The sequence below is a fragment of the Nelumbo nucifera genome, chromosome 1 (assembly GCF_055504915.1).
Source record: "Nelumbo nucifera cultivar China Antique chromosome 1, China Antique-T2T, whole genome shotgun sequence".
NCBI lineage: Eukaryota > Viridiplantae > Streptophyta > Magnoliopsida > Proteales > Nelumbonaceae > Nelumbo > Nelumbo nucifera.
The window spans coordinates 26,850,341-26,920,473 of record NC_142649.1 but is presented as its reverse complement, the minus strand read 5'-3'; the positions used below and the strand labels follow the sequence as shown (position 1 = coordinate 26,920,473).

Below are 70,133 nucleotides of genomic sequence, written 5' to 3'. Positions count from 1 at the left end.
TTTTATATTTTTTTCGTTTTTTCTAATAAAAGTAAAACACAAATCTAAAAATTAATACGGAAATAAAATTAACGAAACAAAAATACGCTACAAAAATAAATAAAATAAAATAAATGAAAATTTTTTATTTCTTTTATTTCTTTTATTTTGTTTTTATCTAAAATAAAAGAAAAAAATGAATTTAAAATTTAAACCGAAAATAAAATAAAATAAAATAAACAAAAGAAAATTATGCTTTGTTTTTATTTTTTTTTTTAATCTGAAATAAAAGAAAAACACAAACACAATAAAACAAAAAAAATCGAACAAGAAATTAAAATAAAGAAAAAAATAGATCTAGAAACAAAATGGAGGAAAAATAATACTAAAAAAATAAATAATTAAATTGGATCTAGAAAAAAAATTAATAAAAATTCAAAAATAACTATTTTATCAAAAAAAGAGTTTGAAAATAAAAATAAGAAAATTAAAAATAAAATGGGATGAATACATCTGAAACGCAATCCACTTTCTCTTCTCTTCTCTTTCGTCCCGCATTCCCGCAACACTCCGGTACCCCACCTTTCGCTATTCCGTCCTACAGAATCAAAGAGAAACAAGAACTAAACTGAGATGATGGATCAAGTAATAAAGTAATCAAAGAGAAACAAGAACTCGCTATTCCGTCCTTAGAGGCCACAACATTGCATTTAACTAGGAAAATGACACATCTTGACTGTTCTAAGGCCGAAAATACCCCTGAATTGATTCCCTTAAGGCATCAAAATGTAGAGTTATCATCCACGTCTGCATAAATAACAATTTTTATAACCAAATCATCCTTGAATGGCGAGTTAGAGGAAAATGGTCTTCTTTCATTTTTCAATTTTCATTTTTTTACTTTTTTAGTGTTTTGTTATAATTTCTAATGTTTTTTATAACCTCTGTTTTTTACACATTTTCTATTTTTTTTTTTACATTTTTCCTTTCTACCATCTATAAATTTTCCTATATTTTTTGTTATTTATTTTCATTTTCTTTCTATAATTTTTGGTGTTTTTTCTACAATTTTTATTTTCTGAATTTGTTTTTCAATTTCTATAATTTCTATTATCTAAAAATAATTTTTTATTTTGTGTGCAATTTCTATAATTTTATACATTTTTTTCTAATTTCTGTGTTTTTATGTATTTTATATTTGAAAATATATTTTGAACTTTTCCTTTTTTTCTTATCTAAATATTAAAATATATGTATATATTTTATATTTTTCTATGAAGATCAAAATGGTAATATATTTACAGCGGCTAGTCTCTTGAAAAGTTGTGGTGAATTTAAGAGAAATGCTAAAAACTCATGGTGAGTTTTTGACAACTTTCCTATTTTTAAAACAAAAGAAAATTAGAAAAATTCATAAAATAGAGAAAATAAATAAATAACTTCTCTCAAGGGAGAGACATGATGACATGAACCATCCAATTTTATTATATATACATATATATTATAAAATCAAGATTCCTTATAATATGTTATGTATTATATATTATATATATTACATATTATATAGCAAAGTTTGGTTAATTTGATTTTTTATGGTTAATTGAATATATAACTCTAAAAATCAAAGAAAAAACTGAAATATTGAAAAATGAGCTAACCAAAACCTAAAAGAAACCAGAAATACCAAAGCCAAAATTTTTAGTGTGAGTTTTTGATTTTAATGGAATAATGCTCACCCCTACTCAACTTAACTAAGAGGGGGTCTTGTTGGAATTTGAAATTTTAGGGGGTCTTTATTGCAAATTAAAGTTCAAGGATAATTGCCATTATAATACAGGATAGATATCTGTAATTTACCAAAAAAAAAAAAACTTTATTCGGAAAGTAGCTTCAACAGTTCAGCTTTAATTGATGTAAATGCCAGTTATCTTTATTTAAAAGAGTAATGGCCCCTATAGGAGTGTGAGGCATTGATTAATACCAATTAAGAAAAAAATTAAAAGACCATACTACCTTTTGTTTTCTACCAACAAAGGTGTGAAGGAGGTGAAGAAAGAAGTAGGATCTATATCTATATATACTTTAAAATGCAATGTGCCAAGCTCTCACTTTCCTACTTTATGGTTTATTCTCAAAGCCAATTATCTTTTTTTTTTGGTCTCTTCTCAAAGACACTTATCTTTTCTCTAGTTATTTTGAATTTTCTAATTTTAAAATTGAATACTAACTAAAGTAACCAATCACTTTTAAGACTTTTAACATTCCTCATTAAAACACTATTAACTCTCTCTCTCTCTCTCTCTCTCTCTCTCTCTCTCTCCCATTAACTCTTTTAACAATCTCTCCTCATTAATTATGCCATTAACTCTCTCCTTCAATAACTCATGCCACTAATCCTCTCTCATCTCCACTCTGGTAAATTATATAAAATTCATTAACTTTGTCTATATATATCCATTTCAATTTAACTAATATATATATACATACAAATGCTTGTAGTAAATGTGCATGTGCATTGTGCGCACATGAAAATTTTAAATTCTAATAACAATTATTATTATTATTATTATCATCATTATTATTATTATTATTTGTGTTCAGTTTCAGTCATAAGTAAAAATAATTTTTATTTTAACATTTTTTATTTAATATGATGAATATATAACATTAGAAATGTTTCCAAATGTTTTTTTTTCAGCAAAATTCTGTACTTTTCATTTTTTTGTGCTATATTTTTTAAATATTTATTATTCAATTATGACATTCTCTAAAAAGTTAGATCATTTATTGACCATCTAGATAAGAAAATAGCTTTGCTTCGATTTAGTTTTAAATTACATATTTCATCTACATTATAATCACAATTAATTTTTGTTTGACATAATAAATATATAATTATATATATTTTCTTTTTATTACTTGTACTTTTTTATTACATTTTAAATATTTATTATTTAACTATCATATCATCAATTAATCCATTTTACCTAAACCACTAACTCACCATTCGAAAAGAAAAATAGTTTGATTTCAAGGTCTTACATTTTCATCATTGATAAAATTATTTTTTATGTATAATACTTATTTACATTCAATATAATGAATGTATAATATTAGAGATGTACCCAATATTTTATCTTTTATAAATATATAACATTAGGTATTTGCCCAAAACTTTTTCTATTTTTTTATTTATTTGATTCTTTGTATTTTTTAAATTTTTTTTATTTGACTATGATAGCATTTCATTTCTAGGTTGATTTTAAACTTGACATTTCATTTTCATCATTTACATTTCATACTCTTTTTTTGTTTTCTATAGTAAATATACAATATTAGAGATATGCCCAGTTCTTCTTTTTTGTATTATATATTTAATTTGTTTCTTTTTTTATTATTTAATTTGGCATTATTTATTAACACATTTGATCCCAAATGGCTGTATTGCTTACCCACCATCAAGAGGGAAGAAAATCATTTTGTTTTCAAATTACTTTTCAAAATATTTATTTTATAAATATTAAAATTCATGTTGTGGATTTGATTAGTAGAATTTCATGAGAGAATTTACCTTAAATATATGAGTTAATGAGAGAATATACCTTAAATATGAGATTTAATTAGAGAGAATAGGAAGATAATTTTTTTCCAATTGGTTTTAAGTTTTATATTCCATTTTCATCATTAATAAAAACATCTCTTATTTATCATACTTGTTATTGTTTAATATGTCGATATATAATGTTAAAAATGTTCTCACTTTTTTAAATATACATATATTTGCATTTTATCTATTTTTGAGTTTTATTATTTAATTGTGGCAACATGGATTAGCCCATTTGATCCAAAACGGTTTAATTTCTTACCACCACCTAGATGAAAAAGTTATTTATTTTTTCAGGTAGATTTTAAAAATATAAGTTTTTATGGTATTATAATTATTAATTTATTATGTATGGACTTAATTAATAGAATTTAATGATGTGAAGAAACAAAAATGCCTTAAATGTATGATTTAATGAAGGTGAATACAAGTTGGTATCTTAAATGTTGGATTAATGAGAGGGAATTGAATGCATTGAATAACTTAATTAAATTTACCTCTTTTCAACTCATTTAATATTAATAACTAATTACCCTATTTATCCTCATTTTTTATCAATAAATTTAAATATAAAGGGGTAATTTTTGTCCTTAGAAAATTTGAGAAATATTTTTAGGCTATTCGTACTTTTTAAAATGGTATAGATATGTATGTATGTATGTATGTATGTATGTATGTATTAGATATACTTGCATGCATTAAACTGTAATTATCAGAAAAGATTAATTATAATCCATTTATATTCTATTTGAAAATAATAGGAACTGATTAACGATAATAAAAATAAATTAGTAAGTTACTTAAATAAAAAATAATTTTTAATTATTGTTATTGATAAAAATATTTTATTAAAATAATAAAAAGGATTTAATTAATAAAAGGAATAAGATAAATTAATATAAAATTAATACAAAATTGTCTAACAATTCTTAGTTTTATAATTAAATTTTATCAATTTAAAACTAACTTAAATTCCACTAAAAAATAAAAATTTATATAGTTAATTAAATTTCATATATAAGGAATCTAAATTTAATATACTTAAATAGATTCAATTTTTACTAATATCACAAATTAACAAAATATATTAGTTTTAAACATAGTTTAATTATTTTAAAATTGTGAGCTCTAGGAAGCTCATGGCTGAAGCAAAGAGTTGGAGTCGCCACCCATTTTTTAGAGGAAATGGGCCCTCATTTTCGGGTTTGGAAAGATTTGAATTGAGCCCTTGATAGTGACTCCATCCTTAACCAAGGAAAGCACTTAACCGAGAGACCTTGGGTTCAAAGGATTGGGAGAGGGAAAGTGTTAGGCACTCCTCTCTCCAATCTGCTATAATAGCCCGAAACGGGAGAAGTTAAGTTTCAAATTCTGTCATGGGTTTTAGGTTTGAGGAGCGTCATAGTGTTAAACACGTCGAAATGAAATCTCTAATGAAGTTTGTTTAAATCTAGGAATTTAGGGTTGAAATTTGTGTGATTATTTGCTTGAGGGTTTTGTTTCACGTGATGGAGTTTGGTTGGGGATCAAGTATGGTGATGTGACATAGTCAAGACTGTTGAAAGGGAATCATGTAGGTTTAATGATGGATTTATGGGCTTTTAGGCTAAAATTTAGTTTCTTAGGGTTTAGGCTTGTTTTAGAGTGATTGGTATGGTCCGATCGGGCATCCAAAATGTAGGAGATGGGTTAAAGAAGAGACTAAGCAAAACTTGGGTGCTAACAAAAATCAATTTAAGTTTCATTTAAAAATAAGGAAAATTATAATGTATGTGTTTGGTTCTGTTTATGTTTATTGAATAAACATTTGTACTTTGTTTGCTGGTAAAACCGAGAAAAGCAATAATTGTAGCCGTTTATGACAACTAGGCACCACTAGGCCCCACTTCAGCGTAATAGTGAATAAATGCCTGGCCATTTGTGGAAGCTTCAAAAAATAACTTCTACAAACGGCTGGCATGCACGTAAACCAAAGTTCACTTTTTACATTTTCGATGTATGTAGAAGAGCAAGAGAGAGAAAAATGTTAAGATGGCGCCTATGTGGCACTATCAATAAGCATTTACTGAATAAATGTAAAAGGAACCAAACACCCTCAATAACCTCCTTGGGTTTTCTAACAATCCTATGAAACTCCCCAATGTTTTGACCCTAACAAAAACTTCCTCTACTGTTTTGAAAAAAGGTGCAAATACCTTTTTTTTGCCAGCATTCCAAATAAAAAAATGTTTATGTAATGCATTAATTTTACTTCATTTCAGCCTTTTAATTACATTTGTCTAAAAAGAATAAGGAGAATTATTCTTTAAAATTTGTACAGAAAAATAAATTGATAAGGCGGGTATAAAATTGAAACTCTAAGTTATGTATGATAATGCATTTAACAATGATAAAGACTGTAATTATGTCGGCTTGGACTAATATAGCACATCCCCTGAGGCTGTAATTATGTCAATTTGGATCGGATTTAGCTGCATCAATAAACCCTGGTGAAGAAAAGAGTCATTCCAAGTCTCAGCCAGCCAGAGACCTTACGAACTGAGCTAATCGGCACCTTTACGTTACTATCTTGTGGACGTACGTTTACATGAAACGTACTTGTCGACGTACGTTTACATGCACAGTACACAGCCTGTCCCTCAAGGGAGAAACCAACTTCAACGTCTAGTACAACATCAAAGCTTACGTTGAGAGACTCTAATAAACGGAGCCAAGTCTGCAAGTTCAAAGAGTGGTGATCCAGAGAGAAGGGGGTCACGCTGGGTAAACTCAGTGAGCCCTAACTTGCCATCTCTCATTGGTTTAAAAGTTCTACAGCCAACCAGTGATGAGCAAGCTATGATTCACTCAGCGTAGCCACTCCTACTGGATCATCACACTCTGCTAAAAGGGAGTTAACTCTCTTCTTCCCTCCCACCATTAATTAGTCTCATCATCAGTTATATATAAATATATACCAACCAACGTTGAACAACATTAACAGCATACCAAGAGATCCGAAATGGGTACTCAGTTTCGCTGGAGCTTCTTCATGTATGCGGCAGCCATGGCGCTGATAGTTCTCAGTTTGAGCCATTCATCAATGGTGGTATCAGGAGCTTACTACAAAAAAATTCAAGTGGTATTGTACAACATGTTGGAGCCTGGGAAGAACCTCCACGTTCACTGCAAATCGAAGGATGACGATTTGGGTGACCACGTCATCGGTTATTACCAGAACTATACTTGGAGTTTTCATGACAACCTGTTCGACACCACACTCTTCTGGTGTCGGATGGATTGGACAAGGACAGGAGGGTCTACTGTAAGCGGTAGCTTCGAAATATACCATGCCAAAAGAGATTTATATCGATGTAGCAGTTTCTGTGCCTGGGGAATCAGGGAAGATGGCCTTTTTGTTTTCAATAGGGATACAGGTGAATGGGATTATTTCTTCGGCTGGCCTTCGAATAGTAAAGGGGCCGGCATGAAGCCATAGAATTTCTGTCTCAAACCATGAATAAAAGGGTTTTATTCTTGGTTGTGTTTGAATGTTTGATGGCTTTGTTCTTGGTTGTGTTTGTATTTCTTTTCTTCATCATTTCACTAGGTGTGGCCTTTTACTTCCCAAAGCTTCACCTTTGGATTCCTGACAAGCAGGTTTAGGTTTAGTAGGTTTAGGGTTTGTTATTATTATTATTTTATAAGTGGATTTGAACTTTCAAAATCTAAGCAATTAATCATATATGGTCCTTGCAAACTATTGGATGGGTGCATGCTCATCTTTGCTCATTGAATTCAAGATTTTGGTATTAAATTAAGGATAAATTGCTGAAATCACCACTAAAGTTTCTGACCGTAGCTGAAACCTTCCCTGAAGTTTGGTAATTGCATTCATCTCTCCTGAACTTTCCAATATAATTGCAAGTAGACCCCTTTTCTTAGAATCTTCTACCAAGAGTAAAAAATGTCCAAACTTTTCATGCCATTTATTCTGAGGCTGGTTTCTATAGAAAAGCCAATGCAAACATTATAAACAACAAAAAATGTAGAATTTAAAGTTGCAGCTTTACCTTTGAGCGATTGATATGAAGACAAATTTGGAACAAAAATTAAATTTTAGATTAGAGATTGGAAAGGGGCTAGCGATTCATACAAAGAGCTGGTAAAAAATAATTGCACGAGTATTTTGGACATTTTCATACCTCTTTTTAGAGGATTCTAACAAAGGGGTCTACTTGTAACTATGTTAGAAAGTTCAGGGGAGGTGATTAAATGGCTGATTGCATTTATCAATTTCAGGGGAGGTTTCAGCAATGGTCAGAAACTTCAGGGGAGGTTTCACTAATTTACCCTTAAAGTAAAGCCAAATTTGGTATTATGCCAAAACATTCTTGGAAAGTTGTTTGTTTTTTTAAAGGGTGAATTATATATTACTACCTTGTACTTTGGGGGTAGTGGTAATTTGTTAGACAGTGTATACCCTTAGTTCTAATCAGAATGATGTACATTATGACATTTAATGTAAATGAATAAAGTACATATCTGATTCATGTTATCAGGGTGTGTTTCTGTGTAATACCCTTAAACTGGACACATATGAGACTTGTGTTCATTTAGAATTTCACAGCCGTTGGATAGATCTGGGGAGATTTATCTTACCAAGGCTAACACTGATGTGCCACCAAGTTGGTTGGGGTGGCTTGTCTCAACTGCCAGGGTGAGACCTGAGGTACATGTAGTGTGGGTTTTCTTGAAACCCTGAACCGGACCAGAATTCTAGTATTGCCCTGGACCTGGGAGATAGATGGGCAAAACTGGAATGTTACACCTGACCCCTAGACTCGATTATGATGCTGCACTAGGTGTCAGATTGAGCTATCTTTGATATGCCTATCAATGAGATCCTTAGAGGGGGTCAAAACCTGGGTATGTTGGGACAGTCCGATAATTCATCTGAGTGGGTGATCGTAGTGATAGGATCAACCTCTTTGTTGGACAAAGTGAATGATCAGGGATGCACTCTCTCTGATGGAAACCAAAACTGTCGGCATTTGATTTCAACCATTGAAATTTGTTTTGCAAAATATATTTATATAGAGATATACATATATATTATGGTTTCAAAATGTTTGCGAAAGGTTTTAATTCCCGGGATCCATGTGAGTAGAGAGTGCAACACTGCCGAGGGAAAGGTCCTCTCTTGTCGGACAATGTTTGATCATTAAGGGCCGAGAGGTTAAGTGTAAGGCCATTGAGGGTAATACCTGATGGGCTAATCTTGCATCTGCCCACAGTCCTTGGGTTTTTATAAGGTGGCTTGACCCAAGGATCATTTAGTGTAAATGTTGGGCCCATTAAGAGCCCATGATGATGGACTCAAGGGTTCATTATCTCCTACAGTGAATTCGGCCAGGCCTTGTGACAGAGGCTGGGTTGAACCCATGTGGCTGATGTATAGATCAATGTTTAGGTCCCACGCTATACAAGGATATCCAACTGGGTAGCAGTTTGGAGGGTAGGTGAGCAGATGGACTTAATGGGCCTAAAGCCCAATTCGAACTAGCTTAAGGAGATTAATTAAAAGGGGGCGGTTCTGGGATTTAGATTAGTATATAGGATAAGGGATTGTCCCTATCCACTCAGAGATTCCAGATCCAAATAAAGATTTGGATCGGGAAACTCCTAATTAGATTAGGAGGGCTGATCTTTATCTGCAGACAAGATAAGGGATTATCCTTATCTCTTAAAGAGAGTTCAGATCCAAATACAAGATTTGGATTAGGAAACTCCTAATGGGATTAGGAGACGCTCTATTTAAAGGCTATAAATAGAGGAGCAGGGAGAACCTCCAACACACAATTCTCAGTTCAGAGATTACAAAGAGAGAAGAACCTGCAGTTCGACTGCTCCTGTCTTCTACTCTTTCCTGCTCTTGCCGCCATACCAGTTCGATCTCCACCTATCGGAGCAATCAAAAAGTGTTCTTGATATTACCTTTTGGAAAAAAAGGTAATAAGAAGTCGTGCTTACTAGCCCTCCATTAGATTCTTGCTGAAGAATCAGGTTCTTGCTGAAAAGTCATCCTGCTGATTCTGCTTCATCCCGCACCGTGTCATATTCGGTGGAAGCAGTCTTTGGATCTTTCCTTGGGCGTGAGCACCTTCATTGGAGGTTATTGTTACTTCGTATCAAGTAAAACCTTTCACTCCCTTTTGGTTTCAGATCTGGTCTGGTTCAGGTTAAAGATTGATCATTGAAAATGCAGTTTTCTAAAATAGAGATTGTGATTCCCATGTGGGAGAGAGAGAAATTTTTGAAATTTCACCCAACCTTCCTTTAGGGTTCGATCATCCATATGATGGATCTCTCATTCCTTCAGTGGTATCAGAGTCAGGTTCAAATCTTGAACCAAAATTAACTAGATCTAGAACTGCGCAAATGGGCGGAAGGCGTTCTACCCGATTTGCACAGATTAGCAATTTTCTAGGAAATTGGTTCAAAGATTTTGGGTGATTGATTTGAAATTAAATATTTAGAAATCTGAATTATATTTAGAATTGTTCTGCATATTTTTCTTGATTTTTGGGCTGTTTGTACGGTGGAGATCGAAATCTTTAATGGCACAAGAAATCTGCGTTTTTGCTGTTCTTTTACATTCTTGGTCTATAAATATTTTTTTTTTATTTTTTAGACAAAATGTATAGGAATTCAATTTTAATATAATATTAATAGAAATTAGGTTTTCTATTTTATTTCATTCAAAATTAAAGCTGAAAGCGAAGGAGGAGATTTTCGCAGATTAGGGTTTGACCATCTGTGATTTGCAGTTTTGAAAACTGCATGCTGCAAACTAACTTCTGTTTTGCAGGGTAGCAGTCCTATGAATAGCCCTCCCACTGATTCTTGAATGTCTTGTTTCAGTAATTTAATTTCAGATCATATTCTTGAATTAAAAATCAAACCCTAGGAGTTGATGGTTAATTGCAAGATGCAATTCATCCCATACCTGTAAAACCCAGTTTTAATGTGTTAAAACCGCTTTAGTCCAATTTTAGCATAAAAGCTATCTGGGCCGAACTGCTCTTTGCAATTCAGCCCATATAGCTAGATAATATTAATCAGTAATATTATGAATCTTTATGGGCTTTAATTAAGGGTTTTGAAAGAACGGTAGGATTCATCGTATTGACGCCAATAAGGTTGCGGAATTGGTGGGCGAATTTCAAAAATTTCCTACCATTCTTCCAACTGGGAATCGTATTCCCAAATTTTAGAATCAAAATTCAAGGATCCTACTTGAACCAAACCAGACCAGATCTGAACCAAGAAACAAAGGAAGGGTTATACCTGATACAGAGAATGAAAATCTCCAAATGTCAGTGTTCACGCCCAAAGAGAGGTCCAAGATCCGCTCCTGCTGATGATGACACAGCAATGATGGAGCAGAACCAGCAATGTGCGTCCTACCCACCGAACTCTTCACAAGAACTCGTTGGAGGCTTAGAGTACCGAAACAGATCAGCCTTTCAGCAAAGACTGATATCAAGAACTGATTTCTTTATCTTCCCTTCAATGGAGTTCAAACAATGCAGCAAGGTGGCGACGGCTGAAGGAGATCCCTAAGGCTGAAGGTGGCGTGAATGCAGTTTTCAGCTTAGGGATGATGAGATACTATCTCAGTTTGCAGAGAATGTATCTGCTAAAAACCTAGGTCGAACTCTTGTAATTCTTGAATAGGGTTTCCTCCTTTCTTAGTGATTAAGAAACCTCCTAATCCTATTAGGAGTTATCCCAATCCAAATCTGTATTTGGATAGGGGATAATCTTAATCCTATCTGCAGATTAGATCAACTCATTCCTGATCTCATCAGGAGGTTAATCCTACCTGCAGATTCGCCCCCTTAAGTGGGTGATCATATCAGCCCTGTTCGAAATGGGCTTTTAGGCCCAATAAGTAATTAGTGCTCAATAAGTTCCAAACTGCTGCCCAGTTGGGCTTCTTTGTATGGCGTGGGACCCAAGCATTGATCTCCACATCAGCCACATGGGTTCGGCCCAGCCTTTGTTACAAGGTCTAGCCGAATTCACTGGAAAGCCCAGTGAACCCATTAAGCCCATCACATGGACCCTATGGGCCCAACACTTACACTAAGTGGTCCCTGTGCCAAGCCATCTTATAAAAACCCATGGACTGTGGGCAGATGCAAGATTAGCCCATCAGGTTTTACCTTAAATGGCCTTAGACTTAACCTCTCAGCCCATAATGATCAAGCACTGCCCGACAAGAGGACCTCTCCCTCGACTGCAAGGAACGATGCAGCATTCTCTTCTCACATGGACCCCGGGAATTAAAACCATTTGCAAACAATTTGAAACCATATATAAGTATATATCATATATATAAATTTTGCAAAACAAAAATCCAACGATTGAAATCAACTGTCGGTAGTTTGGTTTCCATCAGAGAGAGTGCATCCCGCTCATTACCTTTGTTCGACAAAGGGGCTTATTCTGTCACTATGATCACCCACTCAGATGAATTCTCAGACAGTCCCAACATACCCAGGTTTTGACCCCCGCTAAGGATCTCACTGATTGGCATATCAAAGACAGACCAATCCGACACCTAGTGCAGTACCATAATCGGGTCTAAGGGTCAGGTGTAACTTTTCAGTTTTGCCCATCAGTCTCCAAGGTCCAGGGCAATACTGGAAATCTGGTCCGGTTCAAGGGTTTAAGTAATCCTACACTGCGTGTGCCTTGGGTCTCACCCTGGCGGCTGAGACAAGCCACCCCAATATTTGGCAGCACACCAGTGTCAGCCTTGGCAGGATAAATCTCCCCAGACTTATTCAACGGCTGTGAACATTTAAAACTAACACGAGCCTAAGTGTCCAGTGTTTGGGTCTTACATAGAAGCTTACCACATAACATGAATCAAACATGTACTTTATTTATTTACATTAAATATCAAAAGTACATCAAAACTGATTGAAGCTAAGGGCATACAGAACTGTCTAACACTCAGGGGACCATATACATCAGTATGTATAAGGTCAAGAGTGCCTGTACATCTTTCAGGCTTACCGTTAAATGGCCGTTTTGTCATCTTGCCTCGGAGGCAAGGTTCACAAGTGGGAAGATCTTCTACGGTTAGAAAATCCAAGGGACCATCCTTTACCAGCCTTGTGATTCGGTCAACACTGATATGGCCAAGTCGGTAATGCCACAAGCACGTGGGACTAACTATATCACGAGTCCTCTTCTTGGGGATTTCGACCGACGTAGTTTCGGTTAAGTTTGCTTCTAGAAGAGGATGTAGAACATAGAGACCGTTCTCCAGTTCCCTGCATGCAATGAATTTATTATTCCGTTTAACAATAATCATATTACTAAAGTAAACAGTATATCCATCAGCACATAGTTTAGAAACAAAAATCAGATTTCTTCTTAAGTTCTGTACATAAAGACAATCTTTAAGTACAAGAGTTCCTTCTCTAAAAACTAGTTCTACTGTTCGAATTGCCGCAGCTGCAACACTTGCAGTCGTTCCCAAGAAAAGTGTCATTTCCCCTTCACTTAGCCTTCTACTTACTTTGAACCCCGGCAGTGAATTACACGCATGAGTTGAAGCCCCAGAGTCAACACACCAGGACACAGAAGTGACTAACAAATTAGTTTCAATGACACAAGTTTCAAAAGTACCTTAGATTCCAGGTAGGCAGGACAGTTCCTTTTCCAGTGGCCGGCCTGCTTGCAGAAGTGACAGGCATCGGATGCCTTGTCTTTCTTTGGTTTCTTAGACTTAGTGGCCTTTTTCTAGGGTTTCCTCTTTGCCCTCCTCTTCTTGCCAGATTTTCTAGCTTCAAAAAGCATGGCTATCGGCTCATCCTTTCTAATCAGTTCCTCGGCCTGTTGCAACATGTTGTTGAGCTCTTGAATGCTGACATTCAGCTTGTTCATATTGTAATTCATTATGAACGGATTGAAGGATGGAGGCAAGAAGTTAAGAATGGCATCTATCTGTGTGACCAAATCTAGCCCGGACCCAAGGGCCTCCAGCTCGTTAATGTAACCCATCATCCGGAGACAATGGTCATGAACTTGCTACCCCTTGGTCATCTGCGCGGTCATGAACTGTTTCAGGACCTTTTGTCGAGTAGAATGGTTCTGCTCTTCGTACATAGTCTTCAGACTATCCCATATGTCCTTGGTTAGTTCGATCTGATCGAACTGCCTCTATATCGGATTATTCAAAGAGGCTATGATATAGCAGCAGTCTAAGGAGTTTTTCTCCTCCCATTCTTGGTATTCCCTCCTACGGGCTTCTGAAGCCCTGTCTCCCAGACGATCCGGTGCAAGATTCTTAGCCACCTTATCTAGTTTTTCTGAAGTTAGGACCAGCATGAGGTTTCTATACCAGTCGGCATAGTTTGGGCCCTTAAGCTTGTTGTCGTCAAGCAACTTAGCAAATTGTTCGTTTTCCATTTTCTGATAAAACAGCAAAACATCAGTCCACAACCTTAGTTTGATTCAAGTTACCTACATAGATAAGGCTTTTAATCTATGCTCTATTTCCATTTGTTCATCTCTGAGATTTCCCTCCTATCTCAGTGACGGAGATGGCGAAATGTCTATGGAAATGTGGGAAATCACATAGAGTGCGTAGAGCTAACTGTTTCAGCTGCATAACCCCACCACCTTTCTGTGACAGATCACATCCACTCATCACATGAGTTTTCCTTTGGCCTCTGTCAGACAAGGTTCAGAGCCGTTTTCAGGTAAACCTTTCTGTCCAGTGGGTGCTCACCCATCATATTCAGGTTAAACGCCAAGGTATCGTGAGAGAGTTCCCATTTTCTGGTGAAGCCCCTCCCACATCGGTCTATGACGCCCCTATCATCTTATGAAACACTCTGATAGACCCAATAGCAAATGGATAGCCCAATTTTATGGTGTGTTTCCTTATTACTGAAGGACCCATCATCATGCTAATGATGGAAGGCCTTTAGAGAGTCCATCATATGGATCTCCCTATCACATGCACTCATATTAACTGGAGGGAACAAAATTACGCCCTAGTTAATCTAGGTCAAACCAGAGTGGCTCCCACTGACTTTCATAAAGTCAGATTTATGGTGGCCCAAATCGGCTAGGGTTTCCGCATGCGACCCTTTTTCAGGGTTGTGGGGCCCACCATGAAAGGAAGGGGTCATCCAATGAACTTAAGGGACACCATGGCAATGATGTGCATTAAGCCATGGTGTGCGCAAGAGCCACTAACGAATCATCATGGGCCAAGTGCTTATGGCCCATGGTCACAACACATCAAACATCCACACATCGCATGATATGGAAGAATTGATCCAATCAATTACTCACTATAAAGCCCATTAAACAACCCATTAAACAACCCATTAAAAAATAACACAACATGGGATTTTACAGTTTTAACCTCTTAAAACTGGACTTTACAGGTTGGGCCGAATTGGTTCTTCCAATTAAAATTTGATTTCAGACTTGAGAGTCGGAAATAATAGGACTGAATACAGCCCCTTTCGAACCCTAGATTTGGTCCAAACAATTTTGGTCCAATCTAGTCAGCACCGGTCCAAAAACAACTTTTAATTCAAGAAACAATTCAATGAAAGATTTGAAATTAAAATTCTGAATTTTGACAATCAAAAACAGATTTGGACTGTTCGTACAATCTGCAAAACAGAGGTTAGTAATTAGGGTTACAGTTTCCCAAACTGCAAAAACGCAGATAACGAACTCTTCATCTGCGAATCTCCAGCTCTGCCGCCTTCCCAATCAAGAAAATAAGAAAACATAAATCCTATTACTATTAAATAATTACATTCTTGATTGAATCCTATACATTCAGTCTAGAAAAAAAAATTATTTTATAGACCAGAATGAATAGAAACTGCAAATAACAGGTGCGCAGACATTCTGTGCCAAAACTGATCTTCGAACCCCATGTACGAACAGTCTATTAAATCAGAAATAAAATAAGAACAATTCTAAAATAAATTTCAGATTTAACGAAAATTAATTTTAGATCAATCGCCCAAACAAGAAACAATTTCTTGAAACAAAACTGCAATCTGCGCAATACCCGGATAGAACAACTTCTACCGAATTGCGTAGGTTCAGATCTGATCTCTTGGTTCAAGATTCGAACCTATGGCTTTGATACCACTGAAAGAATGGTAGGATCCATTGTATGGATGCCAATAAGGTTGCGGAATTGGTGGGCGAATTTCAAAAATTTCCTACCTTTCTTCCAACTGGGAATCGTATTCCCAAATTTTAGAATCAAAATTTAAGGATCCTATTTGAACCAAACCAGACCATATCTGAAGCAAGAAACAAAGGAAGGGTTATACCTGATACGGAGAATGAAAATCTCCCAACGTCGGTGTTCACGCCCAAAGAGAGGTCCAAGATTTGCTCCTGCTGAAGATGACATAGCAATGGTGGAGTAGAACCAGCAGTGTGCGTCCTACACACCAAACTCTTCACAAGAACTCGTTGGAGGCTTAGAGCACTGAAACAGATCAGCCTTTCAGCAAAGACTGATATCAAGAACTGATTTCTTGATCTTCCCTTCAATGGAGTTCGAACAATGCAGCAAGGTGGCGGCGGTTGGAGGAGATCCCTAAGGCTGAAGGTGGCGTGAATGCAGTTTTCAGCTTAGGGATGATGAGATCCTATCTCAGTTTGCAGAGAATGTATCTACTAAAAACCTAGGTCGAATTCATGTAATTCTTGAATAGAGTTTCCTCCTTTCTTAGTGATTAAGAAACCTCCTAATCCTATTAGGAGTTATCCCAATCCAAATCTGTATTTGGATAAGGGATAATCTTAATCCTATCTATAGATTAGATCAACCCATTCCTGATCTCATCAGGAGGTTAATCCTATTTGCAGATTCGCCCCCTTAAGTGGGTGATCATATCAGCCTAGTTCGAAATGGGTTTTTAGGCCCAATAAGTAATTAATGCTCAATAAGTTCCAAACTGCTGCCCAGTTGGGCTTTTTTGTATGGCGTGGGACCCAAGCATTGATCTCCACATCAGCCACATGGGTTCGGCCCAGCCTTTGTTACAAGGCCTAGCCGAATTCACTAGAAAGCCCACTGAACCCGTTGAGCCCATCACATGGACCCTATGAGCCCAACACTTATACTAAGTGGTCCCTGGGCCAAGCCATCTTATAAAAACCCAAGGACTGTGGGCAGATGCAAGATTAGCCCATTAGGTATTACCCTAAATGGCCTTAGACTTAACCTCTCAGCCCATAATGATCAAACACTGCCCGACAAGAGAGGACCTCCCTCGACTGCAAGGAATAGTGCTGCATTCTCTTCTCACATGGATCCTGGGAATTAAAACCATTTGCAAACAATTTGAAACCATATATAAGTATATATCATATATAAAAATTTTGCAAAACAAAATTCAAACGATTGAAATCAATTGCCGGCAATTTGGTTTCCATCAGAGAGAGTGCATCCTGATCATTACCTTTGTCCGACAAAGGGGCTTATCCCATCACTATGATCCCCCACTCAGATGAATTCTTAGACTGTCCCAACATACCCAGGTTTTGACCCCCGCTAAGGATCTCACTGATTAGCATATCAAAGACAGTCCAATCTGACATCTAGTGCAGTACCATAATCGGGTCTAGGGGTCAGGTGTAACTTTCCAATTTTGCCCATCAGTCTCCAAGGTCCAGGGCGATACTGGAAATCTGGTTTGGTTCAAGGGTTCAAGTAATCCTACACTGCATGTGCCTTGGGTCTCACCTTGGCGGCTGAGACAAGCCACCCCAATATTTGGCAGCACACCAGTGTCAGCCTTGGTAGGATAAATCTCCCCAGACTTATCCAACGGCTGTGAACATTTAAAACTAACACGAGCCTCATTAAGTGTTCAGTTTTAGGGTCTTACACAGAAGCATACCACATAACATGAATCAAACATTTGTTTTATTTATTTACATTAAATGTCAAAAGTACATCAAAACTGAATGAAACTAAGGGCATACAAAACTATCTAACAGGTTTTACAGTTATTAATTGATTGGATCAATTATGATGTTCCTGCATGTGATGTATGGATGTGTGATGTGCAACACTCATGGGCCAAAAGTGCTTGGCCCATGTTGAAACAGTAGTGGCTCTTGCGCACACCATGGCTGAATGCACATCATTGCCATGGTGTCCTCAAGATCATCGGATGATCTCCTTTTTTGGTGGGCCCCACACCTACTTCCTCCCCAAGAGGAACCATGCGAAACCCTAGCCGTTTAGGGCCCATCTAAATATGGCTTTATGAAAGTCAGTGGGAGCCACTTTGGTTTGACCTAAATTAAAGTAGGGCATAATATTTTGTTCCCTCCACTAAAATATGAGTGCATGTGATAGAGAGATTCATATGATGAACTCTCTAAAGGCTTTCCATCATTAGCATGAATATGGGTACTTCAGTAATGAGAAAATGCACCATAAATTTGGGCTATGCATTTGCTGTTGGATTTGTTGGATTGTTTCATAAGATGATAGGGGCATCATAGACCGATGTGGGAGGGGCCTATCCTAAAATGGAAGACTCTCTCACGGTACCTTGGCATTCACGAATATGATGGGTGAGTAATCACTGGACAGAAAGGTTTAACCTAAAATGGCAATGAATGATAGCTATAAATATATAACCCTAGCAAGTGCACTAGTTATCAAATAGTATAAAATATCGTTCCCACGGGGATTTAACAAAATAAGTATTAGAACCACAATCTTCCCTAATTATCTGGACAACCGAAATTCAAAATTGAGCAAGGACTATTGAGAATAAAAATTAGCATAAGAAAATAAAAGCGAAGGTGATCACTAATCGAATCTGCAAATGATGAAATCGCTTGGGCTTTTGGTTCACCTAACCAATGTAAAGAATATTGATGGGTTCGATTAACCAAGATTATTTGTCATTCCCATAAGCTGAGGTCTTTCCAATGTTATTTAATATTCTCTCTCGAGATATACTAAACCTACGCCCATCAGGTAGCCCTTCGATCTCTTGAATAGAGCTCTTAAGATGAGAGTGCATTAAGTCCAAGAAAACCATTAAATTCAGATGAATCATGTATATATATCTCTATATACCATTCAATTCACACTATAAATTATTCAGTCGATTATGTAAATTCCTTTCTCGATTCATTCACATAACTCAAATCAATTAAGAGGTGGCCAAGCTCTTAATTGCATTAAGCACAATAATTCATAGACTATATGAGAATCACAATCTTGGATAAATCATAAAGATAAAAATATATTCATTAACATAATTAGGCTTTCCTCAACCCTAGCAAGAAACAAATCAGTTCATGATAGAATAATTAAAACAAGCAAAGGGAAAGAAAGAACTCTTGGAATCGCCCATGATGCTGAGATCTCCTCCTCTTGCTGCCACCTTCTTGCAATTTCTTGAATTCTTGCTCCTTTCTTGACTGATTGTTCCTTGCTTCTTGATTCAATCCCCCAAGATTGAGTGATTGTGTGATGCCTAAAGCTGGTCTGCCCCCTCCTTTATATAGCTTAAAGGGGAGGGGGTGGTCTCCTAGTTCCTCTTGAAGTTGATCTTTACAAGAATAGAAAGTCCTATCCTAATTCTAATCTTATCTCTTTATCTAATGAACTCAATCCTTTTATCTCTCTAAGATTATATCAAGAATTTAGATCTGGAAGGACTCTTCTCAGTTTCTTGTTCTTGGATTCGTATTAGACCTCCTCTGCGAATTGGGCTTCAGCCAGGTTTTTCTGCAAGTTGGGCTTCAGCTGCGGATTGGGCCTTCATATGAATTTTCCCCATCTTCGAGCTCAGTTTTAGCTTCGATGCAGGCCGAATCTGCGAACGCCCAAAATATGAAAGTTGTGGCTTTTTCTCTTATCTTTCCAGTGGGTCTTGAATCAGCCCATTCGGAGTTCGGATACACGAGTTAGGCCCAGATTACTGAATGATGTCGAAACTGTAAAAAATCATCCGATTTATCTTTCTTTGCTCCTGATGCCTTCTTTCATGCCCTGAACAGAAATATGAATCCAATTAGATACTGACTCAGTATAAAAGACATAATAATTGGGGATAAAAATATGATAACTTCTACTCTCATCAATGAACTTTGTCTAACAGAGGCAAAAGGGAAAGCTCATAAGATGAGTGGATATGATCCATCATAGAAAGGTGGTGGGGTATGTAGTTGAAACAGTTGGATCCATGCACCCTATGTGATTTTCCACATTTCCAGAGACATAATTCGTAGTCTCTGTCACTGAGATAGGAGGGAAATATCGGAGATGAATAAATGGAAATGGAACATGGATTAAAAGCCATATATATATATATATGTAGATAACATGAATCAAATAAGGTTGTGGACTAATACTTGCTTTTTATCAGAAATGGCAAATGGACAATTCACTAAATTGTTGGATGATAACCTTATGTTGGTCCTGACGTTCGAAAAATTGGATAAAGTAGCTAAAAACAATGTTTCAGATCGTTCGGGTGATAGGGCTTCTGAGGCCCGTAGGAGGGACTATCAAGAATGGGAAGAGAAAAATTCCCTTGCCCGCTGCTACATCATAGCCTCCTTAGATAATCCAATACAGCGACAGTTCGATCAGATCGAATTGTCCAAGGATATCTTGGATAGTCTGAGGATGATGTATGAGGAGTAGAATCGTTATACTCGTCAGAAGGTCTTGAAACAGTTCATGACTGCGCAGATGTCCAAGAACCAGCAAGTTCATGACCATTGTCTTAAGATGATGGGATACATCAATGAATTTGAGGCTCTTGGATTCGGGCTTGATCATGTCACCAAGGTTGATGCCATCCTAAATTCTTTACATCCTTCCTTCAATCAGTTCATCATGAACTACAACATGAACAAGCTAAATGTTAGCATCCAGGAACTCAACAATATGTTGTAGAGGGCCGAGGAACTGATAAAGAAGGATGAGCCCATTACCATGCTTGTTGAAGCTGGCAAATCGAGCAAGAAGAAGAGGAAGACAAAGAAAAAGCCTCAGAAGAAAGTTACCAAGTCCAAAAGGCAGAGGAAGGACAAAACATTAGATGCTTGTTACTTCTGCAAGCAGGCCGGCCACTGGAAGAGGAACTGTCCTCAGTACCTAGAGACCAAGAAAAATGGTAATTTCGAATCCTTTGTCATAGAAACCAATTTGTTGTTAACTTCCGCTTCCTGGTGTATTGACTCTGGGGCTTCAACTCATGCATGTAACTCACTACAGGGGTTCAGGACAAGCAGAAGACTGAGTGATGGAGATGTGACTCTTTACTTGGGGACTTCTGCAAGTGTTGCAGCTACAACTATAGGAACTGTAGAGTTACTTTTCAGAGAAGGAATTATTGTACTGAAAGATTGTCTTTATGTACCCATTTTTTGAAGAAATTTGATTTCTGTTTCAAAACTGTGTATGGAAGGATATTATGTTCTCTTTAGTAATATGATTACTATCAAAAGAAATAACAAATTCCTTGCATACGGAGAATTTGAGAATGGTCTCTGTGTTCTCCATCCTTCTCTGGAAACGAACATAACCGAAACTATGTCGGACGATATCCCCAAGAAATTAACCCGTGATACAGTTAATCCCACGTGCCTGTGGCATTACCGACTTGGCCACATCAACATAGATCGTATCACAAGGTTGGTAAAGGATGGTCCTTTGGACTTTCTAACTGTAAAAGATCTTCCAACCTGTGAACCTTGCCTTCAGGGTAAGATGATGAAACGATAATTTAACGGTAAGCCTGAAAGATGTACAGACATGCTTGACCTTATACATACTGATGTATGTGGTCCCATGAGTGTTAGGACACGTAACCAACATGTTTATTTCATAACATTTACCGATGATTACTCACGGTATGGTTATGTGTACCTAATGGGACACAAGTCTGAATCCTTTGAAAAGGTCAGAGAGTTTAGACAAGAGGTCGAGAAGCAGTTAGGGAGAGAAATTAAGACCCTTCGATCGGATCGAGGTGGCAAGTATCTCTCTGACGAATATAGAGACTACTTAAAGGACAATGGGATAGTATCACAACTAGCTCCTCCTACTACACCACAACTAAACGGTGTGTCAGAGAGGAGGAACCAGACTTTATTGGATATGGTCCGATCACATCTCGTACACTTAGAGTTACCCACATCCCTTTGGGGTTACGCATTAGAGACTGCGATATACATGTTGAACCGGGTTCCAACCAAATCAGTTCCGAAGACTCCCTATGAGCTTTGGACCGGTAAGAAACCAAGTGTGAGACACTTGAAGATTTGGGGTTGTTCGACACATGTTAAAAGAATGAGTGCGGACAAATTGGAATCCAAGACCAGTCGTTGCCTATTCATAGGCTACCCCAAAGGCTCTGTGGGTTACTTATTCTATGACCTAGGAGAACAGAAGGTGTTCTGTAGTCAAAATGCCCATTTCTTGAAAGATGATTACATCCTGAACAATCATTTTCAAGAAGTTATTCTTGATGAGGAAAGCTCAGGGGTAGTGGGAGATGTCCCACAAGCTCTAGTTAATGACCAACCTAGAAGATCTACCCGGGTTTCCAGGCCTCCAATTCGTTTCGATTATGACTAAGAAAGTTACTTGGTGGAAGCCATGACCAGTGAGGAGGATCCTGTGACTTATACGGAAGCTATGTTGGACATAGATTCCTTGAAATGGGTAGATGCCATGAGAGCTGAGATGGACTCAATGGAGATCAATGGAGTCTGGACTCTGGTAGATCCGCCCCCTGGGGTAAAAGCAATTAGTTGGTTGCAAATGGATCTATAAGAGGAAGAAGGGCCCCGATGGTAAGGTTGAGACCTACAAAGCTCGTCTTGTAGCGAAAGGGTACACTCAAAAAGAAGGAATCGGTTATGAGGAAACCTTTTCGTCGGTGGCCATGCTTAAATCCATTAGGATCCTGCTAACTGTAGCAGCGTACCATGATTATGAGATTTGGAAAATGGATGTCAAAACTGCGTTCCTGAATGGAGATCTTAGTGAAGATATCTATATGCAACAACCACAAGGTTTTATAGTTGCGGATCAGGAACACATGGTATGTAAACTAAACTGATCCATATATGGACTTAAGCAAGCTTCTAGGAGTTGGAACATCCAGTTTGACTCTACTGTCAAACAGTTTGACTTTGAGCAAAATCCGGATGAGCCCTGTGTTTACAGGAAATCCAGTGGGGATAAGGTTACGTTCCTGGTTCTGTATGTAGATGACATTCTACTCATTGGGAATGATGTAGGAATGTTGACTACGGTGAAAGTATGGCTTTCATAGCAATTCTCCATGAAAGATCTTGGAGGAGCCTCCTACATATTGGGTCTTCGGCTCTATAGAGATAGATCGAACAGGATAATAGGATTGTCTCAATCTGCTTACATTGATAAGATAGTCAAGAGATACAACATGGAGAACTCCAAGAAAGGAAATGTTCCTTTCAGGCACGGAGTCACTCTCTCCAAGGGTATGTCTCCTAAGACTCCCGAAGAGATTGAGGGCATGAAGGACGTTCCCTATGCCTCAACCGTAGGGAGCATCGTGTATGCCATGCTGTGCACTCGTCCTAACATCTCTCAGGCAGTGAGTGTGGTAAGAAGATACCAATCTAACCCAGGCAGGAGCATTGGACCACTGTGAAAAACATACTAAAATACCTTTGAAGGACAAAAGAGTTTTGTCTGGTATTCGATTGTAGTTCACTACAAATCCAGAGGTATACTAATGCCGATTTCCAATCAGATCCAGATAATAGAAAGTCTACATCTGGTTATATCTTCACGATAGGATCATGTGTTGTTAGCTGGAAGAGCAGCAAACAGGGGTCCTAAGTAGTAAGAATAACAGTCCACAACCCAAGCCGAACACATTGTCGTAAGTGAGGATGCCTAATGAATGAAGGTGTTCATTCTAGAATTTGGAATTCAGCACATCATCCATTCCACTGTTGTGTGACAACACTGGATCTACAGGAGTTGATGTTAAAAGGTAGCATCAGCGGAGAATGTGGCAGACCCATTGACTAGGCCACTAACACAGAAAGTGTTTTAGAAACGCGTGGAAAGTCTAGGACTTCGGCTTATACTAGATTGGACCTAAGTACAAGTGGGAGCTGTTAGACAGTGTATGCCCTTAGCTCCAATCAGAATGATGTACATTATGACATTTAATGTAAATGAATAAAGTACATATTTGATTCTTGTTATCATGGTGTGTTTCTGTGTAATACCCTTAAACTAGACACATTTGAGACTCATGTTAGTTTAGAATCTTCACAACCATTGGATAGATCTGGGGAGATTTATCTTGCCAAGGCTGACACTGATGTGCTGCCAAGTTGGTTGGGGTGGCTTGTCTCAGCTGCCAGGGTGAGAACAAAGGTACATGCAGTGTGGGTTTTCTTGAAACCTTGAACCGGACCAGAATTCCAGTATTTCCCTAAACTCGATTATGATACTGCACTAGGTGTCGGATTGGGCTGTTTTTGATATGCCAATCAGTGAGATCCTTAGAGGGGGTCAAAACTTGGGTATGTTGGGACAGTCCAAGAATTCATCTGAGTGGGTGATCATAGTGACAGGATCAACCCCTTTGTCGGACAAAGTGAATGATTGGGGATGCACTCTCTTTGATGAAAAACAAAACTGTCGGCAGTCGATTTCAACCGTTGTAACTTGTTTTGCAAAATATATTTATATAGAGATATACATATATATATATATATATATATATTATGGTTTCAAAATGTTTGCAAAAGGTTTTAATTCCTGGGATCTATGTGAGTAGAGAGTGCAACACTGTACTTTGCAGCCGAGGGAGAGGTCCTCTCTTGTCGGGCAGTGTTTGATCATTAAGGGCTGAGAGGTTAAGTGTAAGGCCATTGAGGTTAATACCTGATGGGCTAATCTTGCATCTACCCACAGTCCTTGGGTTTTTATAAGGTGGCTTGACCCAATGTCCATTTAGTGTAAATGTTGGGCCCATTAAGAGCCCATGGTGATGGACTCAGGGGTTCACTATCTTCTACAGTGAATTCGGCCAGGCCTTGTAACAGAGGTTGGGTTGAACCCATGTGGCTGATGTGTAGATCAATTTTTAAGTCCCATGCTATAAAAGGATATCCAACTGGGCAGTAGGTTGGAGGGTAAGTGAGCAGATGGATTTAATGGGCCTAAAGCCCAATTCGAACTGGCTTAATGAGATTAATTAAAAGGGGGCGGTTCTGGGATTTAGATCAGCATATAGGATAAGGGATTGTCCCTATCCACTCGGAGAGTCTAGATCCAAATAATGGTTTGGATCAGGAAACTCCTAATTAGATTAGGAGGGTTGATCTTTATCTGCAGATAAGATATGGGATTATCCTTATCTCTTAAAGAGAGTCCAGATCCAAATACAAGATTTGGATTAGGAAACTCCTAATGGGATTAGATGATGCTCTCTTTAATGGTTATAAATGGAGGAGCAGGGAGAACCTCCAACACACAATTCTCAGTTCAGAGATTACAAAGAGAGAAGAACATGCAGTTCGACTGCTCTTATCTTCTGCTCTTTCCTGCTCTTGCCGCCATACCAGTTCAATCTCCACCTGTGGCAGCGATCAAGAAGTGTTCTTGATATTAACTTTTGGCAAAAAAGGTTATCAGAACTTGTACTCACTAGACCTCCATCAGATTCTTGCTAAAAAATCAGGTTCTTTTTGAAGAGCCATCCTACTGATTCTGCTTCATCCTGCACCGTGTCATCTTCGGTGGAAGCAGTCTTTGGATCTTTCCTTGGGTGTGAACACCTTCATTGGAGGTTATTGTTACTTCGTATCAGGTAAAACCCTCAACTTCCTTTTGGTTTCAGATCTGGTCTGGTTTAGGTTCAAGATTGATCATTGAAAATGCAGTTTTCTAAAATGGGAATGTGATTCCCATGTGGGAGAGGGAAATTTTTGAAATTTTGCCTAACCTTCCTGCAGGGTTCAGCCATCCATATGATGGATCTCTCATCCCTTCATAATTACCCTCCTGAACTATCATTAATTTGCAATAAAGGCCCCCCTGAACTTTCAGATTCTAATAGACTCCCTTTGTATTCTTTCAGTTGTTAACTTTGAAAAATATTCTCATGCGGCTGTTTAAATTTTCTAAATCTCCAAACTACCTTTTTTCTATTGATTTTTAAAACATGTTTTAGGGTTCAATTGATCATATTATTTTTCAATTTCCATTTGTCAATTTTTTTTATAATAATTTCCCCCTTGATCCCTTTTTCTCCAAAGTCCTGGTTGTGGGATTCGATTCTGTGTCAATGTTGGAACAAACCAGCTAACACACCAACGAGCCAACTCTCGATTGATCATTTGTTAATGGTTTATTTAGTTGATATCAGTTGCATGTTGTGTCTCTAAAACTGCCGCTAGAGATTCTACCGGCAGTCGGTAAACTGCCGCTAAAAGAATTTCCGCTAAACGCTCTAGCGACAGTTTTTACCGTTGCCTGTAAATATTTTAAACTATCGCTAAAAGGCTTTCTATTGGCAGTCGCGACTGCTGCTATTACTGGTTTGACTACCACTAAATGGTTTTTTAGTAGCAGCCATGAACTTCTTTAAAAGTATATTTTTTTTGCAAATAACCTATTTTTTTCTAATTTTCTTCAAATTACATGTTTTCTCTTCTCTGTATTCATTTAAATCGAAATAAAATATGAAAATGTGGGCACTCCGATGCTTAAGTTAGCGAATAAGAGATTTTAAGATAGCTAAATGTGAGAGAGTTGGAGAGCTACGAGAACTAAAAATTGCGCATCTACCTAGGTCTCAAGGGTTGATGCCCTTATATAGTTAGGTTGTCGTGGGTCTCGTGACATGCTCCCAAAATCCTCGGCCCATGACGTAGAGGTCCGTTCTGCTTTGGAAGGAGGATAACTTGCCAATTAATAAGGCATACCGTTTCCCTCTGATTCGGGTGGGATGAGGATAAGGCCTACGGTTACGTGGCGTGATCCTGAAAGGTTTAGAGACAACTGTCAAGCTTTTAGAGAGGTAGGTCGCTAGGTTGGCAATAGAGGTAGATTGCCCGGTCGCTAGGTTGGTGGTAGAGGCAGGTCACCAAGTCAGTGGTGGAGGTAGGTCGCCAGGTCGGTGATAGAAGTAGATCGCCAGGTCGACAGCAGAGGCAGGTCTCTAGGTCGGCAGCAGAAGTAGGTCGCCCGGTCGGCAGTAGAGGCAAGTCACCAGGTCGGCAACAGAAGTAGGTCACCAAGTCGGCGACAGAGGTAAGTCGCTAGCTTGGAACCCATTTTGGCTAAGGCAAGTTGTTGCCTAGGTGATGCTGGGATGTAGTCCAGTTGTTCTGATGTGCCATGTGTCATGATGTTAGTGGAGGGAAAAATCTACCCTCATCACTAACAATGGTAGCAAACAAGAAAGCATATCAGTAAACACATCTAGAATGTCAATATTGGAATTGTACTTTGAGACACATATTACCTCTACACCTCTTGAAGGTAAGTCCCAATCATCTTTTAGCATGCCTTGAACATTTTGAGGAAGTATGGATATTATCCTTCTCACCTGGTGTTGTACATCACTACATGCTCTAGTCACCTTTTCAAGGCTATCTTTTATTTGCCTGAATCGTTCATTGCTATCCTCATGCCCACAACCTCCTCTTGTTGATGTAGACTCTAATGCTTTATTTCTACAACTCATGCTCAGAGTGGAAGGAGTAACACCCAATCCATATGTTCGCACGTACCCATGTTGTTCCGCTCCAAATATTTGACCAAAGTCATCATCATTAGGGGTTGAGGACCCACCAGAAGTCGTGGCTTGTTGTGATGCCAAGTTCTCTAATTGTTCATACAAAAGACAACACAATTGTTGTGAGGCTAATATGGGGTTTGTACTAAATCATATAATTAACATTATATATGTGTGTGTATTCACTAATTCAATAGACAAACATTGCCCTTCCCAATTCTGCATCTATAGGCGTCCCATCTTTCCTTCTATGTGTTTTGATCCACACAACTCCTTTGCTTGGTTGTGCCCCATTACCTATTTCCTACATCTATATCCATACTAGGCATTAGACATTATCATAATTTTCAAGTAGTAGTATAGTTAACTAATTGTATTATCATCTGCTGATGCAATCTTGCTTTACTCTTGGTCCCCCCGGAGTGTGTGTATTTTTGTTGCGACCAATTTCCTCTAGCTATAGCACTCCATTTCTATAGTTTTATAAAAACTACAAGTGTAAGGCCATGTATATTGTGACACTCAAACAATATAGGTTAATCAATATAATTAAGAGATAATACCTTGCCCTCATCAAAGTTCCAAAAAGTGACAAGAATCTTCCATTGATTGCTAGGAACCCCATTTGGGCAATTCCGCATTGCCTCATCAGGGGTAACTGGATCATACATGGCTTTCAAGTCTAACTTTTAATCTTTCCATTTTCCCAATTGAGGACAATACCCATTTTTCACCTTTGTTGTCTATCTCAAATTTACCCTACAAAAAACACATTTAAACAAATGTATTAGCAATTAATGTATGAATTCAAACAAATAAACAGACCTAAATAAAAAAAATAAATCATACCAATACAAGATTCCAAATGTCCTCCTTATGTGGAGTTGGAAATGAAGTCCACTGCTTGAAACGTAGAGGACAGAGATCGCCATTCCTTGCAATTGTCCCCATAAACTTAACTAATTTCTTTGTATTTTCACTGATTCCTTGGCCTAACTCATTTAATGTTATGGGGATTTTTTTTCTCCTACTAACAAGTTCCAAATGTCGATAGCTCTTGTGGGGCCCCTGCCCCTCCTTTGCACTAAGGCATCTTTTTCGTAGTACATAAGAAATTAAAATATTCAAAATGAATATGATACAAATAAGACCCAAATAAAAAACTATTCATAAAATAATACCACCGGCTGAACCAACAGTATCTTCAGCCATAATTTCCTATGAGAAATAAAACAAACATTTTCAATTAATTTCAAATTGCATGTCTACCATAAAAAAACAATACAAGCATAATATTTTAAATTGCACTAGAATAACATATCTACTATCACATACATCTTTGTTTTGAATATTGAAAAAGTTACTTTACTACCAAACTGTAAGCAAAGTTACAACACCCCAAAGAGAGTCACGAGGTGTGACCTCTCTAGAAAGTACAAATAAGTGGAAGGAACCACATTTTAATTTATGCAATACTACAAGAAATATGACCTTTAATTACGGACAAAACCGTGGCTAAAGGTTAAAACCATAGCCTATGTTCGCGTGGCTATAGCCTATGGCTACGAAATAACTAATCCGTGGCTATAACCCACCTATAGCTACAGTATCTATCTGTAGCTAAAAGGCAAACACAAACCATATGAATCTTTAGCCACGGGCTGAACCGTAGCTAAAAGATGAATATAGCTACAGTTTTTAAATTGTCTGTAATTATATACCCAAATCTATAACCACGGATTTTCATAAAACCGTAACTATAGTTACGGCTTGGTACAAAACCATAGCTAAATGTACGAACCTATAACCATGGTTTATTGCTAAAACCAAAGATAAATACTCTAAGCTATAGCTACAGTTTTTTGACAAACTGTGGCTAAAAGATGCAATATATGCCCACAATTTCTTGGAAAACCATAGCTAATTGTTTCAATTTATAGAAAAATTGTGACTATATTCCAAATAAAATACACTACAAAAAAAAAGGTTATAGTGACAATTTTATTTTGTCACTAGATTCAATTTTAGTTATTTATAATTACGACTTTTCTACCACTACAAGTTTTCTACTCCTCAAACTTGCGACATACATGAGAAATCACCTATTTTATTTTCACATCACATCAAATATATAGATAAATTTCTACAAAAAGTTAACATGTTAATTAAAAACTAAAAATACATGGTAATATAACCTCGATACATCAACAAGTAAAAAATGTTTCAAATGTGGCAATTTGCCATGTTACATATAATAACCCACAACAAAAATAAAAAATATTGATCTCAAATCTCTTCATCCATGTATGTTGTTATTCCTTATAAATGCATTCAACCTGAAAACAAAATACAATGAAAATTAGATTTTTGAATTAATATATATGATAATTTCAAACATGAATGTAGTAGAGTGTTGTATGACTAAGAAATACGATCTCCAAAAAATGAATGTAACAGAGATTGAAGTGGATGAGTAAAAAGAATTTGAAATGGTAAAATTAATATTGAGTAAATTAGTGGAAATCTAACAATGCTTCAAAATGAGGGAATGTAGAACTAAATGAACTAATTTGGGGCAAAAAGAAAAAAGAAGAAAAAAAGAATCTGATAAAATAATCATGGAGTTGTTAAAGCTTTCGTGGACAAAGGTTTTTTGCTCAAGTTTATCCTTTACACAATGCAAGCAATTAAGCAAGGATTCCAAGGTCTTCGGTTATCCTCTATGTAGTCTACCCACAACCTCTTAAAGTCAAGTGTGTTAAGGCTGGAGGTTCGTACAGGAGCAGCACAAGTTGAATGGGGAGTACATAATTTGGTCTCCTATATGAAGGAGAGCATTTTGAGAACCAAAGCTCCCAGTCATGTATGCTTATTCTTTGGAAATCATCTTTTTCATGTCTTTTTTATTTGATCCAGACATTCAAAATAGCAGAATCACAAATAATCATGTTCTAGGATGACTGGGGAAGCCTATTTTCTTGTTGGATTTAGAGGTTATATATAAGTTGAAGTACAACTAATTACAGGATTTGTTCTTTGGTTTTGTTGTTAGAACTAGGGTGTTTCATGTTTTTGTTGTGCTATGTTGGAGAAAGAACATAAGTTATAGGTGAACTTATTGAGTAGTAAATTCAAAGAATAATATTAATCCTTTTTTCATAAAAAAGAGAACCAAACATTATTAAACTATAATCCAAATAAGTGGAAGATTAAAGGTGGTGCAAAGCAAGCCAAATCAATGGGGTCTTTATGTATATATTAGAAGTTGCTACACATTTCTAGAATACTTTACTCTAGAACTTCCTAGTTATACTTAAGAAGCAAGTAAATTTGTGTGGCCAAAATTCCTTTAGTAAAAGAAGGATCTAGAGCAAATAATATCAACCACAAATGCAAAGTCGGATTACCTTGCAACCACCGACTCTAGCTACTATAAATACAACCTATTGTATTGCAAATGTGCGTATGAGAGAAACAAAAAAAAATACAAAAGCTACTAGCATTCTCTCTCCTACTTCCTATCATATACTCTACTCTTCTATACCATTAGTGGTATCAGAGCTTTGTTTGATCAACACTGGGCGTAATCCTTCCTACCCATTATGAATACCGATTCAAACCGCTCTTCTCTTTCTCTTCCAATTTTCCATGGAGAAAATTATGATTTTTTGTCCATCAAAATGAGGACCTATTTTCGACCACAAAATCTATGGAAAATTGTTGAAGAAGAATTCAGTATTCCTGAAGAAACTTCTACTCTCAGAAAATCAAAAGAAGGTCATAGAAGAGAATCAACAAAAAGATTCTCAAGCCTTATTTTGCTTGCAGCAAGCAATGGCAGACGATATATTTCCACGAATTATGGGTGCGTCAACTGCAAAAGAAGCATGGGACACGTTGCAGGAGTTCCAAGAAACTATCAAGGTACGCACTGTTAGATTGCAAAAGCTTAGAAGAGATTTTGAAAATCTTAAGATGAAGGATTATGAGACCGCAAAAGATTACTGATGTAGCGCGATCCGGTCACTCCTATTTGGCACTCACGTGGCTCCTGGAAGGTACCTGAGATGAAGAAGAAGAAGAATCCCTGGGGAGTTTACCCAGTGGGGATACTCCGATGCTTAAGTTAGTACTCTGTAGGAGAAGCAAAAAGGAGACAAAGGCTAAGAGTGCAGAAAGCGCGTTCTCACTATACTCGAGAGATTAAAGGTCTCAAGAAGAAGTTTCTCTTCTGCCCTGAGGGATTTCATAGGGGCACTCACGTCAGGTCGGGCATAACCGCCAGTGGGCTCCTGCCACAGCCGTTACCTGCTAGGGCTGCGTAGGTGGCCGTTGTGGTGTACATCTCGCCCGGGTGGGTGACACGTCTCCAAAGTGGTAGGCACGCCTTTGCCTGCTGAGAAACGTGGACGCAAACTGCCGAAAGGACTGAGACTATGCCGTCAGTAAGGGATATGGCGCAGTCTGACCGGTACGGTCAGTCAGTCAGAAGCTTCCTGAGGGGCGCTCATGCGGCTCATTCGCGAGCTATTTTGTAGCGAGCTTGGAACACTCCAGGATTATCTTTAGTAGAATTGGTCCTTGGGATGACTTGTCTACTTGGGAGCTCAGACGAGCTAATAACTTTAGCTCGCGAGTTAAAGTTGCCTCGGAGTATCTCTTCAAAGGTAGCTCGGGGAACTCGGAGCTCGCGTTGTGGCGAGCTTCTCCTTTTGTGAGCTACAATGTAGCGAACTGCTTTATGGGCCCGTCACTTGGTCGCACCAGGCTACAACGCTGAGTTGTCGCTCGTGCTGAGTCAGTGTCCTTGTGTCACTGTTTCATAGGTTGGGTCAAATCGTCCTCCATCAATTGCCTCCCACTCCTCGGGCTGAGAGCACTGTCTTAGTGCGGGGAGTTTATGAAGCGTGATGAATTGATTTGACCGAAATTCAAACTTGATTGACTACTCACATTAAATGCATTCGCGGGAATCAAGAGATTTTCTGACTTTCCCGACTTTACGGATTCCAAAAACATGCTGAAGTGGCTCTTAACTCTGAACATCGTGCGGCCACGATTACCTTAATCATGGAAGACGTGACGCCAATCACCTTCAGTTTTCAGAAGGCGTGCGGTCAGTGCGCCCGCGGGCCGTTGGATCTGCTTTGATCTAGGCCGTCAATTTGGAAGAGTGGAGACTATAAATAGGGGGCCTTCTGGGCGTCATTTTCTCCCACGCCATCTTGTTGTCTTCGGATTCTGAGGTCGCGCACTTCATCTAGTCTACCCGTATTCCTCAGTTTGCTTCGTTCTGTCTCTTCTGGTGAGTCCCAATCGTTGTCAACCATGTCTGGGTACCCATACCACCCCTACCACCGGGGCGATAACCAGGATGATGATGCTCCCTCGAGCTCGAGGGGAGCCTGGGAGCAGATCCCGGAGGATCAGGAGGCCTCCGGCGATGTAGCATCTACTTCTAGGGGGAGGGAGCCTAACACTTTTGGCCCTTCCTCCATGACAGCGAAGAGACTCAGGTCTCTAAGCCGCTACTTTCGCCTCCCTAGGGACCTGGTCTACAGCCTCCCTACTGGCAACTTCCCTTGGGAGCATGGTCCCAAGGACATAGTAATCTTCCAGGAACAGCTCGAGGCTAGCTTGCGTCTCCCCCTGCACCCCTTAATAGTGGAGGTGCTAAATCATTTTAACATCACCATTGACCAGCTTCATCCCAACTCCATTCGAAACATGGTTGGGACTATATCTTTGTGTTACGAGTACTGTCTTCCCTTGAACCTTGATATTTTTGCCTCTACCTTTGTATAAAAAATGCTGCTCCTGGGGTCCCTCCGGAGAGGCGCTTTTACTACCTCTCTCCCCGTCGCGGCTATAAGCTCTTGTACGAGCTACCAAATAAGATTCCCGCCTGGAAGCGGGATTACATTGTGGTCCGCAACCTTGAGGGGTGGCCCTTCCCAACTTGGCCGAGCTGGACCCTGAAACTCGGAAAACGATGCTGTCTTGGGCATCGGTAGGCTTCCTCTGCTTGGACTACTTGGCCGAGGAGAAGCTCGTGCAGGCTGGCCTGAGCCAAGGTAGGTTGTCTTTTTAGGTCGTGTGGTTTCTGTAACAACATCGTACTCACTATCGCATGCATATATTTCATTCTTACTGAACTAACACTGATGTTCTTTTTGGCAGCCATCATGTCTAGTACTGATTCGCGCCGCCTTCTCTCGAACAACCAGAGGCGCCAAGCAAAGAGGACGCGCCCCAAGCAGACTCCCCCCTTGGGAGTTACTGAGTTCGGGTCTGCCGAGCCGGTTTTATCCTCCCCTCCGCCTGAGATTCCGGCACCCCCACTCGAGGGAACTAGTGGGGTTGGTTTCAGAGGGGACGAGCTCCCTCAATAGGGGGAGGCTCCCTGTAACCCCCTCCAACCACACCCTTACCCCGGTTCCCAGTGGGAAACTGGGAAGGGGTGAACGACTACCTCGTGGCTCCCCGGAGGAGCCGGAAGGCGATTTGTAATGACGAGGTTGCTCACTGGGGGAATATGGAGCCCGGGGACCTCGCCGCGTTCGCCTCTACCCACTACATGGTGGTAAGTGACTCCTTTCCTTTTTCTTCTCTCATTTTGCTCCCTTTCACTGTCCTCTAATCTTCTCTTCTGTTGGCAGGTGAATTCCACCATCCATGCCATGGCTCTCCAGATGCGCGTCCACCGCGGCGACGCCCTCGACCAACGAGCTACTAATAAGAAGCTCCAGGGCGAGCTCGACCGGATCCGGGGTGAGCTCCATCACACTCGCAAGGGGAGCGAGTCTCAAGAGCTACTCGTCCACGACCAGGAGGCTCAAATTGCCCGGCTTTCTGAAGAGAGCGCGTGTTACAGGGAGGAGTCATCGAGGGTGGCGGCTGAGAGGGAGCTCCTCAGGCAGCAGGTGCGGAACTTGGAGTCCACTCTTCTTGATCGGACTCGAAACTTTGATCAGATGGTGGAGGCTGAACGAGAGAAAGCGGTTTGGGATTTTAGAGACTCCCAGGAATACCACAACCTCTAGGTGGAATATGGTTCGAGTTCGTACCGCTCTGGGTTTAAGCTCTGTTGGTGGCTGGTTCGGAAAAAGTTCTTCGGGCTCAACCTCGACAGCATCACTATGAAGGGTCTGTCTCCTGAGACGGTGGACCAAGCGGAGGAAGAGGAGCCTGATTTCCCAGAGGATGAGGATGAAGAGGTGGATCCCTGAGGCGGTGTTTCTCCGGACTTCTGGTGGCTTCCGGGTGCCATAAACCCGGTCTTTCAAAGGTCTTTGGTTGGGCGGTTATCTCCTGTGATAGTCAAAATTTCCCGAGCTGTTTAGCTCGGTTATTGCATTGTCATTTTTCTTTCTCTTACTTTTTTATTTTTTTATTTTTTGAAATGATAATGAAAGTTCTCCCTTTTTTCTTCCAAGTATGATGTGCTCTCTTTATCTTTGATAAGGCGATCTCAACACCCAAGCTATTAGAGCTACATACCCGAAGTAGGACTCCTCGATAATCGTTATCTCAAACTGTTCCTTAAATCATTTAAGGCATCTCTATGGTGCACAACAAAGTGATTACCACGTGTGCCTGAACTATATGCTCGTCAGTTATTCTCTAGTTCGATCATCGTACTAGAACAAGCTATGCTTGGTGGGATTTAAGCCCGAGCTGCTTACACTCCTCACTTGAAGTTCGCCCATGTCATGGAGACGACTGGGTCTGATTGCGCCAAGATCGTGTTAGCTCGGCATTTTGGCCCTTAGGCTCTGGAAGTGACTTATAGTCCACTTTTGAAGTTCGCTCGTGCCTCAAAGGCGACCGAGTCTTATTGCGCTGAGATTGTGTTAGCTCGGCATTTCGGCCCTTAGGCTTTGGGAGTGGCTCGTAGCCTACTCAGTTGTTACAGATAGTATTGTCTTAAGTTGACAATATTCCATGCCCGAGGTACTTGTTTCCCTTCGAGGGTCTCGAGCTCGTACGTTCCTTCCCCGAGTACTCGTTTCACTCGGTAAGGTCCTTCCCAGTTAGACCCAAGCTTGCCAGCGTCAGGCTCAGGTACCATAACCTTTCGAAGAACTAGGTCGCCAACGCGGAGGTTCCGCTTCTTGACCCTGGTGTTATAGTACCGAGCTACTCTCTGCTGATAGGCTGTAGTCTTGATATACGCGAGGTCCCTTACTTCGTCGAGTAGATCGAGGTTGGTACGGAGCTCATCTTCATTCGTCTGATTACTGTATGCTTCTAGTCGCAACGTAGGGACTTCGATCTCTGTGGGGATAACTACTTCGGTACTGTAGGTGAGGTTGAAGGGTGTTTCTCCCATGGTGGTCTTCTCCGAGGTCCGATAGGCCCATAGGACGCTAGGTAACTCATCTGCCCACAACCCATTAGCCCGGTCCAGCCGTGCCTTCAGTCCGCGGAGGATGGCTCTGTTCGTGACTTCTGCCTGACCGTTTGCTTGAGGGTGTGCGACTGAAGTAAAATTTTGTCAGATTCCCATGTCTTGGCACCAGTCTTGGAATTTGATGTCCTTGAACTGCTTTTCGTTGTCAGAAATCAATACCTGAGGTAACCCGAAATGGCACACGATGTTCTTCCAAAAGAAGTTTTGGACGTTCCGGGCTGTGATCGTTACAAGGGGTTCAACTTCTGCCCACTTGGTGAAGTAGTCCACTGCTACTACTAAGAACTTCCTCCCACCCATTGCTGGTGGGAATGGCCCGAGTAGATCGATGCCCCATTGTGCGAAGGGCCACGGGCTGGTGAGATACTTGAGATCGACGGCAGGTTGGTGGTGAATATTGGCGTGCTTTTGGCATTTGTCGCATTTTTTAACAAGCTCAATAACGTCTGCCTTCATTGTTGGCCAATAATACCCTTGTCGAAGTACCTTCTGGGCGAGGGCCCTACCCCCCCAAGTGTCTGCCGCACAATCCCTCATGAGTGTCGCGGAGTATGAGCTCAGCTTCGGTAGGTCGCAAGCAACGCAGGTAGAGGAGTGTGTAAGATCTCTGGTATAGCCATTCGTCTATCATGACATATTTGGCTGCCTGGCGCTGCACCCTTCTGGCTGCATTGCGATCTGTAGGGAGGGTCCCGTGTAGCAAGAAGCTCGCAAGCGGGTCAATCCAGCTTGGCTTTGCTTGAACGACGGGAGCGACCTCCTCTACCCCCCGAGAATGCTAGGCCAAGGCAAGTCCTCTATGTACACGATTTTCATGGTGATGTCGCTGGCACTAGCTAATCTGGACAGGGCATCGGCCTCAGTGTTCTCCGACCTTGGGATTTGCCTGACAAAGTGTGACTGGAAGTTGAGCAGGGCCTCTCTGACTTTGGCTAAGTAGGCTATCATGGTTGGCTCGCGAGCTTCGTACTCACCGGTGACCTGGTTGACCACGAGCTGGGAGTCGCTGCAGATAATGATGTGCTTTGCTTTTACTTCTCTGGCTAGGGCTAGTCCAGCTATCAATGCCTCGTACTCCGCTTCATTGTTAGATGTCGCGCACTCGAAGCGTAGCGCATACTCCAGTTTCGTGCCACTTGGGCCGTGCAGAACTATTCCGGCTCCGCTACCCTGTTCGTTTGAGGAGCCATCTACGTGAAGGATCCAGGGCTCCTCATCCCAGCTCGCGCTTGGCCGAACTAGGAGAGATGCCACACTGGCTGCTACCTCACGGGGTTCGGACTCGACCGGCTTGGGAGCTTCGGGCTCACTCGAGCTGGGAGCCTCGTGCTCAACCGGCCTGGGGACTTCGAAGCTGAATGTGCATTTGGCTATGAAATCTGCTAAGGCTTGGGCCTTAATGGCAGTTCGTGGCTTGTACTGGAGGTCATACTCGCTGAGCTCAACGGCCCACTTCGTCAACCGACCAGAGACCTTAGGCTTAAGTAAGACTTGCCTCAGAGGCTTGTCAGTGAGAACGATAACAGTGTGAGCTTGGAAGTACGGGCGGAGCTTCTGAGCTGCAATTACCAATGCGTATAACAACTTTTCTATCTTTGGGTATCTCGTCTCTACTGCCTGCAATACTTTACTAACATAATAAATGGTTCGTTGAATCCGATCTACTTCTTTTATTAGTATCGAACTGACCACTTCGTCGCTTGCCGAAAGGTATAGTTCTAAAATATCACCCTCCTCGGGCCGGGTTAAGATCGGCACACTAGCAAGGTATTTCTTGAGCTCGTCAAACGCGAGCTGTTAGTCTTGGGTCCATTCGAACCCTTTGCTTTTGATTGCCTTAAAGAACGACAGACAGCGGTCTGCCGATTTGGACATGAAGCGGCTCAGGGCGGCTATGCGGCCATTTAACCTCTGAACCTCCTTCAACTTTCGAGGTGGTCTCATATTTAAGATGGCCTTAATTTTGTCCGGGTTGGCCTCAATGCCGCACCTGTTAATGATGTATCCTAGGAACTTGCCCGAGGTCACACCGAATACACACTTGTTTGGGTTCAGTCTCATATTAAACTTACACAAAATTTCAAAAACAGAATGCAGGTCTTGTATTAATTCATCTGAAAATTGAGTTTTGACGACCATGTCGTCTACATAGCATTCTACTTTTCTGCCAATTAGTGGCGCAAACAACTTATTTACAAGCTTTTGAAAGGTTGCCCTTGCGTTTTTCAACCCGAAGGGCATAACCTTGTAACAGTATAGACCGAACTCCGTGATGAAGGCAGTCTTTTCGTCCGCCGGGTCCATCTTGATTTGGTTATAGCCCGAATAGGTGTCCAAGAAACTTAGCAACTCGTGCCCTGAGGTCGCGTCCACCAAGCGGTCAATTCTGGGGAGTGGAAAGCAGTCTTTTGGGCAAGCCCGGTTTAGGTGGGTGTAGTCGACGCACATGCGCCACTTGCCATTGGCCTTCTTTACCAGGACGGGGTTGGCTACCCAACTAGGGTAGTGAACTTCTCTTATGAAGTCAGCTGTGAGGAGCTTCTCGACCTCCTCGTCGACTACTTTCCACCGCTCCGGGGCTAGGTTGTGTTTCTTCTGTCTAACGGGCCTAACTACAAGATCAGTATTCAGCTTGTGAGTCATAAGGTCAGGGTCTATACCGGGCATCTCTACCGCGGACCATGTAAAAATATCTAAATTTTGAAGTAAGAAGCTTACCAGTTTGGATCGTAGAGGTTCCTAGACGGAAGCACCGATCTGAAGCGTCCGAGCTGGGTTAGTTGCTGAGGTCGGGACTGCGATTGTTTCTTCCGTGGGCACAGCTCGTTCTTCGCCTTGCTCCGTAGGCCGCTCCAATTTGAGGTTGCCAGCCACCTTGGTCTTTCCCTTCAGGACGGCGACATAGCACTTGTGGGACTTGAGTCGATCGCCCCGTGCTACCCCCACACCGAAGTCTGTTGGGAACTTCATAGCCAAATGATAGGTGGAAACCACCGCCCGCAGGACATGGGTGATCGGCCAGCCTATTATGGCATTGTATGGGGAGGGGGTCGCGACCACCAGGAAATCATGTTTGAGTCTAACTACGCAAGGCCATGTGCCGACTTCCACAGGTACTGTTATTTTCCCAAGGGGCCGGACTTCTCCGCTGAAGCCCACCAAAGGAGTGTCCGCAGACTTCAAGTCGCTTCTTTGCAACTGAAGCTGGTCGAACGCAGCTTTGAAGAGGATGTCGGCCGAGCTGCCCGAGTGAATGAGTACGCGCCTGACCTCGAAGTCATTGATTCTTAGCTTTATTACGAGTGCTTCATCGTGGGGGTAGTGGACCCCTCGCGCATCATCTTCTGTGAAGAAAATTGGCTCTTCTGTCCTCGGCCGCTTTGGAGGATTCTGCTCTTCCCGGGCGGCCTTACGAACTGACGTCCGAGCTGCTGCTGAAGTACAACCCACAACGATCGAACCTCCCACTATCATGTGGATGGTCCCCCGAACCAGCCTCTCTTCCGGAGGCTGCCTCTGTGGTTGTTCGGCCGGCCTGCTGCTGGACTCGAGAGCATCCTTACCGTGCTCCCCTTGCCGACCTGCTTTATTATTACTATTATTATTTTGTACAAAGTTCCTCAAATATCCGCGATGGATGAGCTCCTCTATCTCGTCGCGGTGGTTTTTACAACTCTCAGTACTGTAACCGTGATCTCTGTGAAAACTACAGTATAGATTCTTATTTCTCTCATTGGGATTTCCCCTCGAACGGGGTGGCCACTTCACATACGGGGGGGCGTCCTTGATTACCATCAGGATTTCGGCCCGCTTCGCGTTCAGTGGGGTGTAATTAGTTCGGTTTGCTACAGGAGCTCGAAACGATTGACCCGACTTTACCCCCCGAGCTGCATCCTTTTTCTTTTGGCTGTCCCCTTGACTAGAAGGCTCTCCTTCCCTCTTCCTCTTTTCGGGCACACCCTCGCTCTCCTGGTTGATCTCTTCGGTGGCTATGAATTTGTCCGCGAGCTTAAGAAATTCGATTATGGTCGCTGGTTGGTTGACGACCATGTGCCATTTGAACTCTATATGCGTCATGCCTTTCTTGGCTGCTGCGAGGCACACGGCGGGGTCTAGGCACGGTATCTGCATGCACGCATCGTTGAACCGCTTGATATAACTTCGAATGGGTTCTCTCTCTCTGCACTATGCTGAGGAGACCCTCTTCGGTTTGTGGACACCGCTTGCTGGTGACGAAGTGGGACGTGAAGGCTTGTGCAAACTGCACCCAACTTTTTACCGATCTAGGTTCTAGGTTCTAGTACCATGTACGGGCTGCTCCTCTAAAAGTGGTGGAGAAGGCCACGCACATGCATGACTCGCTGGCTCTTGCCAGGTGCATCTGCGATTGGAAGGCATCTACGTGATCATTTGGGTCGAACGACCCGTCGTACTTGTCAAGAGGGGGGAAATTAAAGTCTTTAGGCATTGGGACTGCCAGGAGCTCGGGAGATAGGGGGGATTGAACTAAAAGGATGGAAGCCTTGACTTCGCCTGAGCTTACTTCTTCTTTGCCTCCGAGCTCGGACAGGTCGTGCGTGGCAGACCGGCGAGCTCGGAGGCGGCGTCTCTGTTTCTTGGCGGGCTCGGTATTTGTACTGCTCACCTCTGTGCTGTCCGGGATGGTGTGTGCAGTAAGTAGCTCGGGCCACTGGTGATGACTGCGGACAGAGGGATCCTGCTTGGAGCCTACGGCCAGAATCTCAAACCGGTTCTCTAAGAATGGGGTATCGGGCTTGGAGGGCTGAGACGATGTAGACTTGGCGAGCTGGGGTCCTTCCGACCTGACCGCCCGTGGCGAGGCCGGAGTGGCCGGTCTTTCCTATCTGTAGCAGGAGGAGACCTGGCTTCTTGGAGGGTTCTTGGGGGCCTTTCCTTGGCGTGAAAGGGGTTCCTCTTGACGATGGGACCTAGCCCGCTGAGAGGCTGGGTGCCGAGGAGGGAGCTGCAACTACTGAAGCTGAGGTTGTGGCAGCTGGGGAAATTGCTGCTGATATTGGTACTGGGAGACCTGGTGTAACACGTGCTGTTGATAGATCTGAAACTGTTGAAACTGTTGCATTTGAGCCTACATGGCCCGCATGCACTGCACCAAATCTTCTAGCTGGTTCGAACTGGCCGCTGGGGGCACAACCGAGGATTCAGTGAAGGTTGTTTCGACTGTGGTAGGGAGTGGAGCAACGACGGATGCCCCTGCAAGAGGCATGTTCAAACTAGGGATCCCGTCCGCTGAGAGAGGGATGGTGAACTGTCCGATCCAAACAGTAGGAAGCTGGGGCTGTTCCTTGGAGTTATCCATATCCATGCTTCATCCGATGTTGCTAGAGGAAGCCATGAGTATTGAGTTTTTGAAGAGTAAAGAGATTTGAAAGTTTAGAGAAAGGCTTTTCGAAGCATATCCCGCAGACGGCGCCAAATGATGTAGCGTGATCTGGTCACTCCTAGCTGGCACTCATGTGGCTCCTGGAAGGTACCTGAGATGAAGAAGAAGAAGAATCCCAGGGGAGTTTACCCAGTGGGGATACTCCGATGCTTAAGTTAGTACTCTGTAGGAGAAGCAAAAAGGAGACGAAGGCTAAGAGTGCAGATAGTGCGCTCTCACTATACTCGAGAGATTAGAGGTCTCAAGAAGAAGTTTCTCTTCTGCCCTGAGGGCTTTTATAGGGGCACTCACGTCAGGTCGGGCATAACCGCCACTGTGCTCCTGCCACAGCCGTTACCTGCCAGGGCTGCGCAGGTGGCCGTTGTGGCGTACGTCTCGCCCGGGTGAGTGACATGTCTCCAAAGTGGCAGGCACGCCTTTGCCTACTGAGAGACGTGGATGCAGACTGCCGAAAGGACTAGGACTGCACCGTCAGTAAGGGATATGGCGCAGTCTGACCGATACGATCTGTTAGTCAGAAGCTTCCTGAGGGGTGCTCATGCGGCTCATTCGCGAGCTATTTTGTAGCGAGCTTGGAACACTCCAAGATTATCCTTAGTAGAATTGGTCCTTGGGACGACTTGTCTGCTTGGGAGCTCGGACGAGCTAATAACTTTAGCTCGCAAGCTAAAGTTGCCTCAGAGTATCTCTTCAAAGGTAGCTCGAGGAACCCGGAGCTCGCGTTGTGGCGAGCTTCTCCTTTTGTGAGCTACAATGTAGCGAGCGGCTTTATGGGCCCGTCACTTGGTCGCACCAGGCTACAACGCTGAGTTGTCGCTCGTGCTGAGTCAGTGTCCATGTGTCACTGTTTCATAGGTTGGGTCAAATTGTCCTCCATCAATTACTATTCTAGAATAAAAGAAATAGTAAATCAAATGAGAGCCTTTGGGGAAATTATTTATGACAAGAAAATAGTCGAAAAAATACTAATTTCTTGTATAGAAAAATATGATGCAATAATTTATGTGATAGAAGAAACGAAGGATTTAGAAACTTTATCACCAACTGAATTAATGGGCTCTCTCGAAGCACATGAACATAGGCGAGATAGGCAGAATGAAAATTCGACTGAAAATGCCTTTCAGTTTAAAATTAATTCGCGGTCTCATAAATCAAAAGCTGATGGGAGAAAGTCACAAGAAAATCTTAAAAATAAGAATTATCAAGGAAAACAAAAAGAAAATAATGACAAGTATCCTCCATGTGGTATTTGTAAAAGAAAAAACCACTTGGAGAAAGATTGTTGGTTTAAAGGAAAACCCTAGTGCCAAAATTGTAAAAAGTTCTGGCACGTTGAAAAAACTTGCCGTTTGAAGAAATCCCATCAAGCTAACTTTTCAGAAGAGAAAAATGATGAGAATAATCTCTTCTACGTCTGCCAAGCTGCATTAGAAGAAAAGAAGGATACTTGGTATCTAGACAGTGGGTGTAGTAACCACAAGACAAAAAATGAAAGCATCTTTTATAGTCTTGATAAAGTCAAGACAAAAGTCAAAATTGGTAATGGCGACTTCATGGAAGCAACGGGCAAAGGCACCATTGCCATTGACACCAGACAAGGCAAGAGATACATCAATGATGTACTCTTGGTCCCCAACATTGATCAAAACCTACTTAGTGTAGGTCAAATGATGGAGAAAGGATACTCTTTACATTTTGAGGGAGATTCTTGCACAATCTACAACAAGCAAGACAAATCCCTTGAAATTGCAAAAACAAAAATGAAAGAAAATAGACGCTTTCCCATACAATGGAGATACGCAAGCAATGTAGCAATGCAAGCGCAAGTTGACAAGTCGTGACTATGGCATAGAAGGTTTGGACATTTCAATTTCCATGGGTTAAAGATCCTTCAGCAGAAGAACATGATACGAGACCTACCAGTAATCAAGGAGCTCAACAATGTCTGCGAAGGGTGTATGCTTGGGAAACAACATCGACAACCCTTCCCATTCGGAAAAGCTTGGAGAGCCAAAAAGCCACTAGAGTTAATCCATACAGACGTTTGCGGTCCAATGCGTACTCCATCAAATGATCAAAACAGGTATTTCATTCTCTTCATCGATGACTATACTAGAATGACATGGGTTTACTTTTTGCGAGATAAATCGCAAGTCTTCGATATTTTTAAGAAATTCAAAACCCATGTCGAGAAGCAAAGTGGTCACAACATCAAGACGATAAGAAGTGATAGAGGCAAAGAATACACTTCTAATGAATTCAACAAGTTCTGTGAAGATGAAGGCATGGAGCATCAACTCACAGTCAGATACGCACCAGAACAAAATGGAGTATCCGAAAGAAAAAATAGAACAGTTATGGAGACAGCAAGAGCCATGCTCATGGAGAAGGGTCTTCCAAAAACTTTTTGGGCAGAGGCAGTAAGCACTACAGTCTACTTGCTCGACAGATGTCCAACCTCAAGGGTTTATAGCTTACGAACAAAGAAGCTCATAATCAGCCAGGACGTAAGATTCGACGAAGACGCTGAATACAATTGGGAGACAGAAGAAGTTGAAAGAAAGAGTATCAACATGCCCCTATTACCAAGACAAGAAATTGAAGAAGGCCACGATCAAATTGGATCGCCAACTCAACCAACAACACAATTAGAACCAGTACAAGCCACAGAATCTCCTTCAGACTTGTCACCAAGACGAACTAAATCCTTAACAGAGATATGCGAGACATGCAACTTGATGCTTATGGAGCCAGAAAGCTTTGAAGAAGCTTTTAAGAAAGAATTATGGAGAATAGCTATGGACGAAGAAACAAAGATGATCGAGAAAAATGAGACATGGGAGCTTGTAGATCATCCACAAACAAAGACACTATAGGAATTAAGTGGGTTTACAAGATAAAGCTTAACTCAGATGGCTCAATCCAAAAGCATAAAGCAAGGTTAGTTGCCAAAGGATACTCACAACAATATGGTGTCAACTACAATGAGGCATTTGCTCCAGTTGCACGCCTTGACACAATCAGGGCATTGATTGCACTAGCTGAACAGAAGAAATGAAAGATTTTCCAACTAGATGTGAAGTCAGCATTCCTCAATGGCTACCTTAAGGAAGAAATCTATGTAGAGCAACCTCAAGGGTTCGTGGTGCAAGGACAAGAAGATAAAGTTCTCAGATTAAAGAAGGCATTATATGGCCTAAAGCAAGCTTCGCGAGCCTGGTACAGTAGAATCGACAACTACTTCACTGAGCAAGGATTCAGGAGGAGAAAAAGTGAGCCAAAACTCTACATCAAGACTCAAGGTACAAATGACACACTTATTGTCTCTTTATATATCGATGATCTCATTTACACAGGAAATAATGAGAAGATGATCAAGAAATTTAAAGAAGACATGATGAAGACTTTCGAGATGACCGATTTGGGTTTAATGCACTACTCTCTTGGGATCGAAATAACTCAAGAAGAAGATGGGATCTTCATCTCACAAAAGAAGTATACAGAGACTCTCTTGAAGAAATTCAAAATGGAAGGCTGCAAGACAGTATCAACTCTATTAGACAACAATAAAGCATTCAAGAAAGAAGACGGCTCACCAAAAGCAGATGAATCACAATTTCAAAGTTTAATTGGAAGCTTACTCTATTTAACAGCTACAATACCAGACATCATGTATGCAATTAGTCTGCTATCAAGATTCATGTAGAGTCCAAGTCAAGTTCACTATGGAGCAGCTAAGAGAGTACTTAGATACTTGCAAGGAACAAAGAACTACGGAATATGGTATGAAGTCACACATGACTCAAAACTAATTGGCTACACAGATAGTGATTGGACAGGATCAGTAGACGACATGAAAAGCACGTCAGGATATGCTTTCACAATTGGATCAGGGATATTTTCTTGGGCATCAAAGAAACAAGCAACAGTTGCGCAATCATCAGCTGAAGCAGAGTATATTGCAGCAGCAATGACAACAAGCCAAGATATATGGCTAAAAAGAATACTTGAAGACATGGGAGAACCACAAGTGGAAGCTACAGAAATCAATTGTGATAGTAGATGCAAAGAATCTCACATTTCACAACAGAGCCAAGCATATAGGCATAAAGTATCACTTCATCAGAGAAGCCGAAGCAAACAAATAAATAAAACTCAAACACTACAAGACTGAAGAGCAATTAGCAGACATATTCACAAAGGTACTACCAAAAGGCAAGTTCGAACTATTATGAGACATGATTGGAGTTACTGAAGTGTACACCAAGGAAGAGTACTAGAAGTTGCTACACATTTCTAGAATACTTTACTCTAGAACTTCCTAGTTATACTTAAGAAGCAAGTAAATTTGTGTGGTCAAAATTCCTTCAGTAAAAGAAGGATTTAGAGCAAATAATATCAACCACAAATGTAAAGTCGGTTTACCTTGCAACCACCGGCTCTAGCTACTATAAATACAACCTCTTGTATTGCAAATGTGCGTATGAGAGAAACAAAAAAAATACAAAAGCTACTAACATTCTCTCTCCTACTTCCTATCATATACTCTACTTTTCTATACCATCAGTACAGGAGGCCATCTCGTCATTTTCTATTTTCTGTTGCAAATACAAATAGAATAGAAAGGACACTAGTCCTTATTGGCATTACAAACTTCAATAGTTTACTGTTAGATCTTGAATTCTTTAAGTTGAATGATCTTGCAAGGAACATTAAAGGGCTAGTCCCCAGAACTAGATCAGCATTACATAAAGAAGTGGGGAGATGATAAGTGTTTCTAATGAACTAACAAATTTTGCTGCTCATGGAACCCCAGATGAATCCAAGCAAACTACATTTATTCTTGTATCTTTTGGGTACATCCAACTGTAAATATTGGTATCTATTTATATTCTTCTTAATCCTTGGAAGTTTGTTAAAATTGGACTGTAGTCATCAATAGTTTATCATATTATCTGTCCTTGCTAGCTCTTTTAAGTGTGAATTACCTAAATATCAGTAGTAGATAGGCCGGGTGGTCCATTAAGATCAATTCCATTTCACTTAAAACCTCAAAACCGGGCTAACACAATGACATGGACTTAAAAGTGAATATGTTGCACTTCTATTTGCCATAGAAGAACAATAAACAAACTTGGGTTTTGGTTGCTCTTTGGTTTGATCTCTAATGACCCATCACTAGAGAATGAAACTGAAGCTCTCATTTCTTATGATGTTTTAAGGAAAAGATATAAATTTTTGACTTGTGGTAAACAAATTAGTGAAGCTTTAATTCAAGAAGGGAAAGGCCCCCAAACAAAGTATCTGTTCTTGAAAGCACCTGTGCCCTTCTATGTTTTTGTTCAAGTAGAAAGCAAGTTACAGAAATTGCTAGTTTCTGCCAACAAACATGACACATCATGTCTGTTTGGTTGGTACTGAATCTACTCCACTAAATATTTCATCACCATTTTGCAACCTGGCCCACCTCATGTTGTCCCTAGGATTGGGCTCTACTTGGGCCTCCAACAAGCTAATCATTTAGACTTTGGGTACATTTCTTACATACAAAATCATGTTCTTCTAAGATTGTTAACAAACTAGAGACCCTTATGACCCTATCCTGGTCTATTTGCACCTTTAGTTATTTTATGTACCAGTTAATGAATCCATACACAATAAAAAAGTATACAAAAAAAGAAAAGAGAAGAGAAGAGAGTACTACAAGCGGGTCCATCCCACAAAAAAAGAGCCCAACAACTAAATTCAACAAAAGGAGGCCACACAAAAGCACCTTTACAATACTAGCATTGGGCCCACACTTTATATATATATATATATATATGCATGTATGTATGTATGTATGTATATATAACTAGTTACTGGTTAACCAACCATTCAATCTGGACTGAACAATTGAGCCAGTGACCAGCAAAATTTCTGGGTGTACATTATTTGACACTTGTCTAGAAAATTTGTTCTAGTTTTGGATCCAAACCACCTGATGATGGGTTATAGAAGCCTGAATCTGACTATGATACAAACAACCTTATGTAGTAGTGTTTCATGGTGTCATTTTTAAGATACGTCACTAAAGATGGTCTATAATGGCATTTAAAAAATGCCACCTAACATAGGAAGGAAATAACCAATCAAAGAACATGCTCATCGTTAGGGGACCAAAGAATCCCCTATAGGCTATATCCAATAAAAGATGAAAAAATAAAAATTCAAGTAACAGAGAATCCCCTATAGGCTATATCCAATTGAACCAAAAACAAAATTCAATAAATTAAAACCTCACTGGAACACAATACTCATATTTCTGATTAGAATTCTAGATGCCAATAATCAGAGTAAAGAACTTCATAGTCACAATCATGGAAAGATCATAAGTCTACAACATCCATATGTTTCTGCAAGATACATCTTGGACTAAACAGATCTAATTATTGATCACACGAAGGGGATGAAAAGAAAATAATTATTTCACCCATGTTGAGCACTTAAACTAGAATTTAACTACAGTTAGCCAGGGAATAATTTCAAATTTTAGATTGAACCACGATCGGGAGATCAAACGTCATCGTTCACTATATCTTTTCCATGAGTTACATATATTCTTACCCAGAAGAATCTCTTTGAAGCTGATTGCTCCCCATGAAAGCAACTCACGCAAACAATCTAAAGAGCCCCCTCGAACCACCAAATGAAGCTGCAATTAGGACATGACCAATATTACAGAAGCAACTATTGAAACCATGGCAAAAAGTATACTTTGCAAGGGGTTTATTACCCACATCCACCCATCAAAGAACATACAACAGCTCCTCTGTCTAGCATGATATGGACACAATCAGATCGTCTCTATCAGTCTACAAGGACCAATGGAATTGCTCCTTTACCATCTCTAACATTTACAAAGTGTGAAAACCCCTTGTAATTTAAATCCAACCACAAAATAATCAAACAAATGAAATGTAATAAACTTTTGATCATGACCCATCAAACCTTGAAACAATTCTCTATAGAAGATGCAAAAACAAAACCAAAATAAAATAAAAAATACCCACAAAGAATCTGCAACTTCAATTGACTGAGCAGCAACTAGAATGGCTTGCAGACAAACGGAATGTCCATAGTACGTAGCATGGTACAAGCAGGTTCTTCCTTGAAGAGAATCAAACAATAAAATCTAACCGGAAGAACATTGCAGTGCATGTAAGCAAAAAATACGAAAAGATAAAAGATAGAGAGAACAATAATTTAAAAATGACAGTAGGAGAAAACCTAGGGGAAATTGTGTCATTGTCGACGACTGGGAGACGGCACGATACATCAGCGAGAACCACGAGTTTCAGGGGGTCTTTTTGCCGATACGAAACCGATTCATCTGCTGAAACAAAAACCTGGAAATCGGCACTCATTTCCTTAGCCGATGCGGTGGGAGCAAGTGAGTAACAAGGTGAGCGGAGGGATGTCCTCTTCCGTAGCTGGTTGAGGCGTTTATCTAGTGGTGACCGCAATATCATCTCAACGGATCCATGGCAACAGATTCCACACAGACCTCTATTTTTTTTGCTTCGGAGTGCGAGTGAGATCTCACTCTTTGGAGAGAGAGAGAGAGAACTTTGGTTTGGTGAAGAGAGGATTTTTTTTTGCTTCGGAGAGGATGGATGAGAGAGAATAGAGAGATGAAGAGAGGATTATTTTTGTTTCAGGTTTGGTGAAGGAAGGATGGAAAGAGAAGGGAGGCCGAGAGAAGGGTGTTTGAATGAGAGTGGTCAATTTTTCTTCCAAGTATTTGAGAGAGAGAGAGAGAGAGAGAGAGAGAGAGAGAGAGAGAGAGTTGGAGCCCGCGCGCTTATTTATTTTCGAAAGAGAGATGAAGAGTCAAATAGTTAATTGCATGCACTAAGCCATTAATGTTTTAGTCATTTAATTATATTAATGTCTTATTCGTCGTTTAATCATTTATCATGGTTATTATATTATTTCAGCAATAATTAATAGTTTTTGTTAATTACTTAATTATTTGATAATTTTATCATTTAGTTATTTAACAATTTCATTGAATATTTTATTTTATTGTTTTATTAATTATTTAATTATATTTTATAATTTTTAATTATTTAATGATTTTTACTAGTTATTTAATACAATTTTTAAATACAAATTTTTAGTGGTTTTCATTCAGTTGGTTCGATTCGATTCGGTTAGAACTAAGAACCTAACATTTAAAAAAAAAAAAGAAAAAACTAAGAACCTAACTAGCATTTCAATTAATCCATTCTTATGAACTGGATTGAATCGAACTAGATGTCATAACCGAACTGAATTTAATATAGTTCGATTCAGTTTTTGGTTCGGTTTGGACCCACTTATATTAGTATTTATAAACTTGTGAATGATATATTATTATTAATACTTATAATAATATATATCACTGTTTATAAACTTATAATATATACCACTAGAAATTCCCCCAACCCTAGTGGCAACGGAATTTGATCATATGTCTTTGCTACAATGACTAGAGGTTCTACCAACCAAGAATCAAATAAATCAAACTAAATTTGCTTATTTAGTTTGGTTCGATTTGTTTTCATTTCGGTAACCAAATTTGAGTACCCCTAGATTTCATTGCTTGTGGCATGACACTTGCTTTCTGAGATGAAAAATGAAACACCAAATATGCCACGGCCCATGCCTTTGGTTGTAGTGTGTTTGTTGCCTCTATGTCATTAGTGAATAAAGGACAATGGGGATGGTTGGTCATCCGTGTTATAGACTGAACATTAGATTTTGGTCACTATGACCTAATTAAGATAATGTCGTAACACAAAAAGGTTTTACTAAGAGGGGAGAAGAGAAGAAATCTAACTATTGGGTTGGTTTTGAATCGGTTTAGGACTAGGTGGAACCAATTCCGAGCCGATAATAATCGGGACAATATATTCAAAACTAGAGTCAACTCATCAGTTCTGATTCCTAGAACCCTTCAACTCAGCCAAGGCTTAAACACAAAATCTAGGTCCAAGAGCAAAATTTTCCAACTCGCTAAAATGATCACCCTTGTTTTATGGCAAAAATAATAGAGTAAGATGCCTTCAGTACTTTAAAACACATAGGTAGCAAAAAAGTTACCGAAGACCAATTCATTAGTTCTTGGGTTAGACTAGTTTGGTGGACGGTTTTGGCTTTTTTTTTTGGTTAAATAGGGTTAGGAGTATGATCGAATTGGTCAAGGGTTGGGTCATGGTTTAACAATAATCTAACTAGCTGGTCTCGTCCAACTTTCTAAACATTGGTTAGTGTTATATGTTTTATTATATATAGAATAAATAATGATGTTTTGAAATATGTAGAATATATTGATTTATTTATATTTTATTTTAGTTTTTCATCTTTCACTAATAAAAAAAGTTAAAAATTTACGCTTTGAGGCAAAAAAATGGTAAAGTGGTTGAAGTAATTTATTAAATAAATTTTTAGTTATTATTTAATTAATAAAATAATAATTAATAATTATTTATCTATATTGTATCACTATTACTTTATAAATAATTTATTTATAAATTTAAATAATTTAATTTAATTGTCACTATTATTTTCATTGATAGGTAATTAATTAATTTATTATTAGTGGTTTTCATATTTAGTTTATTATTTCTATTAATTATTAATTTACTTAAATAATTAAATTAATTTTTGATGATTATTTTTAATTAATCAAATAATAATTAATACTTATTTATTTCTATTTTAGAAATTATTTTCTTTTTATTAATGTACTTATGAAATTATTAATAATTTATTGTCTAGTTTAATTATTATTAAATAGAAATCATTAATTATTATCGTTATGCAATAGTAATGAGCTAATAATTTGTTAATTATTAATTATTAATTATATCTTTTACTTTAATAAATTCTTAATTATAATTTCCTATAAAAAGTAATTAATAAATAATAAATATTTCAAATGAATATTATATGATTATTATTTATGAGCTAACTTCGTAATTATAGCCACGGAGTTTTAGTTATCTGTGGCTATAGTGATAAATAGCTTTTTAGCCACGGACAAAATAACTTTTGACCACGGACAAATTGTCCGTAGCTAAAGCTCAAGTTCTGCTTTTGTAACCAACAGCCATGGATGCATTGTAGCGGTGGCTATAAATATCTTATAGCAAATGACAGAATAACTTTTAACCACGGACAAATTGTCCGTGGCTAATGCTCAACTTCTGCGTTTGTAATTTATAGCCACGGATACATTATAACTGTGGCTATAAATATCTTTTAGCCACGGACAGAATAGCTTTGAACCACGAACAAACTGTCCATTGCTAAAGCTCAACTTTTAACCACGGACAAGTTGTCCGTAGCTAAAGCTCAATTTTTGCTTTTGTAACTTATAACTACAGATACATTATAACCGTAGCTATAAATGTCTTTTAGCCACAGATAGAATAACTTTTAACCACAGACAAAATATCCGTAGCTAAAGCTCAACTTTTTTCCACAGACGTCAAATTGTCCATGGTTATATCGCATGTTTTAGCTACGGTTTTTTTAACTGTAGTTAAAGTGCCATATCTATAGCCCCATTTTCTTGTAGTGCAAACTAATCAACATCATATGTAGTCATAAAGAGTATCATTCTCTAACTCTTCCTCATATGTAGGCTCATGTACATCATCATCTTCATCATCGGAAATGGTTGCCTAAACAGTTGTTCCATCAACATCTTCACAAACCCAATCAATGTTATCATCAGGAGTGTCTTCCATTACATATGTTCTAGGTGGCTCAACTTCCAAATCATCATCTCCGTCAACCTCTTCAGCCCGCATATCAAATAAATCTCTTGGGATTGTCTTCATAACAACACTCCAATTATCTTCATTGGAGTCTTTTTCATAAAAAACTTGTTGGGCTTGGGAAGCTAAAATGAATGGTCCATCCTCTAATTGCGAATTACGCGTCAAATGTGAGAGGTTAAATAGTGTATAGCCACACTCTTCTTGTTTTATTCCCCTGCCTTGTGTCACATCAACCCAATCACATTGAAATAATACAACCCTAAATTTCTCATAGTAATTTAACTCAATGATGTCGGTTAATGTTCCATAATAAATGACGTCCCCAGAAATTGGATTTTTATCTCTTGAACTAGCAAAACTTGATGTCTCTACTGTGATAACAACCCAACTATTTTGGGTCTTTTGTCGTCGTTCACGATCTTTGGTGTGAAATCTAAAACCATTGACAATAAACCCCTTGAACCTCTACGCTTCACACGATGGACCTTTAGCCAATCATCTAATCACCTCCGAAATTTAAAGATTATTTTCTGATTCAAAGTTTGCAACCTAAAGAACACCATAAAAAAATGTTTGTGATGATTTTATGTTTACAAACATGGCGTAAAAAGTTGCACAGTGCAAGAAGTTTCTTACATGTGACTTACACCATTCATGTAATTTTAGATTTTGGATTTATGTTATCTCTTTTTCTCTTAGACGGGTACGTCGATGTTGACGCTTGATAATTGTAGCATGTTGTCTACATAAACTCAAGGTTAGTATTCTTTAAATATTTAAGATTAAAGTTTACTTATCAATCTAAAATATCATATTCAACCACAAACTTACTCAATATAGGGGATCACTTTGTCACAACTAAATAACACATATCGATGAGATTGGGCCCATGTGATGTCATTTAATTGGATATAATCAACCTTTCCTAAATGATGACCTAGAATCTGAAACATTGAGAATCCTTGCATTCCATTATTTGCCTCATCATTATTTCTTATTGGTTTATTAAACCTTGTTTCTACACCATGTAGGTACTGTGAGTAAAAAGTTAAACATTCATGTGCCAAGTAACCTTCTTCTATAGAGCCTTCTAGATATGCTCTGTTGCAGACATAGGATTTCATCTTTCCAAGGTATCTACATAGAGAATGAAATTTTAACTAATGATCACACATATACACACACACAACATATATTTGTGTGTGTATAGGGATGGCAATTTCCCCCATAAAACCGGGGCCCTGCCCCACCCCGAATGGAGCGGGTTTTCCCCGACCCTAAACAGGGATAGGGCAGGGACAAGGAAAATATCTTTTCCTCGAATTAGGGATGGGTTTTGTATATAATTTCCTAAACCCGCCCCAAACCCGAAGATAAATTAGTAAAATATCTCTAGGTTTAATATTGATAATTAAAATATCTCTAAGTTTTTTCTAAATTCTTAAAATCTAAGGATCCCATAATTCTATTTTGAATTACCCCTAAAGTATTATATTCAATTCCTAAAATACCCCCAAATTCCTATATCCTATGTGTAAATTTTCCATAAAATAGCTAATTTTTAAGTAGTTTCCTTGGAGCAGGGAAAATTCAGGGATTCCCCGTCCCTAATGGGGAGTGGATGCCTTGCTCAAAACCCGCTCTGCCACCAGGGACAGTGCAAAATATCTTGACTACAGAGCGGGGATGGGGAGGGGGTGCCCCGCCCCAAACCCGCCCCATTGCCATTCCTATGTGTGTAAATGTATTAAGCATTGAAATGAATATAAAGATTTACCTCTCAATTGGATACATCCAACAAAATTGTACTAGGCCACACATATTAGCCTCATGTGCTAGATGTATTGCTAAATGCGTCATTATGGTGAAAAATGATAGAGGAAAGATCCTCTTTAGACGACAAAGTATTAGTGCAATCACCTTTTCCATTCTGCATAACTCATTTGGGCTCAATACTTTTAAGCACAACTTTCTGAAAAAATCGCATAGCTCAGTTAAAGGGGAACACACATTCTTAGGCAATGTTCTCTGCATGGCCAATGGAAGCAACAGTTACATTAAAACGTGACAATCATGACTTTTGAAACCCCAAATTTTGCATTGCGTCACATCCACCCATCGGGATATGTTAGATGCATATCCATCTGGAGCCTTAATTGATTTCAATATGATACAAAAAACCTTTTCTCAGCAGAAGATAAGGAGTAACATGCAGGGGGCAAATATGCAGCATTTGATTCACGCTGCTAAGGATGAAGCTCGGGCCTTAATCACATTACCCTCAGATCTAAGTGTGCCTTTAAATTATCCTTTGTCTTACAATCAAGGTTCAAGAGGGTCCCCATTATGTTGTCACATATATTCTTTTCTATGTGGATCACACTAAGATTATGGCAACACAAGTTGTGATGCCAATATGGTAATAAGAAAAATATACTCCTCTTCTTCTAGTTAAGGAAACGACTCTCCAACTCAGTATTGCGTTTCTTTTTTCCCCTAGTACTACCTTGGTCCTTTTTACCAAGTGTGAATTGCGATCCTTCTAACCGGTGCAATATAGTAGTGCTACTTGGTGAAGTAGGTGCAGATCTAAACTCTTGATTTCCATCAAATGATTGTTTCTCATATCAATATCTATGGTTGGCATCCAAGAATCATCGATGACCCATGTAACAAAACTTCTGACCATGCTTCAACCAATGAGAGCAAGTTTCATTGTTACATGATGGACATGCAAACCTCCCTTTGGTACTTCAACCCGATAAATTTCCATATGTAGGAATGCAATTTATTGTCATTAACAAAGCAACACACAGTTGAAAGTTCTGATTAGCAGATGCATCTTATGTTTCGACACCATTCTCCCACAATTCCTTGAGTTCAACAATAACGGATTATAATTACACGTCAATATCATCTCCGAGAGCATTTGCACTTGGAATAATCAATGACCAAAACAAATAAGGCTATTTCATACACATCCATGGGGGCAAGTTGTATAGGATCAATACCACTGGCCATGTACTATATGTGACACTAAGTGTTTTAAAGGGGTTTTTGCCATCACTTGCCAAACTAAGCCTAACATTGTGAGGTTCAGCTACAAAGTCTAGATACTTAGCATCAAATTCCTTCAAAGCAGGAGAATCAGCAGGGTGTCTCATGAAGCTATCCTTGAAACGTGCATTTTTATGCCAAGTCATAAGATGTTGGACAGTTTTGTATGCCCTTAGCTTCAATCAGAATGATGTACTTTATGAGTTTATTGTAAATGAATAAAAGTGCATATTTGATTCATGTTCCCTTGGTATGTTTCTATGTAATACCCTTAAACTGGACACTTAATGAGACTCGTGTTAGCTTAGAATGTTCATAGCCAATGGGTCTGTCTGGGGAGACCTATCCTGATAAGGCTGACACTGTTGTGCCACCAAGTCGGTTGGGGTGGCCTGTCTCAGCTGCCAGGGTGAGACCCTAGGCACATACAGTGTAGGATTAATTGAATCTTTGAACTGGACCAGATTTCCAGTGTTGCCCTGGACCTTGGAGATTAATGGGCAAAACTGGAAAGTTACACCCGACCCCTAGACTCGATTATGATACTGCACTAGGTGTCGGATTGGGCTGTCTTTGATGTACCAATCAGTGAGATCCTTAACGGGGGTCAAAACCTGGGTATGTTGGGACAATCTGAGAATTCATCTGAGTGGGTGATCATAGTGACAGGATTAGCCCCTTTGTCAGACAAAGGTAATGATTGGGTATGCAGTCTCACTGATGGAAACCAAGACTGCCGACAGCCGATTTCAATCGTTGAGATTTGTTTTGCAAAGTATATTTTATATGAGATATAAAAATATATATATTATGGTTTCTAAAATGTTTGCAAAAGGTTTTAATTCCCGGGATCCATATAAGTAGAGAGTGCAACACTGTTCCTTGCAGCTGAGGGAGAGGTCCTCTCTTGTCGGGCAGTGTATGATCATTATGGGCTGAGAGGTTAAGTGTAAGACCATTGAGGATAATACTTGATGGGCTAATCTTGCATCTGCCCATAGTCCCTGGGTGTTACAAGGTGGCTTGGCCCAGGGACCACTTAGGGTAAGTGTTGGGCCCATAGAGCCCATTTGATGGGTTTCAGGGGGTGCACTGTCCATAACAGTGTATTCGGCCTGGCCTTGTAACAAAGGTTGGGCCAAACCCATGTGGCTGATGTGTAGATCAATGCTTGGGTCCCACGTCATACAAGGAAGCCCAACTGGGCAGCAGTTAGGAAGATTAAGTGAGCACATAAGCTTAATGGGCCTAAAGCCCATTTCGAACTGGACTTATTTAATAAGTTAAATATGGGCAAATTCTGAGATGGATCAGCAGATAGGATAGGGTCTTAACCCTATCCACTCAGAGAGTCCAGATCTAAATATGATTTAGATCTAGAAGCCTCCTAATGATCCTTCCTTGGGCGTGAACACCTTCGTTGGGAGACACTTTTTCTCCGTATCAGGTATAATCTTCTCCTTCTCCTTTTGGTTCAAATTTGGTTCAGTTTATGGTTCAAGATTGATCCTTGAAAATATGATTTTCTAAATAGGGAATGCGATTCCCAGTTGAAAGGGAGAGAAAAATTTTTGAAATTCGCCCCTTTATTCCGCAAGATTTGGGCGTCCATACGATGGATCTCTAATCCCTTCATAAGAGATGTTGTTTTGGTTGACATGAAAAGATGTTGCAGCCTTGGCTTTAAAGGAAAATAGTGCAGCACCTTTGCAGGAATCTTTCTCTCCCTTGTACCAACTACCCCATTAGTGTTGTTCTCATGATCGTCATTTGGCTTCCATCTTGAATCACCACACATGGAACAGATCTCACCATTAACATGTTATTTCCAAAGCAACATGCAATCATTTGGACATGCATTAATCTTTTCATACTTAAGTCTAAGACTTCCTATCATCTTCTTAGTTTCATAGAAGGAACTTGGTACTTGATTACCTTCTAGGAGCACCTCCTTCAACGATTCAATCAACTTGGTAAATGACTTGCTACTCCATCCATACAAACACATCATATGAAATAGTCTAACAATGAACGAAAGCTTTGAGAATCTTGTACACCTTGGATATAATTCTTGTCTATCATCTATAAGAGATTAAAAAAAAATCTGAGCCTCAGGATTAGGCTCTCCACTAGATTGTACTGGAATATCCATCCTTTCATCACATTGTTCCACTCTAGGAATGCCACATGCATCATGAATCATCCCATGCATATCACCACACTAAATTGAGTTATCAGAAGAACAAGCCTCATTATATGTCGTATGCACAGAAATTAACTCTACATGAAATATCCACTCTTTATAACCTTGGAGAAACCCATTTATGATTAGATGGTCTTTTACATCAACTTGACCCATCCACAAAACATTTCCACATTTTGTACAAGGACATCCAATTTTTCCTCCACGGTTTTCCTTCCTAAAAGCAAACCTAATAAACTGATCAATGCCATCTAGATACTCTTTAGAAGTTCTCAACCGATGAATCCATCTATTGTCCATTTTACACCCTAATGAAAAAAGACAAGAGATCAGCTACGATATGAATGAAAATAATAAAGAAGGATTTCAAGAAGAACTCCTATCTGAATTCAAATTACTAGAACAAGAGAACAAATAAAGAACTTCTCTATGAAGTGTAACAAGAGTACAGAATTCAACAATTCCCATTTCTAGTTTGCCATTCTCCATCAACAGAAACTGTTTGTTGTGCACTGCACAAACAAGATGGACCGACCCCATTTAACAGCTTTCATGATGGTGAAGGGCCTAGTGTGGGTTTAATTTGTGAATCAAACCTAGAGGAGTTTTCTATTGTGAAGTTCGACCAACCACTAGATCACACAGTTTGGTTAAGACATTCACCCTCTCTATTGAGACTGGTTGTTGTGGATTTGGCTTTACCAAGGAAGGTAGATTATGGATCTCTTCTTTCATTGTTTGTTGATCCCCTTATCCTATAGAGAATATATTGTGTCCATGGTGGTGGAATAGAATCAATAGTGCTCCATTTTCTCCCATTTACTAGTCAAATAAATGGGAAGGATGAAGCCATGAGGGCTCCTTCTGTGCATCATGTTCTTAATACTTGTCTAGAGGAAAGCTGCTCTTCATCTCCTCTTTGGGGTTTTGTAGCACTAGTAGATTCATTTGGGTATTCATGAATTGTTGTTGTCACCTTATCTCAAGAATGTATTGTGCTAGAAATGAATACATATAAATGCTTTCAAGTTTTAAATTAGAAGAAAAAAGTAAAAAAGAAAGTCAAATACTACAACCAATGTTTCTAAGAACAAAAAACTCTAGGATCCATTTGGTTCACTGGAATAAGGGTCTGGAATTAGAATCAGAATGGGCTATAGATTCCAACTGTTTGGTTGGGAAGAATCGGAATCCCATTCCCATTCCTTCTGGAATGACATTCCCCCATTTGAGGGAATGGCCATTCCCTGCCTCTCCCTTGGGAATGAAATCCCATTCTTGCTGATTCCAATTCCCATTCCCATTCCTGTCTGAACCAAAAGACTATGGAAATAGACCATTCTGATTCCAATTCCAACTGTGGACCAAACAAACCCCTAGTTTAGAACCATGGACAAAATTACCGCATCCAATCTCCCATGATATAAAAAATGAAGTCATTGTTTGTACACCAGATATTGAATTATAGCAAGCAGAAATACTATTACTACCAATACATTTTAGCAATGTTTTTCCAGGGAAAGAGACAAATATAAAGCCTACCTAGAGATTCAAAAGACCTTGTTCAAGCATGAATACATAAAAGGCACAAATTACAATAAATTGAGGCATAGGAATCAGCATGTTGTGCCAAATACTCTATGGCTTCTTTACTTCCTCAATGCATTTTGCAATTAAGAATTTGATGTAGACAGGATTGAATTAGTAAACAACAATCAAGAATGGAAAGAGATAGCTAATAAAAGCAAATATACAACCAGAATGGAATTGCTTCTGGTGCAAGCAAAGAAAAAATAATGATTGGGGTAACAATGGTAGAAGTCATTTCAAAATTTTGAACCAACCCAGTCATTTTATTGGGTAAAATTGGGAACAACACATTGTGCCATGTCCTTTGATGGAATGGAAGACCCCAGGCCCCAGCAAGTTAAAGCTGAACTTTGATGGGAGCTTTATAGGAAACCTGGGTATGCCAGGCATTGGTGGTGTGATCAGAGATTCCTCAAGAAAAGTGTTGGCTTTTTTCATTTTTTATAAATAACAGCTCAAAGAGTTTGTTTTTTAATTAGTAAGAGATCAAAGAGATTTTATGATGAATAAAGAGATTTTATTTTGAAAGATGAGTATATGCATTATATGAAAAGGAGGGAGAGGATCCCTCAACAATGCTATACAAAAAGAAGCCAGCTGCTGAAGTAGATGACCACTATACAATAAGGCTTGCCAGGGCTTCGAGCAGAATGGTAAATAATGCTATACCACTGATTATAGAAATGAGAATAATTAAAGGCAAAAAAACTCCTAAGTTCTCAACCAAAAAAATCATTTGATATTCAATCTTCCCTTTCATCTGCTTAGTAGACAAACATGAAGCTCTGAAAATTCTGTCGTTTCTTTCTTGCCATAAGCACCAGCTGATTGCAAAAGGTACTGTTCTCCATAAGATAGCACCTTTTCTGCTAAAACCATTGCTGGCCACACAGCCAGTAAAGATTGCAAATCTCTTGGGGTTACCCATTGGTAAACAAAGAAAATAGAAACAAGATACAATCAGCAAGGTTGAGACCAACCTGCTACCACAACAAAACAATATAGCCCATAAAACAAGTCTTCTACTCCCTGCTAGGTAGTTATCAGACCTTCTAGTCAATCTCACTGATTTAAACTAGATTCAACAAAAAAAAAAGATGTTTAAGGGATATAACTCCTTTGATCTTATTAACAATCAAGGGAATAAAAAAGCAAGGAAAATGAATTGAAAGGGGTGTGGAATTGGTCAACATTGTGCCATTACTATCATGCATAGGGCTACATCCATAGGAAAGTGGATCCAAGGGAACATCCAGAGGTGAGTGTACTTGCAGAAGATGGATTTTCAGAAGATCCATATATGGGAATAACTGTCATGAAGAAATATCTACGGAAAAAAAAGAGGTGAATGGTGGTAATGGTAATGGAAACTTTCACCAATTGAAGGAATGAATTTTTCCGTGCGAATAGTAGATGATATATAATTAACTAGGCCATTTGCCCCAAAGACTATATTACCATATTCAAATGGTTGAGTCCTTTTTTCCAATAAAAGAAAGGCATTTAGCCACACCATCCCATTGTTCTTGTTATGGGTTTCTCAGCTTTGTACTTGCATGAGAACACAATATTGATACTTGAGAACTTTGATATTGAAGAATCTTTCCCAAAAAAATATCAAATTCATGTGCACAATTGTATTCAAAATTTTGGCAAACTATTTGGGAAATTTCATCCTCTTTACCTAATTGACTATAGATAACCTTGGTGTCTTGGCAACATTGTTTCCTCTTACTGCTTTTGGCATCTCTCGGTAAATCATTCTTTTTTTATTATTTACATATTTATTTTTTATTCTTCACACTTAAACTCATTTCAAGAACCAAAATCTCAGGCTGGCAAGTGTGAAAATGCAGGTTAATCTGAGTGTAGCCACTTGTATAAAAGATGCCAAAGGTTAGGCCCCTATCTAATCCACCCCTCCCAAGACCTTAGCTTGTTGGGACCAACATTGGGTAATTATGACCTTTTTCTTTATCAAGTGAACTTGGAACCGAGTTAGAAGTTATGACTGAATATAATTAGATGAGTAAGATTGGTTTCTAGATGATGCCAAGTTCTAGAAAAAATGCCTATTAGAACAAAAATACTTAAAAATAGAAACTTAAAAGAGAACCTTTAAGTGGTTACATAGTATATCTTAGTTGGTAACTTGGTATATTTAGTGTTCACATCCATTTCCCTTGCATGAGAGCTTCCTTTCAATAAAAGAAAGGCAGCAGGACAGGACTTAACAATAGATATTTGAGTCTGGGTCCCAGATCCTTGAAGTCTGAGTTAGGGGATCTGAATATAGAATGTTGTAGCTCTTCTAACCTCTGGCGAGGGATGAAAGGATGAGAGATCCATCATATGGATGGCTGAAACCTACAGGTAGGTTGGGCGAAATTTCAAAAATTTATCTCTCCCCATCTGCGAATCGCATTCCCTATTTTAGAAAATCAGCATTTTCAAGGATCAATCTTGAACCAAGAATCGAACCAAATCTAAAACCAAAATGTAGGAGAGGGATATACCTGATACGGAGTAGTAGTAACTCCCAATGAAGGTATTCACGCCTAAAGAAATCTCCAAAGACTGTTCCCACTGAAGATGACACAGTGTAGGGTGGAGCAGAATTAGTAGTGCTCTTCCCAAGAACCGAATCCTTCAGTAAGAACTTGATGGAGGCTGTGAGCACGACTTCAGATCAACCTTTCTCCAAAGGCTGATATCAAGAACCTTTCTTGATCACTCCTACGGTGGAGACCGAACTGGTAGTGGCGGCGGCAGGAGGAGGGCGCAAGAGCAGAAGATGGCGCAGTCACACTGTTACTGTCTTCTCTCTCTGTGATCTAAGATCTGATGATTTGATATATGTGTAGGTTCGCCCTCCTCCTCCTTTTATAGACTTAAAGAGAGCTCCTAATCTCATTAGGAGTTTCTTGATCCAAATCCTTATTTGGATCTGGACTCTCTTTAAGAGATAAGGAAAACCCTTATCTTATCTGCAGATTAGATCAGCTCTCCTAATCTCATTAGGAGGTTTCCAGATCCAAATATCTATTTGGATCTAGACTCTCTGAGTGGATAGGGATAACTAATCAAATTAGACTAGTTCGAAATGGGCTTTAGTCCCAATAAGTCCATGTGCTCAATAACCCTCCAAACTACTGCCCAGTTGGGCTTCTTTGTATGGTGTGGGACCCAAACATTGATCTACACATCAGCCACATGGGTTCAACCCATCCTCTGTTACAAGGCCGGGCCGAATACACTGATATGGATAGTGAACCCCTGAGCCCATCACCACGGGCTCTTAATGGGCCCAACACTTACACTTAATGGTCTTACACTTAACCTCTCAGCCAATAATGATCAAACATTGCCCGACAAGATAGGACCTCTCCCTCGGCTGCAAGGAACAGTGCTGCACCCTCTACTCACATGGATTCCAAGAATTAAAACCTTTTGCAAACATTTTGAAACCATAATATATATATATATATATATATGTATATCCGTATATAAATATATTTTGCAAAACAAATTTCAATGATTGAAATCGGCTGCCGACAGTCTTGGTTTCCATTAGAGAGAGTGCATCCCCGATCATTACCTTTGTCTAACAAAGGGGCTGATCCTATCACTATGATCACCCACTCAGATGAATTCTCAGACTGTCCCAACATACCCAGGTTTTGACCCCCTCTAAGGATCTCACTGATTGGCATATCAAAGACAACCCAATCCGACACCTAGTGCAGTATCATAATCGAGTCTAGGGGTCAGGTGTAACTTTCCAGTTTTTCCCATCAATCTCCAAGGTCCAGGGCAATACTGGAAATCTGGTCCGGTTCAGAGTTTCAAATAAACCTACACTACATGTGCCTCGGGTTTCACCCTAGCGGCTGAGACAAGCCACTCCAACCAACTTGGCGGCACACCAGTGTCAGCCTTGGCAGGATAAATCTCCCCAGACTTATCCAACGGCTGTGAACATTCTAAACTAACACGAGTCTCATATGTGTCAAGTTTAAGGGTATTACATAGAAACACACCACAATAACACAAATCAAATATGTACTTTATTCAATTACAATAAATGTCATAATGTACATCATTCTAATTGGAGATAAGGGCATACACTGTCTAACAAGGGAGACCTTTTGAGCTTTAAACTTTGGCCCATCTGTGGCTTGGTCTGGAGAATGTATGTATAACTCAAGCAAGTAAGTGGGCCTAATCTTAAGGATACCCTTTAACAACTTCAAAACTGTGGAAAATTTACCAGAAAATGTGGATGCACTACTAATACATCTACAGAGATAGGGAGAGTATGTATTTTATTTTAGTAAAATTGGTCTAAATGTTGTAATTTTCTTAAAGTATAGGTTCATGTCTCATTGAAGTTATTTAAAGTCATTTTTATTGATGAAATATTATATGAAAATCATTCTAAACTCATTCTATTAAATAATTAATATACTGAACTTTTTTCTAGTTCAGTTTATTATAGTATTTAATGTTCAACTTCAATACATATCCCATGGTTAGGATTTGATTCAAATCCGAATATAAATGCATTGAATTTGAATCTCGGTATATATAACCTGTTTTGATGCATTTGGTATACCCTATTTGAATCCAAACAATTTGTAGCCCTAATTGGATTTGACTAAATTGCTCAACTTTTAAGCTTATGCCATAAAGAGTAAAGAGAATACATAAACTTTAGATCTTTAGAGTCAAATAACATTATAGTATGTACCAAGATCAAAATTTTGCAACATATCAATGACCCATGGACTTGCAAAGCATAGTGACTTTTTTTTAAGTTTTAATAATTATGTTTTTTAATCATGAATTGAAATTGGTTGGTTGATCTGAATTTGATGATTGTAGAGTACTTTGTCCAATTTCATAAGAAGTACTACTTCAATATCCCTGTGTATATTGATTATTTTAGGGTTTTCAAAGTAATTCTCTTACATCCGTGAGTTAAACTTAACCTAAGTTTATATTGAGTTTTTCTTGGGTGTGTCAAGAGTAATGAAATTGATGGAGGGTGATTTGGCCCGACCTCGTAGCATGGGTACACGTGGGCGTGACCTTGCTCAAGCGATGACTTAGCATGATAGCACAGCAAGCGCAACTGCAACTCGAAGGGAAGGGCCCATCGAGTTCAGCCTGGCAACTCGGCAGGATAAGCTACTCGCCGAGAGCTGCCTGACCTGCACCTCCTCCCTGGGGCAAAGGCGTTCCGAGCTACCTCCAAGCTCGGGGCCCTCTGACCTTTCCTAATGCCCGAGCTCCTCCCAGTGGATTTTGGGCCACTCCCAAACAAGAACACCCCGATCCACCTCTAGATACCCCAAGGTAAAGACACCTCGGGCTGGACAGCTCGGTGTAGCTTGCCACGGGCAGCTCGCCACTTGCGGGATAGCTCGGCATAGGGTAACTCGCTTAAGAGCAGTAAGGCATATCGCAGGAAGATCTCCTGCCCGACCATCATACCCGACAAATCTGGGGACAGCAACCATGTCCCTCGTTAGACAGTGTCGTGCCTGCCACCTTTAGAGGGTGCCTTACACCTGACATGCATGTACCCTACAATGACGACCCCGCACGTGCCACCTCAGCCCTGCCTGTAACGGCTGCGGCAGGATGACAGTGGCGGTTATACCTACCCTGTCAGAGGCTAGTGGGCCTGATGCAACCGAATTCTGTTATAAGAAACCCAATCTCAAGGAACAGAGGTAACTTCCATATACTCGCGCTATCTACACTCTTAGCCTTCATCCTCTCTTTGCATCTTTCACAGAATTCTAACTTAAGCGTCGGAGTGTTCCCGCTAGGTAAGCCCCCGGGGATTCTTCATCTTCTCCATCTCAGGTACCTTTCAGGAGTCACGCAAGTGCCAGTTAGGAGTGACCGGATTGCGCACCATCATTTGGCACCGTCTGTGGGAAGCGCTTCTAAAAGACTTCCTCTAAACCTTCACAGTTCTTTCTTCTCTGAAAACTCAGCGTTCATGGCTTCTTCAAGCAATGTTGGATGTAGCATGGAGATGGATAACACCAGGGAACAACCCCAGGTTCCCACGGTCTGCATTGGGCAGTTCACCATTCCCCTCTCGGTGGACGGAGTTCCTAGCCTGAACGTGCCGCGAGCAGTGGCGCCTGTGGGTGTTCCCCTTCCTCCCCTGTTGAAAGGACCTTTGCTGAACTGACTGTCGTTCGTCTGGCGACCAGCCAGAACCAGCTCGACGATTTGATGTAGTGCATGCGGGCCATGCAAGCCCAAGTGCAGTAGCTCCAGCAACACCAGCTTTACCAGCAGCAAGTGCTGCACCACGTCTCCCAGTACCACTATCAGCAGCAATTCCCTCAGCTGCCATAGCCTTAGCTTCAGCCTCAGCTCCCTCCTCGGCACCCAGCCTCACAGCGAGCTAGGTCTCGCCGCTAGGATGAATGCCCTTCTCGCCACGGAGAAGCTTCCCAAAACCCCCCTAAGAGCCAATCCTCCTCCCGTGGAAGACAAGAAAGACCGGCCACTCCGGCCTCGCCGCGGGCAGTCAGGTCGGGAGGACCTTAGCTTGCTAGGTCTACATCACCTCGGCAATCAAAGTTCGAAACCCCGCTTCTGGAAAACCGGTTCAAGATCCTGGTTGCAGGCTGCAAGTAGGATCCCTTTGTCCACAGCCATAACCAGCGGCCGGAGCTGCTTCCTGCGCAAACCATTCCTAACAGCACGGAGGTTAGCAGCACCAATGCGGAGCCCGCCAAGAAGTAGAGATGCCACCGCCGAGCTCGCCAATCTACCACCCTTAACCTGCCCGAGCTCGGAGGTAGGGAAGAGGTAAACTCGGGTGAAGTTAAAGCTTCCCTTTTTTCTATTCCTTCCCCCCTGTCTCCCGAGCTCCTGGCTGTTCCAATGCCTAAGGACTTCAAGCTCCCCCCTCTTGACAAGTATGATGGGTCGTTCAACCCAAATGATCATGTAGACGCCTTCCAGTCGCAAATGCACCTGGCGAGGGCCAGTGAGTCTTGCATGTGCGTGGCCTTCTCCACCACTTTCAGAGGAGTGGCCCGCACATGGTACCGAAACTTGGCGCCTGGATCGATAAGAAGTTGGGCGCAGTTCGCGCAAGCCTTCACGTCCCACTTCGTCACCAGCAAGCGGTGCCCACGAACTGAGCAAAGCCTTCTCAACATAGTCCAGAGAGAGGGAGAGACCATCCGGGGCTATATCAAGCGATTCAACGATGCATGCATGTAGATACCGCGCCTGGACCCCGCAGTGCGCCTTGCAGCGACCAAGAAGGGCGTGATGTACAAAGAATTCAAGTGGCACATGGTTGTCAACCAACCGACGACCATAATTGAATTCCTTAAGCTTGTAGACAGGTTCATAGCCACAGAAGAGGAGATCAACCAGAAGGGCGAGAGCGCGCCCGAGAAGAGGAAAAGAGAAGGAGAGCCTTCCAGCCAAGGGGACAGCCAAAAGAAAAAGGATGTAGCTCAGGGGGCAAAGCCGGGTCAGCCATTCCGAGTCCCTGTAGCGGACCGAACTGATTACACCCCACTGAATGCGAAGCGAGCTGAAATCCTGATGGCAATCAAGGATGCCCCGTATGTGAAGTGGCCACCCCGCCTGAAGGGGAATCCCAATGAAAGAAATAAGAATTTGTATTGCAGTTTTCACAGAGACCACGATCATAGTACCGAGAACTGTAAGAACCTATGCGACGAGATAGAGGAGCTCATCCGTTGCGGATATTTTAAGGAACTTTGTACATAATAATAATAATAATAATAATAATAAGGCAGGCCGACAAGGGGAGCACGGCAAGGATGCACCCGAGTCCAGCAGCAGGCCGGCCGAATAGTCACAGAGGCAGCCTCCGGAAGAGAGGCCGGTTCGGGGCACCATCCACATGATAGTGGGGGGCTCGATTGTTGCAGGTTGTACCTCAGCAGCAGCTCGGATGTCAATTCACGAAGCTGCCAGGGAAGAACAAAATCCTCCGAAGCGGCCGAAGATAGAAGAACCAATCTTCTTCACGGAGGACGATGTGCGAGGGGTCCACTACCCCCACGATGGCGTGCAAATCATAAAACTAAGGATCAATGATTTCGAGGTCAGGCGCGTCCTCGTTGACTCAGGTAGCTCGGCAGATAACCTCTTCAAAACCACGTTCGACCAGCTTCAGTTGCATGGAAGTGACTTGCGGCCCACGAACACTCCCTTGGTGGGTTTCAGCGGAGAAGAAGTTTGGCCCCTTGGGAAAGTAACACTACCTGTGGAAGTCGGCACATGGCCCTACGTAGTCAGACTTAACCATGACTTCCTGGTGGTCACGACCCCCTCCCCATACAACGCCATAATAGGCCGGCTAATCACCCATGTCCTACGGGCGGTGGTCTCCACTTATCATTTGGCAATGAAGTTCCCTACAGACTTCGATGTGGGGGTAGCACAGGGCGACCAACTCGAGTCCCGCAAGTGCTATGTCGCCGCCCTAAAGGGGAAGACCAAGGTGGCCGATGACCTCGAACTAGAGTGGCCTACGGAGCAAGGCGAGGAATGAGCTGCACCCATGGAGGAAACAATCGCTGTTCCGACTTCAGCAACAGACCCAACTCGGACACTTCAGATCGGTGCTTCTGTCCAGGAACCCCTACGATCCGAACTGGTAAGTTTCTTACTTCAAAACTAAGATGTTTTTGCATGGTCTGCGGTAGAGATGCCTAGTATAGACCCTAATCTTATAACTCACAAGCTCAACACTGATCCTGTAGTTAGGCCCGTTGGACAGAAGAAACGCAACTTAGCCCTGAAGCGATGGAAAGCAGTCGACGAGGAGGTCACAAAGCTCCTCGCAGCCGACTTCATAAGAGAAGTCCATTACCCGAGCTGGGTAGCCAACCCCGTGCTGGTAAAGAAGGCTAACGGCAAGTGGCGCATGTGCGTCGGCTACACCGACCTAAACCGAGCCTACCTAAAAGACTGCTTTCCACTCCTCATAATCAACCGCCTCGGGGACGCGACCTTAGGGCACGAGTTGCTGAGTTTCTTAGATGCCTATTCGGGCTATAACCAAATCAGGATGGACCCGATGGACGGAGAAAAGACTGCCTTCATCACAGAGTTCGGTCTATATTGTTACAAGGTTATGCCCTTCGGGTTGAAAAACACTGGGGCAACCTTTCAAAGGCTTGCAAATAAATTGTTTGAGCCATTAATTGAAAGAAAAATAGAGTGTTATGTAGACGACATAGTCGTCAAAATTCAATTCTCACATGAATTAATACAAGACTTACATTCTGCCTTCCAAATTCTGAGACGATTTAACATGAAATTGAATCCAAACAAGTTTGTCTTCGGTGTTACCTTGGGCAAATTCCTAGGATACATCGTTAACCGGCTTGGCATTGAGGCCAACCCGGATAAGATTAAGGCCATCTTAGATATGAGACCACCCCAGAAGTTGAAGGAGGTTCAGAGGTTGAATGGCCGTGTAGCCGCCCTAAGCCGCTTTATGTCCAAGTCGGCGGACCACTGTTTGCCTTTCTTTAAGGTAATTAAAACCAAAGGGTTCGAATGGACCCAAGACTACCAGCTCGCATTTGACGAGCTCAAGAAATACCTCGCTAGTGTGCCAATCTTAACCCAACCCGAAGAGGGCGATATTCTAGAGCTGTACCTCTTGGCAAGTGACGAAGTGGTCAGCTCGGTACTGATAAAGGAAGTAGATCGGGTCCAACGACCCATCTATTATGTCAGTAAAGTATTGCAAGGAGCAGAGACGAGATATCCAGAGATAGAGAAGCTAGCCTATGCACTGGTCATCGTAGCTCGGAAGCTCCGTTCGTACTTCCAGGCTCATACTGTTATCGTCCACACCGACAAACCTCTGAGGCAAGTCTTACTAAAGCCCGAGGTCTCTGGTCGACTGACGAAATGAGTCATTGAGCTCAACGAGTACGACCTCCAATACAAGCCGCGAACTACCATTAAGGCCCAAGCCTTAGTAGATTTCATTGCCGAGTGCACTTTCAGCTCCAAAGTCCCCAGGCCGGTTGAGCACGAGGCCCCCAGTTCGGGCGAGCCCGGAGCTCTCAGGCCAGTTGAGTCTGATTCCCGTGAAGTAGCAACCGGTGTGGCATCTCTCCTCGTTAGGCCAAGCGTGAACTGGGATGAGGAGCCCTGGATCCTTCACGTTGATGGCTCCTCAAACCAGTAGGGCAGCGAAGCTGGAATAGTCCTGCACGGCCCAAGCGGCACGAAGTTGTTGTACGCACTACGCTTCAAGTTTGCGACATCCAACAATGAAGTGGAATACAAAGCGTTGATAGCTGGACTAGATTTAGCCAGGGAAGTAAAATCCAAGCACATCGTCATCTGCAGCGACTCCCAGCTCGTAGTCAACCAAGTCATAGGAGATTACGAAGTTCGCGAACCAACCATCGTTGTTTACTTAGCCAAAGTAAGAGAGACCCTACTCAACTTTCAGTCACACTTCATCAAGCAAATCCCGAGGTTGGAGAACGCTGAGGCCGACGCCCTGTCCCGGTTAGCTAGCACCAGCGATATCACCATGAGAACAATGTACATAGAGGACCTGCCTCGGCCTAGCATTCTCGGGGGGGGGGGGGGGCAGAGGAGGTCGCTCCCGTCATTCAAGCAGAGCCGAGCTGGATTGACCTACTTGCGAGCTTCTTGCTACATGGGACCCTCCCCGCAGATCGCAATGCGGCTAGAAGGGTAGAGCGCCAGGCAGCCAAATACGTCATAATAGACAAACAACTATACCGGAGATCCTACATGCTCCCCTACCTGCGATGCTCGCGACCTACCGAAGTCGAGCTCGTACTCCGCGATACTCATGAGGGTCTGTGCGACAGACACTTGGGGGGCAGAGCTCTCGCCCAAAAAGCACTACGACAGGGGTATTATTGGCCAACAATGAAGGTAGATGCCATCGAGCTCGTCAAAAAATGTGACAAATGCCAGAAGCATGCCAATATCCACCACCAACCTGCTGTCGACCGCAAGTATCTCATCAACCCGTGGCCTTTCGTACAATAGGGCATCGACATACTTGGACCATTCCCGCCAGCGGTAGGTCAGAGGAAATTCTTAGTAGTAGCAGTGGATTACTTCACCAAGTGGGTAGAAGCTGAACCTCTTGTAACGATTACAGCCCAGAACGTCCAAAAC

General features: G+C 40.5%; 1 protein-coding gene and 2 long non-coding RNA genes across 5 annotated transcripts; 2 read left to right on the top strand and 1 right to left on the bottom strand.

The window, feature by feature from the left end:
• The first annotated feature begins 6,584 nt into the window (after nt 1-6,584).
• On the top strand, nt 6,585-7,228 carry LOC104609695 (S-protein homolog 5-like). The gene is made up of 2 exons (XM_010276066.1): nt 6,585-6,999; nt 7,173-7,228. The coding sequence occupies exons 1-2, from the start codon at nt 6,585-6,587 to the stop codon at nt 7,226-7,228; spliced, it is 471 nt and encodes a 156-aa protein (XP_010274368.1).
• Nucleotides 7,229-29,530: 22,302 nt separating this feature from the next.
• Nucleotides 29,531-49,086, bottom strand: LOC104609645 (uncharacterized). Of its 3 annotated transcripts, XR_016081360.1 has the most exons (4): nt 48,537-49,086; nt 48,047-48,412; nt 47,874-47,961; nt 29,531-29,768 (listed from the first exon to the last, which is right to left on the bottom strand). It is a non-coding gene; the product is annotated as an uncharacterized LOC104609645 (long non-coding RNA). The 3 variants fall into 3 exon arrangements; XR_016081359.1 differs by having other exon boundaries at nt 47,874-48,416; XR_016081358.1 differs by having other exon boundaries at nt 47,874-48,412.
• On the top strand, nt 29,951-35,297 carry LOC148803033 (uncharacterized). Its single transcript, XR_016081290.1, has 3 exons — nt 29,951-33,506; nt 33,613-34,015; nt 34,092-35,297. It is a non-coding gene; the product is annotated as an uncharacterized LOC148803033 (long non-coding RNA).
• Nucleotides 49,087-70,133: the final 21,047 nt, after the last annotated feature.

What these genes read in the sequence shown, in the direction of transcription:
- LOC104609695 (XM_010276066.1), top strand. Translation starts at nt 6,585, where the DNA reads ATGGGTACTCAGTTTCGCTGGAGCTTCTTCATGTATGCGGCAGCCATG. An exon ending in TGTTTTCAATAGGGATACAG is followed by an intron (nt 7,000 to 7,172) that starts GTGAATGGGATT and finishes TCATTTCACTAG; the next exon opens with GTGTGGCCTTTTACTTCCCA.